Source organism: Lactuca sativa, chromosome 6 (genome assembly GCF_002870075.4).
Source record: "Lactuca sativa cultivar Salinas chromosome 6, Lsat_Salinas_v11, whole genome shotgun sequence".
Lineage (NCBI taxonomy): Eukaryota > Viridiplantae > Streptophyta > Magnoliopsida > Asterales > Asteraceae > Lactuca > Lactuca sativa.
Window position 1 is genome coordinate 28,176,087 of NC_056628.2, and position 72,089 is coordinate 28,248,175.

A 72,089-nucleotide genomic window follows, 5' to 3' on the forward strand; every position below is an offset into this window, starting at 1 on the left:
TCTTAGTAATTAATAAAAAAAATTACCACATTTTCTTTTGAGTGTCTTCAAACAACTGCCATATGGCTTTGATAAGTATACAAAGATACATAATAATCGATGTATTTTGGTTTATATCGGGTTATATAGATAACTTTATCATATTTTGTCGATTTATGTACTTTTTTATTTCTTCACTAAAACAACTTATCTTAAAAACAAATCACTTCAAGCACAAAAATAATTGTGGTTTCAATAAAAAGGTTATTGATATAAAAGTCCTTAAAACTTTTCAATTTTCGTCGGTTTTGTCTTTATGGCGATTTTTATACTTTAATCATTCAGTGAATGCTTCGAGGGTTCATCGAGGATGCGTTCTGAATATATTCAGTGAGAGATATTTGATTGATCTAGTACCGATTCCTCTGGGAGGGTCAAAGGCTATTGTCGGGATGGAATGGTTGGGCTCCAATAGGGCCATTTGTGGAGAGGGTGCTCAACATGGGCCGATGGTTTTTTCAACTGCGAGATCTAGGAGGTATCTCCAACAGGTTTGCTCCGGATTCCTAGCTTATGTGGTGGATATGTGAGTTGGGTATAAGAAAACTGCGGGTGATGTGCCTATTGTTTGGGAGTTTCTTGATTTGTTTCCCGAGGATCTTCCTGGGGTACCACCTAAAAGGTAGGTTGAGTTTCAAATTGATTTGATTTCGAGACTCTGATAGCGAAGGCACCCTATCGCTTAGCACCTCCAAAGATGTGGGATTTGTCTACACAACTATAAGAGCCGTTAGACAAAGGGTTCATCAGACCAAGCAGTTCACCATGGGGAGCACCGATCCTGTTTGTGAAAAAGAAGAACGGTTCACACATGAAATGGATTACTATTGGGAGTTAAACAAGCTGACGGAGAAGAACTGTTATCCCCTTTCTGAGGATTGATGATTTGCTTGACCATATTCAGGGTGCATATTAGTTCTCTAAGTTTGATTTGAGTTCGAGTTATCATCATATGAGGTTGAGAGATGAGGATGTGCAGCAGACGACCTTTAGGACTCATTATGGTCATTATGAGTTTGTGGCGATGCCATTTGGACTTACCAAGGTACCGACAACGTTCATGGACCTCATGAATTGGGTGTGCAGGCTGATACTGTATCGGTCGGTGGTAGTGTTTATTGATGATATTCTGCTCTACTCTAAAACTAAGTAGCAGCAGTAGGAGCATTTACAGGAGGTTTTAGAGATCTTGAGGAGGTAGAGGATTTATGCTAAGTTATCCAAGTGTGATTTCTGGTTGTGCAAGGTGCAATGTTCGGGCAGATCCTCGACCAGAAGGGTATATTGGTCGATTCAGCCAAGATAGAGGCAATGATGAAGTGAGAGGTTCCGAGGACACCATATGAGATCAAGAACTTCCTTGGTTTAGCAGGATATTATTGGAGATTTATTCAAGATTGATGTTCCCTTGACACGTCTGACAAAGAAGAATGTTTTTTTTCTAATGGGGGCATGATTAGTAGGCAGCTTTTACGACTTTGAGGCAAAATTTGAGTGAGGCTCCGATTTTGACCCTCTATGAGGGTATGTATGACTTTATGGTGTTGCGTTAGTTATGGGTTTGGGTGTAGTTCTTATGCAAAGGGGTCATGTGATTGTGTATGCATCTAGGCAGCTGAAGCGTCACGAGGTGAACTTCCATACTCATGATTTAGAGTTGGGGCCTATAGGTTCCCGACCTCTTTAACCATTCCACCATCATCCCCTAACTTTGTCTAATATCACAACAATTACACACATACAGAGTGTACTTTAGATTATTTTAGTACAAGCACATTTATCCTTTTTACTCTACTAGTTCACACTTAAACACATAGAGATTATACTAATAGCTCTACTCTATTAGTTCTCTATCCTAACATACATGGATATATATATATATATATATATATATATATATATATATATATATATATATATATATATATATATATAGTAATACATGGTATAGTGAGATAACTCACCTGGATAGTTTCTCAAAAGATTAACTGCTTTTTGGCGATCCTATTGGCGGGCAACCCGCCTAACGAGTATTAACCAATAACATAATTACTTATTAATCATTATCATAACTTGATAGTGAAAGCTAGATCTTTCACTAAGCCCAACGAATACTGAGAGTTCTATCAAGTAAGGATCAACTAGGCAGGATAGTTGGGAGGCAAGACCATTTCGACATATAGCCTTACTGAAATCCAACAACCAAGCCAATGTGACCATTCTAGACACCTCTCCCGTAAGTAGATCAAGCAATATTATAATTGAAGTTACTGATAAATCTTATTTATAAGTTCATAATAACGACTATGAATATAAATATAAGTTATACGTAAATTAAGATAAGTGCAACTTAACGTACAATGATTTTAGCAAAAACCGTGAAATAACGTGGGAAGAAATCCTACCCGAGAGCTTCTACTGGTTGAACCTAGATACTTAGAGGTTTGGTAAACTAAAATAATCCAAAATCCTTCATATTGAACTTATTTTCGTGCCTAAGAACTAGAAAGAGTGTTTGGAATTGGTGTGGAAATGAATGGGCTTGAAACTTGCTTTTATAGGCAATTTTTCGAGGATACGTGCTGCACGCACCTACCAAGTGCGTCGTGCACTTGGTGGTGCCTAGGGGTGCTACGTGTCACTTCCTAGTGGTTCTCGTTCCGCTTTCTAGAAGGCTGTGTTCCGTGTAGCGTGCATGTACGCGTGTGATTTTCTGATTTTTGTGAATTCTGTAAATTCTTCATACGAACTCCATTTTCGACGTTCTTTATATCCACATGTAGCTATTAGCGAAATCTACAAATTTCATTTAGACTCCTTCAAGTAGTTATCAATTTATTTTTTATTTATTATTTTAGAAGGATTAGACTGCTAAACTCTGTTTAAATTTTATATCTCTTTCATACGACATCCTTTCTTGACTGTCTTTATATTAATGGAATTGTATTTATGAGATCTTTAACTGTTGTTTAGATTGTTTTGGATAACAATCGACCGATCGTGACTTCGGTTTCTATGTCACACACTGCTATACCGAAACTTCTAAAAAACATAACTTCCCCATGCGAAGTCAGATGTTGACGTTCTCTATATGCATGCTCTTGGTTTTATGGATACTATGAATTTCCTTTAAATTTCTTAGGATAATAAGCAACCAATCAAAATTTCACTTTGTAAGATATGCAAATCCATGACGGTTTAATCGCAGAACTTCGAATAACATAATTTCTTCATATGAACTTCAATTTAAGCATTCTATATCTGCGGAAATTGTATCAATGTATTCTACATGTTTACGAAGATTACTTGGGCTAAAGAGTGTTATATATCTACTTCAAATAATATAAAAAATGGTTTATATTGAATCCTACTAAAAGGTAAAAATGGGGTGTTACAAATCTCCTCACTTAGAAAGATTTTGTCCCATAAATTTGCTCCTAGCCCACCTAGACGTTATCTTATCGAAGTTATCGATATCAAATTATGATCTAGTCGACGTTTCCGTATTGACATTACCCGTAAAACTTCATTTTCTATCTCAGTCGTACTCCCAAACTCCTCATGAAGTTTCTAAAACTAGGAATTCGTCGGTATAGACTTCCTGAATTTGTATTACGATGAATGCTCACCTTCAGATGTGAAATGTCGATTTATTCTTTTGACTATGAGCACTGTTGAATCGATATAAAGCGATTAATTTAGGAAATTTATTTGCGATATCCTAACGGAATCTACTTTTAAGAATATGTATCTGAAGGAATTTTAGCATATCCCTTAAAACACACACGAATCAAGATTACAATGGTTTCTTTACCCAGTTAAGGGGTTCCATCATCATAAAATTTAACCAAAACTACTACAACGAGTTTACCGACTTGAAAACATTGGAACCAATACTCTAATATTGGTGACAGACTCATTATAAGGCTTGCTTATCTCCCAAACTCCTAGATTATAATGAACACTAACTTACCATTAACCTTCTTGCAGGGCTCTAACTACTTCACCTATAAAAAGGTGTGACTACCACTCTTGAAATTTGTTTCTATTCATGCTCATGACAAGTAATTCCCTAAGCTATAAGGCATCTTAAGTATAAGATAATTCTAACCAACAATTCTTGAAAAGATCCCTAGCCTACATACTAACATGCATTTCTAACATTTCATACATCAACAAACATAACAAATATGGATATTTTGGGAATCACTTTCCTTTCTTAGCTTTGGCTGACTGTACGCATCACATTCCTTCTGTCTTTATTACTCTTTTTATGAAAAAGATTTATTAGTTACTCAGATCCTTAGTTTGAATTTGGAATCACACAACTATATATTCATCCATTTTGCTTAAACCAGGGCTCTGATACCAACTTGTAATGTCCCAAAATTTCAACCCAAATGTTTCATTTTTATTTATTAAAATATATCAAAGTATGCTTACTTTGTGTGGAAACATGTTACTAATACATGTGTGTATAGTCAATGCTTTCCCTTCTCACGAATCACTGAAGTACATGAAAAACATTTTTATTCAACTGGGTAAGCAAGAGGCTTAATGAGTTTCCCAAAATATCATATACCACATGCATACAACCAATGACTCACTATCTGTCAATAATATGTGAACTTACGACCTACATGCCATTTCATTAACACAAGTCTATGTGTACTTACGGCCTACGCAACATTTCGTTAACACAGTTGTAACATCCTAATTTCTAAGGCCAAAAATTTCATTTTTAAATAAGTTAATATAAAACCATAAGTAATAAAACATCCATAATTACATCTCATGTCAAAACCAAAGTGTCAATAGTCAAACATGTTATCATGAAATAATATCAGAGCGTAATCCCGAAGATCTCATGTGCGGAAAACATAGTGTGATGCGCTACAATCGAGCCGAATCCTTTCCTTTGAAAATGAAGTACCTGAAACCAAAACTAAAAACCGTAAGCACGAAGCTTAGTGAGTTCCCCTAGGGGTGTCGAACGGGTAAAATTTTCGGGTTTCGGGTAGAACGGGTATTTCCTTAAGAAAATAATACCCGATACCCAACCTATATTTTAATTATCGGGTATACCCGAAAATTTCTTAAATGACACTTATTGATAATTTATTTATTTATTTATTTTTATTTTTACATGTTGGTTGGTTTAATAAAGAATCGGGTAGGAAATACTCCATACAATTAACAAGTATATATATATATATATATATATATATATATATATATATATATATATATATATATATATAATAACAATACAAATCGTTATAATATGTTATGTACTTTTTTAATTCTATTCTGTGCGATAGTGAGAAACTGAGAATTGTGATTACGGTTCAGGACTTCAGCTTCAGCGTCGTATTCCCTTTGCAAGTTTGCATCGACTGTCAAGGTGTCGTTCATAAGAAGGAAACGAAGGGTTTTGTTTTATTTGAAGTGTGCGTATGCGACTGCATTGTATATTTGGTATTATTTAAAAAACGAATTCGGGTATTCGGGTATACCCGAAAATAAATATTCATACCTAAAACCCGACCTATATTATTATCGGGTTAACCTATTACGCGAATGTTCATACCCATTACCCGTTCTACCCGACCCATTCTACCCGAATTCGGAACGGGTCGGGTGGGTAGAACGGGCTTCGGGTTTTTTCGACAGGCCTAAGTCCCCCCATCATACCACATACCATACAGTAACATACATAGACAAACATATCTGGGTATTGGCCTCCCCTTCGGTCTATTTCAACCGGATAGCTACCTAGCATATCTGGGTGTTGGCCTCCCCTTCGGTCTGTTTCAACCGGATAACTGCCAAGCATATTTGGGTGCTGGCCTCCCCTTCAGTCTATTTCAACCGAATAACGGGGACTATTTCACCCTACCCCTACCACATAGTAACATAGCATAACATACAAAAATATAATGTCAGGCGTATTTGGGTGCCCGACCTAACCCTTCGGTATCTTTCAACCGGTATTCGGGGACTATTTCACCCCAACTACTACTATCACATATATCATAGCATCCTAGCACATAAAACATATCAGATAGAGGCAACCCAGACGATTATCACAAAGACAATCATCTCAAACATAATCAACTACTGGTGGGCCGACATTGGTGCCTTAGACCCACCTCTACTGGAAGGTAACTCACCTCACACTGTTGAAGTCCCGTAAACAAAACCCTAGTTGTTGGATGACACGTTCTTGAACTGTCAATCATCAAAATAACACCCAATCAGCAATTGGGTTCCAACATATACCTATAAGTCCATGCTTGGGGTAAAAGACTGCTTTACCCCTATCTTAGCTTGATTCAAGCCCAAGGCCCAATTCAAAGGCCCAAAAGTCAACTATGAGTCAAAACCCAACATATGGCCCAATTTTCCAAATTGGGCCCAAACCTTTACATGGTCTTATTCTAAGTCCCAACCATTTATCCCAGTCCAAACATATGACATTTCTAATGACCTAATATCTCATAATCATAAAGGCCCAGTTATGGCTCATCTATGGCCCAATTTTCCAAATTGGACCCAAAACCCTTAATAGGCCTTACCCTAAAGCCCATTAAATTATTCTAGTCCAAATGCTTGATTTTGTATGGCCCATTAATACCCCAATCACCAAAGCCCAATAGAAAGGCCCAACTCAAAGCCCAAGTGAAATTAGGGTTTTCACATAAAATGACTATTAGGGTTAAGTGTTTCTCACTTAACCCATTAAGGAATTAATCCATTAAGTCCATCACTCTACTAGACAAATCATATGGTGTGGTCGGGCTTAATACACAATCCAATTCCAATGGTCCAAAATGCGGGTCCCGATAAGTCCAAGCCCAAAATCGCAAAAATAGGGTTTTCTAAACCCTAATTAGGGTTTCCAACACAATCACAACCCAATAGGCCTAAAAGCTAATTCCTTAGATCCATTAGGGTTCATTAGGCCAATTAGGGTCTCACTAGGCCCATTAGGGTTTCGCTAGACGGGCACCACCCACTACCACCTCGGGTAGTGGTGGTCAACGGCGGCTCACGGTGAGTGCCACCACCTCACGGTGGTGGTTACGAGTTTCTTTTATTATTCTAACATCGGTTACAATATTACAAAGCAAAAACCCAAATAACTCTCACACACACTAATACAAACACACACAACCACCTTAGTGGTGGCCGGCGGTGGTACATGGCGGCAGCCACCGCCTCACGGTGGTGGTGGCTTCCTTGGTTTTCTAGCCACACAAAACACACACAAACCCAAGATAAACACACACGCTTCATATTTACGAGATGCACCCCATCCACCTACCTGGTGGCTCACGGCGGCGGCAGTAATAATTGCGATGACAGCCACCACCTCATGGTGGTGGCGGCGGTTCTTTTGATTCCCATCCGAGCAACCCCATGCACACACACTTCGCAAACACAAACACAATAGCCCCTTTGGGGTGGTAAACAGTGATCGGAGTAGTAAGGGGGTTACACAGGCGGCAGCGGATCTTGGCTGGAACGTAGCAATCTTGAGAACGGCGGCCGAAACGACTTACAACGGCAACGAGGGTGGGCAACTCCCACCAGAGACAATGTAATGACAACAAACAGAAGAGGGAAGAGGAGTGAGGGAATACGACGAGACATGAGGCGGCGGTCTCGTCAGGGGTCGTCGTCGTCAAGGAGGATACGGTAGTGGGCATTCTGTTGGGTTTTGAGCAATCTAACACTTCCTAAGTGTGCATGCAACCCTAATAAACCTTGGATATATGTTTGTCTAATACATGCAAAATAATAATTTTTCCAAGGTTCATAACTTATCTAACATGGCATGGGGAACTTTTAAACATAAAAGAGTTAGATGAGATTACATACCTTTTGATGAGATTGATTTCTTGGAGTTTGAGAGCCAAGCACCAATAGTGTGAATGCCTCAAATGGAAATCACAAATCACCACAAACACTTGGAAACCTTTAGAGAGTGTACACACACTTGTAATTTTCGGCCACACACAAGCACACACACTAGTGGCTATTTCATGCAACATAAGCATGCTTATATAGTGTACATGGTTAGGGTGAAACCCTAATAACCCATGACCTTTCCTTTTCCAAGGATCCATGGGTTAAAAGCTCCATGAATCATCCATGGACTTCCATATAAGCCTAGCCCATTCACAAATGAGTGTTAGCCCACACCATATAAAACCAATAGCCCATAATCTAATTAGTCTTCCTTTTAATCTCTAAATTAATTCATAATTAATTTAAGACTAAGACTAATTAAATAACATGACTTCATATTAATATATTATAACTTATAATATATTAATAAACATATGTGTATAACTCTCATAAAATTAACCATAAATAGTTCGGGTGAAGTGCAACCCAAATGTACCATGCCGGGTCGGGTCAAGTATATACCAAATAAGTTATGGACTTAGACACCTTATCCAACAGACTCCCACTTGGATAAGTCTAATAACTGTATTTGCCTATATAACTTCAGGAACCAACCAACAATCGTACCTCTCGAAAACTCTGTTGAACTATGAAGCGCCATTTTAAGACAAGTGATCATATAATCCTCTGTTCTCATGATATCAGCCGGACAAACACATGGAACTATGTCTTGCTTATTGTATGGCAGTTGTTTCTCGATCTCCGATTTGTTTGATAAAGAACTTTACTGAACACATTAGTTTAGTTCTGACCGGGCCCGGTGCATGGGTCAACACAAAATCATCGAGGGGCCCAGATATCGCTTCTATTTCTAGAAGGAACAGATAAACTTCGACTCATATGCTTGTTCTACTACTTGTTGAATTGTACACAAAGGCACGTTTTATAACATCAAGTTATTAATGCGTTTACGTGCAATCAATGCACAACCAACTCATAGGTAACAACTCATATTTCTAGGTTTGAAGACTTATATGATATTATCATCTCACGATCACTCGAGACAAATTCCATGAAGTGATAAAAGTGAGCGTGGGTTTATACCAATACTCATAGCTTATGAGTACTCATGAACGTTGCAGCAATCATTGCCATGTCTAAAAACCTTTAGCCATCTACAATCCCAATTCATGACAATCTTGATTCATACCTACTTCCGACGTATGACCGATTATGGAGGTTTGAATAAATTAATTATTCTGGAAGTCAAAACATGCAAAACTGAAACAATAGTAAATAATTGACAATGACAGTAACACCTTACTCATAAATAAATCACAAATTTTATTCATCATCAAATGTCGATTACATTTTACACGTTTCAGGAAAGCTATCTAATCTGTAAAACTAATATCGTCCCTTAGCCCGATGCGCCTCGCATGCTGAAAATGCTTAACCCTCGTCAGTCCCTTCGTAAGGGAATCTGCAGGATTCTCATCTGACGATACCCTCTTTGCCACGAGGAGTCCTTCTTCAATCTTGTGTCTTATGAAGTGATATTTTCTGTCAATGTGTCGGGATCTGCCATGATCTCTTGGTTCCTTGGCTAAGGCAACCACACTATTGCTGTCACAGAAAATCTCCATAGGTTCTTTAATAGCTGGTACAACTCCAAGGTCTCTGATGAAGTTCTTCAGCCATATCGCCTCCTTCGCTGCTTCACTCGCTGCTATATACTCTAATTCACAAGTCGAATCAGCCACCGTCTCCTGCTTGGAACTCTTCCAAGAAATTTCCCCTCCATTTAAGGTAAAGACCCAGCCCGACTGAGAGCAGAAGTTATCCCTATCAGTCTGAAAACTAGCATCACTATACCCTAATACTCTCAAGTCATCACTCCCACCAAGGGTAAGGATCCAATCCTTAGTCCTCTGCAGGTACTTGAGAATGTTCTTTACTGCGGTCCAATGAGCCTTGCCAGGGTTCCCTTGATACCTGCTGACCATGCTCAAAAAAAAGGCCACATCAGGGCGGGTACAAGTCATAACATACATGATCGAGCCAACAGCGGAAGCATATGGTAATTGGCTCATCTCAGCTATCTCTGCCTCTGTACTCGGACTTTGAGTCTTACTCGGTTTGACATTGCTTTGGATCGGTAAATCTCCTTTCTTGGAATTCTGCGTGTTGAACCTTTCCAACACCTTATCCAAGTAGGTACTCTGACTAAGTCCAATTAGTCTTGTACTCCTTTCTCTTAATATCCTTATCCCTAGGATATAGGCAGCCTCCCCTAGGTCCTTCATAGAAAAGCACTTCCCAAGCCAGGACTTAACCTCCTACAAGGTTGGGATGTCATTTCCTATAAGTAGTATGTCATCCACATACAATACCAAGAAGCTAACTATACTCCCACTAGCTCTGACATACACGCAAAACTCATCTTCACTTCTCGAGAAGCCAAACTCTTTAACCTTCTCATCAAAACAAAGATTCCAGCTATGAGATGCTTGTTTTAATCCATAAAAGGATTTCTCAAGCTTGCATACTCTATTAGGGTACTCTGCACTGACAAAACCCTCTGGCTGATTCATGTACACATCCTCAGCCAACTTTCCATTAAGAAAAGCGGTTTTGACATCCATTTGCCATATTTCATAATCATGAAATGCATCAATGGCTAGCATAACCCTAATAGACTTAATCTTTGCTACCGGCGAGAAAGTTTCATCATAATCAATACCTTGAGTCTGAGTAAAACCCTTCGCAACCAGTCGAGCCTTATAAGTATGCACTTTTCCTTCCATGTCGGTCTTCTTCTTGAAGATCCATTTGCACCCGACTGTTTTACGGCCTGGTACATTGTCAACCAAGTTCCAAACTTGATTGTCATACATGGACTGTATCTCGCTGTCCATAGCCTCCTTCCATTTAGCAGACTTCGGGCCTGCCATGGCTTCCTTAACACTGCTAGGTTCATCCAAATTTACCAGTGTACCATCGCTGATAAACGTATCACTTTCCGTAGTAATATGAAAGCCATAATAAAACGAAGGTGTGTTCCTAACCCGTGTGGAACTCCATGGAGGTACAGACTTGTCAGCTTGCTCAACAGGAGTTTCCTCCTCAGGTTGATTGCTAGTGTCTGAGGTTCCTTCACCAATTGCTTCTTGAATTTCTTCAAGATCAATTTGCCTCCCACTATCTCCTTGGCTTATAAACTCCCTCTCACGGAAGACCCCTCTTCTTGCTACAAAGACCACATTCTCACTGGGTCTGTAGAATAGGTAACCGAAAGATTTCTGTGGGTAGCCGATGAAAATACACCTTTCACTTCGGGGTTCGAGCTTATCATGAGTCTCACGCCTCACGAAATCCTCGCAACCCCAAATCTTGATGTGGTCTAAATTGGGAACCTTCCCAGTCCACATCTCATGAGGTGTTTTGGTAACCTTCTTTGTAGGGACTAGATTAAGGATATGGGCAGCAGTCTCTAAGGCATACCCCCAAAAAGAGATTGGTAGCGAAGCTCGACTCATCATAGAGCGAACCATGTCTAACAAAGTTCGATTACGCCTCTCAGCTACACCATTTAGCTGTGGTGTCTTGGGAGGAGTCAATTGTGAGACAATCCCACACTCCTTAAGATAGTCAAGGAACTCGGTACTAAGATACCTACCACCTCGATCGGATCGAAGCATCTTAATGTTCCTGCCCAACTGATTTTCTACTTCCTGTTTAAATTCCTTAAACCTTTCAAAGGTTTCTGACTTATGTTTGATTAAGTAGACATACCCATATCTACTAAAATCATCAATAAAAGCCACATAATACCGATTAGCATCCCTTGTGGCGGTTTTGAATGGCCCACATACATCAGTATGTATTAGGTCCAATAAACCCTCACCCCTTTCACAAGTTCCAGTGAAGGGTGATTTTTTCATCTTTCCAAGTAGACAAGATTCACAACTATCATCCGATTTAAGGTCGAATGACTCCAAGACTCCACTCTTTTGGAGTTGGCCTATGCGTTTCTTGTTTACATGTCCAAGACGACAATGCCACAATGATGCTTTATCTAGGCTAGTAGAAGAATCAATATACAACACATTATTTCCTAAGTTGTCTACAATCGACACAGTTTCATACACACCATCACAAGGTAATGCTTTAAAATAAAACACATTTTTAAAGAAAGCATTAATACCACCACATTCATTATCAAACGAAAAGGTAAAACCTTGTTTGTACAAAGCATGAAAAGAAATAATATTCCTCGCCATTTCAGACGAGTACACACATTTATTCAAATCTAATTTTAACCTATTATTAAGCAACAAAGTATAAACTCCAATCTTGGAAACAGGTGAAGCCTTCCTATTCCGCATGATCAAGTTTATCTTCCCGTGCTCCACATCCTCACTTCTTCTTAGGCCCTGCAAATCAGAACATATGTGAATACCACATCATGTATCAAGCACCCAAGAGTTAGAATATGATGAGTAATTAGACAATATTGTGTAAATACCTGCATGGGTGAGTTTCACTTTCCCATCCTGTAGATCCTGCAAGTACTTAGGGCAGTTTCGCTTCCAGTGCCCCTTGTCCAGGCAATAGTAGCAATCAACATCCTTGGGAATGGCAGAAGGAGTGACAGAACCGCTCTTGGTCTTCGATGAGGAGCCTTCAAGAGACTTTCCCTTGGTACCCTTCGAAGGGTGCTTCCTCTTTTTCCCTTTGCCTTGCCCGATAGCCAAAACAGGGGTAGATGTTGGAGTAGGAGTAGTAGAGGTAACAACCGCCTTGACCTTAAGACCGGTTTCAGCGGTCTTCAAGAGTCCTTGAAGCTTGCTGAGGGTAACTTCCTCCTTGTTCATATGATATGTCATACGAAAATGGTCATAACAAGAAGGTAAGGAGTGCAAAATGATGTCAATTGCCAACTCCTCAGGGAAGTTCACATTCAGCTTCAGCAAACGGTCCACATACCTTTGCATCTTTTACAAGTGGGCCGTGACGGATTCACCGTCCTTCATGCGGGTAGTTATTATGGAGGAGATTATTTCATACCGCTCCTGACGAGCACTCTGATGGTACCTTTCCAACAGGTCTTGGTGCATCTCAAAAGGGTAGAAGTCCTCATAGGACTTTTGGAGCTCGACTGTCATCGTGGCCATCATGATGCTTGCCACCTTAGTAGCATCTCTCTCATGTGTCCTGAATTCAATGATCTCCTCAGGAGTAGCAGTAGACTCATCAAGCTCTTTTAACTCCTTATCGAGGACATATTCCTTGTCCTCATAACGAGTAACCATCCTGATGTTCCTAATCCAATCCATGAAGTTGGAACCATCAAAGATGACTCTCCCACAAAGATTCATGAGAGAGAAAGAACCAGTTGGGTTAGAGCCCGAAGCATTAGTGTTGGAAGACATCTGAAAGAAGAAAGCAAGTTTAGATTAGATATATAGAATCCTTAATAAGACACCCAAATGTAATATTAAGGCTAGGATCCAATCACAATATATTATACTTAGAAGAGGGATGTCGTAATCTAAGTAATAATATATTTGAAAGGTAGGTGAATGACGATTCACCAATTTCCACCATGAAAAACAAAATGAATTATTAGGTTTTAATTGGATTTGAAATTCCTAGATTCTTTTGAGATTCATTGAACTTTTCAATGACATGTTTCAATCTCGATTGTGCCCTTCAAGTTTTGTGACTGGGATGCCGAGGATCACAAAACAAGGTGTGAATAACCATGCTAATTCACTTGGTGCCCTTAATATTATCACCTAATCAATGTGTCAGTTAACCACACACGCTCCATTGATCTATGACAAACATTAAGTCACCCTCCGTGATCCTTACTAGTCCAAGTTAATGTGTCGGTTACCCACACACGCTCCACCAACGACTTGGTAAGGTACAAAGTGTGAATTCCATGGACTAGCACCATGTTCACATTTTCCTAAAGTAACTAAGATTGGGAATAAAAAAATGTTTAGTTACTTTATAATAATCATTATACTTTTAATGAGGATTTAAAGTCATTGTCCTACCCGTTCGGCTAACGACCCTCCACCGATCAAGGAAGCGGTGGGTGAGAGTGGACACCCATTAAGCTGCCATTTTATAGGCAACAACCTTATACCCCCCTTATAGACCGGCTTCGTGAATGAGGCCTACTAACGGTAGAACGACTTATTCTTATACATATATATATATATATATATATATATATATATATATATATATATAATAATTAACCATTAATGTTATAAATAGTATAAGGGTTAAATTTTAACTATTAAAACTCTAAGGGTTGGAATTAAAGTTTATTAAAGTGTGTGAAACTTTACAAATTCCAAAACTTGAGGGCAAGTTTTGAAACTATCCAAAACTTTTCATTTCATAACTTATGAATTAAAGGTTCATAAAAATGAAGACTCTTCATTTTCATGTGACTTATGTGTTTAAATGTGTGTTAAAGAAAAGTGACCTTTGGATATCCATAACTTGAGGACAAATTATGGACTCCATTAAAACACATAAATGATCAAGAATTAATTCTAAACAATTCAACAAACAATTCCTATCATCTTCTAAATTCATAAGAACATGAACATGATCATCAAAATTTCAAGAATTATATGAACATATAAAAATCATGGAATTTTGATATATGCTATTGTAAATGGATTAGAACAACCATTACACCAACTAAAACAAGTTTTAAAACACCAAAATAGGTTAGGGTAATGTTTCTAGTCCATTTCCAGCAGCAAAAGTCGAAATTCTGTATTCTGATCATTCTACTCGCCGAGTGCACGAACCTACTCGGCGAGTAGGATGAATTTTGCTTTGAACTCGGCGAGTCCCCCCATGGACTCGGCGAGTCCATCAGCCAGACAACAACAATTTCAACTTTTTTTCACTATTTTGCATCAAGTATCAAACAAGCAAGCCTAGGCTCTGATACCACTGTTGGGTTTTGAGCAATCTAACACTTCCTAAGTGTGCATGCAACCCTAATAAACCTTGGATCTATGTTTGTCTAATACATGCAAAATAATAATTTTTCCAAGGTTCATAACTTATCTAACATGGCATGAGGAACTTTTAAACATAAAAGAGTTAGATGAGATTACATACCTTTTGATGAGATTGATTCCTTGGAGTTTGAGAGCCAAACACCAATAGTGTGAATACCTCAAATGGAAATCACAAATCACCACAAACACTTGGAAACCTTTAGAGAGTGTACACACACTTGTAATTTTTGGCCACACACAAGCACACACACTAGTGGCTATTTCATGCAACATAAGCATGCTTATATAGTGTACATGGTTAGGGTGAAACCCTAATAACCCATGACCTTTCCTTTTCCAAGGATCCATGGGTTAAAAGCTCCATGAATCATCCATGGACTTCCATATAAGCCTAGCCCATTAACAAATGAGTGTTAGCCCACACCATATAAAACCAGTAGCCCATAATCTAATTAGTCTTCCTTTTAATCTCTAAATTAATTCATAATTAATTTAAGACTAAGACTAATTAAATAACATGACTTCATATTAATATATTATAACTTATAATATATTAATAAAAATATGTGTATAACTCTCATAAAAATAACCATAAATAGTTCGGGTGAAGTGCAACCCAAATGGACCATGTCGGGTCGGGTCAAGTATATACCAAATAAGTTATGAACTTAGACACCTTATCCAACACATTCTCACCGGCGCGGTTTGCGGTGGTGGCTTCGGTGACCGGAGAAGCCAGAGAGTAGGATGGCGGCCGGTGGTGGGAGACATAAGGTGGTGCGGCGCCAGAAGGCAGGTATAAGGTGGTGGTGGCGGCTGATTGCTTCTATTAGGGTTAGGGTTTAGAACCGGGGATGACGGGTTTATATACCCCGATCCCCCATAGCTTGTTTCCATAATGACATAAATAGTCTCTTCCTTTAGAAATATTTCGAAACTAACCCATAATTTACCCTTTCAGCCCTCAACATTAAAATCCATTACAATTTAGGTACAATATTTACCAATTACGCCCCTGATTCAATAATTCCTCTTAAATTCGATCCCTAATTTACCAAACAGCCCCTTAGCTTCCAAAATTTCCTCAAACGAAGTCCCAGAAGTTACCATTTAGTCCTTGCCTTCATAAATACTTACAAAACCAATCTGGAACTTACACTTTTAACCCCTAACTTCTAAATTATGCAGTTAACTCCTCGAAATCAACACCGTGCTATATAATTATTGATTTTAGGGCTACTATACATTCTTTAATTTATTTATTTAATAAACGGGGTGTTACAATAGTTCTATGTATACTTACGACCTACACGCTATTTTGTTAACATGGGGGACTATAGGCTCCCGACCTCTTTAACCATTCCGCCTTCATCCCTTAACTATGTCTAATATTACATCAATTAAGCACATAGAGACTGTACTTTAGATTATATTATTACATTCATATTTATACTTTCTACTCTACCAGTTCACACTTAAACATATAGATATTATACTACCAGCTCTACTCTATTAATTCTTTATCCTAACATACATGGATATATATATATATATATATATATATATATATATATATATATATATATATATATATATATATATATTATAATACATGGTATAGAGAGATATAACTCACCTGGACAAATTCTCATAAGATTAACAGCTTTCTGGCAATCCCACTGGCGGACAACCCGCCTAACGAGTATTAACCGTTAATATTATTACTTATTAATCATTATGATAATATGGTAGTGAAAGCTAGATCTTTCACTAATCATAACGAATATTAAGAGTTCTATCAAATAATGATCAGACAGGAAGGATAGTTGGGAGGTAGGACCATTTTGACATATAGCCTTTTTGAAATCCAACAACCAAGCCAACATGACCATTCTAGACACCTCTTTCGTAAGTAGATTAATCAATATTATAATTGGAATTACTGATAAATCTTATTTCTAAGTTCATAATAAAGACTATGACTTTTACACTTGAATTAAGATAAGTGCAGCTTAGCTTACATAGATTTTAGTGAAAACCATGAAATAACACGGGCAAAAATCCTACCCGAGAGCTTCTACTAGTCGAGCCTAGATATCCAGAGCTTTACAAAACTAAAATACTCCAAAATCTCGGAGACTGGACCAATTTTCGTGCCTAAGAACTAGAGAGAGTGTTATGAATTGGTGTGGAAATGAATAGGCTTGAAACTGGCTTTTATAGGCAATTTTTCGAGGATGAGTGTCGCGTACACCTACCAGGCGCGCCGCGCACTTAGGTGGTGACCCGTATGACAAAGAAGAATGCTACTTTCCAGTGGAGGCCTGATTAACATGAAAATTTTGAGACTCCGAGGTATAGATTGTGTGAGGCTCCAATTTTGACCCTTCCTGAGGGTATGGATAACTTTATGGTTTATTACGATGCATCGGTTTTAGGAATGGGTGCAATGCTTATGCAGAGTGGCCGTGTGATTACTTACACATCGAGGCAGTTGAATCCTCATGAGGCGAATTACCCTACTAATGAGCTGGATTTTGGGGCTTTGGTTTTCTCCTACAAGATTTGGCAACATTATCTATATGGTGTCATGTGTACTATTTATACAGATTACAAGAGTCTGAGGTATCTGATGGATTATTTGAACCTGAATATGATGCATTGCAGGTGGCTAGATGTGGTGAAGGATTATGACTGTGAGATCTTGTATCATTCGAGGAAGGCCAATGTTGTGGTTGATGCCTTGAGCTGCAAGGTAGTGAGTACACCCATCAGAGATCTATGTTTAAGGATAATTATCGTTTCACCACTTTTAGATCTAATCAAGAAGGAACAAGCAAAGGGGTTAAAGAAAAATGAATTGGAAGGAAGAATCTGGGGTTAGATTCCATTATTTGCCAGCGATAGGTGAGGATTATTGACTCAGTGCAACAAACTATAGGTCCCGTTTTCCAGTGGGGTTAGGTAGACATTACTGGAGGAAGCTCACAAGTCGAACTCCTCAATCCATCTGGGGGCCACAAAGATGTATATAGATGTGAGATCAAGCTTTTGGTGGCCTTGAATTAAGAGGGAGATAACATGGTATGTGGAGCGGTGCTTGACTTTCCAGAAAGTCAAGGTCGAACACCAGAGAACCCACGACAAGATGCAACCGTTATCCATTCCCATGTGGAAATAGGAGATCACCATGGAATTGATCACAAAGTAGCCAAGGACAAAACATGGGGTCGATTCTATTTGGGTCATTGTTGATAGATTGACCAAGAGTACTCATTTCATCCCTATTGTTGAGAGCATTTCCACTGAGAAGTTGGATCACGTCTACATCAGGGAGGTAGTTGTTTGACATAGGGTTCTAGTTTTAGTGGTTTCCAATCATGATGTTCGTTTCGCCTCCAGGTTCTGGTGGAAGTTTCATGGGGATTTGGGTACTCAATTACTTTCAGCACAACATATCGCCCTCAGACTGATGGACAAAGTAAGCGAACTATTCAATCGCTCGAGATATGCTCAGGGCATGTGATGTGCACAAAAGTACTCACTAATTTTAATATTTATAACCTAACAAACTTAACTAACTATGCACTTATAGGCAGTGTACCTAGTCAGATTACAGTATAGCTTGGGTAAGTCGGGTGTCGATCACAGGGAACGGTGTTCTAATTAATTTACTTACTATTAAATTAACCTAATTTATTAACAAGTTTAAAAGGGTTTTTATCTGATTTTACAAGATCAGATGAACTTAAATCAAATTCAATAAATAAAAACACACTCTTGTTTAGTTTGAATCCACTTCTCCCTTATGGCTAGCTAATGATTACGGATTATTAAGTTGGTTTTTAGTTGTATTAGTAATTTAGTTCTAACTTACCAATAATTAACTAATTCATGTCAAACCATGTATGTTCACACATAATTAAACACAAAACTAATTATGAATGTAAATATGCTATGTAAGATTTGTTGTATAAACGCAATTATGATCACAATACACGTTCTCTAGCACAGCTAAGCTTTATTCATTCTAATTACTAACTAAGATTGGTCAATCCTAGCTCTAACAATTCAATGTTCACTAAATTATTAGGTAAACAGGTTCATGCAGTTTAATGGTCACTAAGCTACACAGAACATGCAATCAAGCAAATAGATAAACAAATAATAGCATGCTAGGTTATACGAATCAAACACAAGCAATTTTTAACAACTAAACTTAATCCATAAGCATATAACTATTCATAAGTTTAAAGCTTCATCTAGCTAAACAAGAGTAGCTAGATTCAGCTGCTCATCATAGCAATTAAACCAACACAACTAAAAATAATGAAAGACATGTTCTTATTTAACTAAAATATAAACCTTTACTTCTTTTGGTGTTGAAAACCCTCTTCCAGAACCTTTCTTTCGCTCTTAATTGTCTCCTGGAACTCTTTTCTTCTGCCAAAAGCTTCTCTCTTTCGTAATAATCAGGAGGACTTATATAATCCTCAAAAACCCGCGCCACGTCGTGGCCAGATGCGCCACGTCGTGGGCTTCAAGCAATCCGTATCCTTCAAGGAAATCCTCCGCGTCGCGATGTTTATCTTCTGGAACACCCGTGCCACGTCGTGGGCTTCATCGCCACGTCCTGAATTAAGTGTTTATCGTGAATTTATTATTTTCTTGTCTTTCAAACCTCCCATGTTCCACATTTTGGCACTTTTGGTCCCTCTCTTCGAAAGTCATTTATATTGACTGAAAATAACAATTTAAAGTCATAAGTATCATTATTCTAACATATTATCAATTTATTAATAAAAATGTACTTAAATATTGCCTAAAAATAAGTATAAATATGACAATGTCAAAATACCCCACACTTAGGCTTTGCTTGCCCTCAAGCAAATTTAAACTTAATTCTTAATTACTAACACCACACAGAACAATCCGACTCTAGTTCAGCCATTATGCCAAGACCTCAACGCATGCTTTTGTGTCTAAAATATTCCTAAAGTACCCCCCATACTTTAAATACTCACAGTCTTCATAAACACTCGCCCACTTTTTCCGAACAATGCTCATTTTATGCAACCCTCCGAATCCATCCTCAGAAAACCTCCTTATCCTCAAGGTATTTTTAGTTAAGCAACCTAAGCATACATAATCTAGAATTACAATCATTGATACCACTATGGAGCTCTTTTGGAATTCTTCACTTCTTTGACATTTGATATGTGATTTCTTAGAACTCACCACCTTTGTTGATTTGATTTCTGGTATCTTCAACTTTTGAATTTCTTGGAATTTTGATCTTTTGATCTTCACTTTACTTGCTCCAAAATTCTTCACACTTTTCTCGTGATTCTGTCTTTTCTTTTTCTTTTTTTTTCTTTACATGTACCTCACTTTTTTTCACTCAAACCTACATGCTTAAGCAGAGGCGCTCAACCTCAACCTTTATCGGTTAATGATAATAATTTTCCTGGATACATTTCAGGTTTAGGCTGCTAAACATATTGCATCCCTCAAACCAGGCGGGGTTGTGTTTTTGTTCCATGATTTCACTAAAAAAAGGGAGGCCACAAATGCACTATAACGTATGTTGGCTCAACTAAACATTTGAACTTTCATCGGATCATCCCACATAATACTAGCAATTATAGCTCAAATTATTATTACTAGATTCAATTATAAAAAATTTGAAATTTTCAAAATTTTCAATTTTTACTATCAAATTCTATGATTTTCTAGCAAATTTTTACTTTTTCTACCCCTACCCCACACTTATTTCATACAATGCCCTCATTGTATTCATAAAAATAAATCAAAATTAAAGAAAAGGGAAAAAAGGAACAGACTCCCCTGGGATAGTGGCGTGAGCATCTCCAAAAGTGTGGAAAACGTGCATTTGGACTTCCAAAAATAGAAACTTGTTGTAGAACTGGTTGAATATGTAAATAAACCACGAACATGACTTGAAACTTCAATTCTTCAAAGTGGGTGTTTGTAAGGAAAAATGTGGGCAATGATAAACTGGGTCACGTCGTGGCAGGTGACTGGCCACGTCGTGATATGGGTTGAAAGCGCGAACACCAAAATGCTGATATTTATACAAACTGCAAGAACGCCACGACGTGGCGTTAAGGATTCCACGTCGTGGAAACTGGGCATCAGCAGAAAATGGCTTATTTGTTTTATTTACTCTAGCAACTTTGACCAATGGCTAACTGGTTTCAGACGCTTCTATGCAAATATATTTCCCAACTGTAACCTCTCTCCTAATATACCCCACACTTATCTTGAATTGTGGGTTCCAACTCACGACTCTAAGCTTCCTTGACTAGACAAACATGACTCGAAAGTTAACCTTTTATGCTCCTTAGAATTCCAATGCTAATCTGAAAAATGGAACAACCCAAAAGAAATAAAGAGTAACATCATAGTTTAAGAATGTTTTACATTACACATCAAATTCAAACACAAAACAAAAAAAAAACTACTCAAAAACAAAACAAAAGAAATCAATCATCATCTTGATCTTGTGCTCCACTTGGCCCTGCCCCGTCATTCTGCGGACGCCATAGCTCTTCCCATGTCGGAAAATAGTGATACTGTGGTGGCATAGAAGGTGGTCGGGTCACACCCAAATGTGAATAAATACTCTCAGTAAGCTGGATATGGTAAATGGCATGCCCCCGTAGATTATCCAAATACGTTCCCACTCGACTCTGAAAAGGGTCGGTGGGCACTCCCTGCACATACTGCGAAGCAGCACGTTCTCTCTCGACTTCACCTCTAGCCCGCACATTCCGACGCCGCGGTTTGGCTGGTGGTTGCTGTCCTGGCTGCACCTCCTCCTGCTCGTCATCTATCGGCGGTATAACAAAACGACCCCCGATATTCACCACCGCTCGCATAACACCCAAGACTTGAATGGTCAAGTCTGTGTCCAGGAATCGAGAAAGATTCCTCACAAAGTCATGGGTCAAAATATGATATGACCTAGCCTGGCGAGTAACCAAATTCCCCCCAGTAATCGGGCTCCCAGGCCTAGAATTGGCCGCTTTCTTCCCCATGAACCTCGCCAACATATAAGGTAAATCACAACAAACTCCCGGGGTAATAAGAGTCCATAGATAAAATAGATTCTGAATGGGGACTTTATCACCATGATGTTTGTGATTTATTGAAAAAGTGATTAGGCGGTGCAAAAATTGGAAAACATGATTCCGAATTTGTGACTCACTCGATTCACGAGTGTTGTACTCATGATTAGAAATGCCCCGCCAGAACTGCACATCCAAAGTACTGGGAGCAAAGTCTCGAACACATCCAAGCAAGAACGGAATGAAAAACGGAGATTGTGTCTCCACTTCTATATAGAGCCCCATACGCCAAGCAAATTCCCGAAGACTACACTCTCGATATACACCACCCAAACGAAACACAAGTGCCTGGTTGTAGGTGAAATCAAGGGTGCGTTCCTCGAAGCATACGGTAGAGAAAAACTCCACCGATAATTCCCGGTACACGGGTTCTTGAATAGCAAATAAATTCCTCCACCCGTGACAAGTGAACGAAAATTGATCTCCAACATAAGTCTTCGACCAATAACGTTCCAACTCAGCTACCATTCCCATTCCACCAAGCCATCCCCAATAGATAATTGGGGCTATTGCAAACTCCCTATTATACAGCCATCCAAGCCGATTCTCGTACGTAGTTAGCAACGGTCGGGGAATGTTTTGAGGAAACTGGTATAAGGGATGTATGATTGCTACATCTATCGGGTTTTCCTCCCATGGAACAGCTCGTCGTGGTCCCATTTCTGCATACAAAAACAAACCAAAGCAGCAAACATCCAAAGCATTAAAACATATTAACCGGGTCTGCCAGAAGTCACGACGTGGCCAGGCTACGCCACTTCGTGGGCCGTAGTCGCAAACAGCTTCTGGATCGGTCATTTTATAAGCGATTTCTACCAAAATTAGTGCTTGGGGTTTGTTCCTATGGACATTTAAATGACATGCAATCTAAAATCAACCACTAGATTTAACCAATTTCTTGACTCATACAAACCCTAACCATGAAAACTTGAAATTGGAAGAACTAACTACAAAATAATGAGTAAAACACATACCAAGTAGATTAATTGGCAAGATCTTGCAAGGAAATTGGAAGTAGATTAAGAAATTGGCTGTGGGGTTTTGTTGTTCCCGTTCATGCGGCAGCTTCTAAACATGATTGGGGCTTATTGGTCAAAGGGTTTTAAGGAAATGGTCCCCCCTGATTTTTTAAAGGCCACGACGTGGCTGGCTATGCCCACGTCATGGACCTTGAATCTGCTTTATAGTCCCGTGTTTCCAATTCGACCCACGACGTGGCTGGCTATGCCCACGTCGTGGAAACTGCCAAATGCAAAATTTTAATAAACTCTAACATATTAACTAATTACTTTGCATTTCATTCGTTATTTAGAGTTCCCCACAACTAATTCTTTACCAATTATCAGTTTTTAGATGATGAATTGATGTCTTTCCTAATTAAAAGCTAAAAATTTTAAAAAGAAAAGAAAATGCAAACCAAACTCGGGTTGCCTCCCGAGAAGCGCTTCTTTTTCTTGGAGTCTTGAGCTGGACTCCGTGCCTTCTACGTTGAATCTTCGGAAGAGTCTACCACTAGGATCTTTTCTTCCTTGAACCACCGTTTGTAAGCTTGAACTCTCCTTTTATACGCCTTCTTTGAATTCTCCTTTTTAGCTTTTCCATCTTCTTCAAGCTTGCATTTTGTGCCCTTCGTTTGTTCCTTGCACTCCATAGCATTCTCCTCCTCTTTCACTACTGGCTTTGTTACTCTTGAAGTGACCTCCTCTTCATCACTTGTCATTTCCTCATCCTTTTTGCTCACCCAAGAAGGCGGACTCTTGTAAGCTATGACTTCAATCAAATACGGAACAGATGCCCTCGGTTTTGTCCTCTTGACTTGATGAACTACCTTTATCTCTTCTTCCATAAGCTTTTCCAGTTCTTATAGTTCATTCTCTTCATTAATTGTGAACACCTCTTCTTTGTCTTCTTGAAAGTCATCTTTTATCCCAAAGACTTCTTGTTCATCTCCAACCCTTAAAGTGAGCTTAGACTCGTAGATATCGACAAGGGCTCCAACAGTGTTAAGCAATGGCCGACCAAGGATTATTGGAATATCCGGATTAGGGGTGAGCATTTGGACCGGCCCGGACCGAACCGGACCAGAACGGCTCTTGGACCGGACCGGTTATAGAGAATTTTGTGGACCATGGACCGGACCAGATGAGTCGTGTCCGTGTCCGTGTCCGGGTCCAGGTCCGGGTTTTTCGGTTTTTGGACTCGTTTGGACCGGTACAACTTTAATTGCATAGAGTATAATAAGTAATCTACATTGATGTATAATATTATAACTTGCAAAATTAATATGTTTCCGTTTCATGCCTAACTAATCTACATTGATGTATAATATTATAACTTGCAATTTGCAAAAATTAATTTTCCAAATAAAAGCAACTAACATATAAATCAAGTTCACCAACAAAAGTTAAACAATTTTAAGACAAACATACAAAAGTATTACCGTAACAACAAAAATCATAGTTTAAACTTTAAAATCAATCAAACTAACAAATTTCATAAACTCATAATCTAATCTTCCATTGGCCTCTTCCCCATATCAGTGTCATCCATATGTAACATATTTAAAGCTTGTGCAATCTGTACATAAACACAAATGAAAATGTTGTTAGTATTTAATAAAAAGTAATAATTGTATAAAAAAGAATAAAGATTGTAATTTTTTTTAACCAAAGCTATATCATCATTGTTCAAGATGTCACCAACGTTGTCAACTATCAGATTTGTAAACTTTATCACCCAATCTTGGGTGCATAACAAAGCTTCAACTATCAATGTCGATAAACTAGTTTGATACTCACTTACAACTCTACCACAAGTGCTAAACGCGGACTCGGAATTATAGTATAAAATAATACTAAAAAGCTGAAATATTTCAGCTTTGATAGCTCTACTTTGAAGGATTGTACCTCAATGAATATAATACCAAAATAAACAAAATTATAGTCTAAATTCATCTACAAATTGTAAACTAAATGTTGGAAAAAACCGTAGGTCAATCCGACTTAAAACGAATGAGTTATGGGTGTTTAAAAAACGTCACAGATTATAAAATTTTGCTAAAAAGCTGAATTTTTTCAACTTTGATAGCTCTAGTTTAACAGATTGTAGCTCAGTGAATATAATACCAAAATAAACAAAATTATAGTCTAAACTCATCTACAAACTGTAAACTAAATGTTGGAAAAAATCGGAGGTCAATCCGACTTAAAACGAATGAGTTATGGATGTTTAAAAAACGTCACAGCTTACAAAATGTTGCTGAAAAGCTGAATTTTTTCAGCTTTGATAGCTCTACTTTGAAGGATTGTAACACGGTGAATATGATACCAAAATAAACAAAATTATAGTCTAAATTCATCTACTAAGTGTAAACTAAACGTTGGAAAAAACCGCAGGTCAATCCGACTTAAAACGAATGAGTTATGTGCGTTTAAAAAACGTCACAAAAATCTTAATCATGTCCAACCGGTTCCAAACCCGGTAAAAACCGGACCGGACCGGGAAAAAAACCGGACCGGACCGGCGAGAAATCTTAGAACCGAGAACCGGCCCGGGGGTCCAAAAAAACGGTCCGGTCCGGTTCACCGGTCCGGTCCGGTCCACCGGTCCAAATGCTCACCCCTAATCCGGATCTTCTTTCATGTCCAAGACTACAAAGTCTATTGGAAAAACAAATTTTCCAATTTTCACCAAAATATCCTCCACGATGCCGCGGGGTTGTGTCACCGAACGATTCGCCATGTGAATCTTCATTTTTGTAGCCTTTATCTTCTGAATCTCCAATTTTGATAAAATGAAAAAGGAAATAGATTAATGCTAGCCCTAGAATCGGCTAAAGCATTAACCTCCATTATATTCCCAAACTCACATGGAAGAGTGAGGCGTCCAGGATCCCCCATCTTTTCTGGTGTTTCTCCTAACACAGCTTTTGAAGTTTGTTCGCTTAGAATCACTGTAGACTGCTTCTTTAATTGCCTTCGAGTGTTTATCAAGTTTTGCAGTAATTTCTGGTTCTCGGGAGCTTTAGATAAGGACTCGACAAAGGGGGTATTAATTGGGACCCCCTTCACATGCTTTACAAACTCTAAATGCTCGTTCTCCAGTTGACTGAGTTTAGCTCGGGTGGGAAATGGCAAAGGTGGATGATAAGCTGGAACGGGCTCAAAGTATTTTTGATCTGACATGCGCCACGTCGTGGCCAGAGGAGTGCCACGTCGTGGCGAGCCTGGTTCAGCGATTTTTCCACTTTCGATCCTTGATTTCTTGGGCTGCTGCAGTTCTTCTTCCAATGCCTCCAAGAACTCAGATATTGCATCTTCTTCAGTATCGATGGCCATTACATGAGATTGGGTCTTTACTTCGGGATTCTTTGGGGACAATTTTTCATGAACTAGAGTGGCTATTTGACCAAATTGTACTTCAAGGTTATGGATGGAGGCTTGCTGGTTCTTTATCAAAGTTTGTTGTTCCAAAATTGCGGAATCAGTGGCATCGTGTCTCTTTTCCGAAGCCTCCATAAACTTCATCAAAATGGTCTCTAGGTCGGGTTTCTTCTCGGCTGGTGGCTGCTCCTTTTGATAAAGGCCTCGACCTGTCTGCCTATATTTCTCTTCTTTTTGCTTCTTATATTCTTCATATGGCAGCCACTCCTTCTTCGGTTTCCTCCAGTCCTCATCAAACTTATCCCCACTAGAGTAGCACACTTGAGCTTTTCTGTTCCCAAACTCATCTATATTGCAGTCCTTGGTCAAGTGTGGACCACTGCATCTCTCGCACCCCACTCTTATGGCATGTATCGACTGGTCCATTTGTGTTATCCTGCGATCCATGTTATTCAGCATGGCCATGATAGCTGCAATTTCTTCAGTTTGGGCCCCTCCACCGCCTTTGATTCCATCTTGCCTTGGGTTGTGGTATTCGCGAGAGTGTTTCGCGAATTCTTCAATTAGCTCCTTGACCTCCCTTGGATTTTTCTTTGTCAACGGTCCTTGAGAATCAAGGAGTTGTCTTGTCATCACATTGACCCCGTCATAAAAGATTGACACCTCTTGCTGCACACTTAGGTCATGTTGAGGGCAATTTCTGAGCAAGCCCTTGTACCGCTCCCATGCTTCGTATAGTGACTCCCCCGACTGTTGCTCAAAGTTGGCTATTGCCTTCTTGAGTTTCGCTATCTTGGATGGCGGGCAAAACTGGTCCAGGAATTGCTCACGCATTTGAGCCCAAGTGGTGATTGTACCCGGTGGGAGTGCTTTCAACCACTCCTTAGCAGCTCCTTTGAAAGTGATGGGAAGCATCCTAAGCAAGGCTGTGTTTCTGTTGATATTTGGGACATTGAAGTAATCCGCAATGTCATTGACTTCATCTAGATGCTTAAAAGCATCCTCATGATCTTTCCCGAAAAATGGGATGTCCTTCAGTGCGGTCAATATGTGTCCCTTCAGCTCGAATGTGGCAGTGGCAGGTATTGCGGGTTGGACTAAACCGGGACCCACATCTTCTCAGATCCGCTTCTTGTAAGCTCCCATGGACATTTCCTCGATCGCTGACATCTCGTTCCTTGGCTCGTTCTCGGGTTCGCTCGTGTGTTCTTCAAATTCTGGCTCGGTATCGCTTTCGGACTCAGTTTGGACGGGTGTATAATCCAAATGCTCAAGATTGCTCTTGTGCTTTGCTGATGAACTTGACTCTCCTGTCTTCTTTCCCGACTTCCTAGGAAAAGCTGACTTCAATTCTGGCAAGAGCGTCTTTTTCTTGTGAAGTGCAGACTCGGGGTCTTAAAGTGGTGGCACCAAGTGTGTGTTTGAACTTCTGGTCATGAACTCCTGCAACTTGCTAAACTAAAAAAAACGTAAAACTGAACTAAAATAAGAAAAACTAATTTCAAATTAAAAAAAATCTAGTTTTTAACTGTCCACGTCGTGGGCAGAGTAGTGCCACGTCGTGGACTCTGTGAATAACAGGAAAATTATTTTGCTGAAAGATTAACTTTTTGTGGGTTTTTACTCCACAAGAAGGATCGATTAATTTAATGCAGATAAATGAGCTAAAAACTAAGCCGTTCCCCGGCAACGGCACCAAAAACTTGATGTGCACAAAAGTACTCACTAATTTTAATATTTATAACCTAACAAACTTAACTAACTATGCATTTATAGGCAGTGTACCTAGTTAGATTACAGTATAGCTTGGGTAAGTCGGGTGTCGATCACAGGGAACGGTGTTCTAATTAATTTACTTACTATTAAATTAACCTAATTTATTAACAATTTTAAAAGGTTTTTTATCTGATTTTACAAGATCAGATGAACTTAAATCAAATTCAATAAATAAAAACACACTCTTGTTTAGTTTGAATCCACTTCTCCCTTATGGCTAGCTAATGATTACGGATTATTAAGTTGGTTTTTAGTTGTATTAGTAATTTAGTTCTAACTTACCAATAATTAACTAATTCATGTCAAACCATGTATGTTCACACATAATTAAACACAAAACTAATTATGAATGTAAATATGCTATGTAAGATTTGTTGTATAAACGCAATTATGATCACAATACACGTTCTCTAGCACAGCTAAGCTTTATTCATTCTAATTACTAACTAAGATTGGTCAATCCTAGCTCTAACAATTCAATGTTCACTAAATTATTAGGTAAACAGGTTCATGCAGTTTAATGGTCACTAAGCTACACAGAACATGCAATCAAGCAAATAGATAAACAAATAATAGCATGCTAGGTTATACGAATCAAACACAAGCAATTTTTAACAACTAAACTTAATCCATAAGCATATAACTATTCATAAGTTTAAAGCTTCATCTAGCTAAACAAGAGTAGCTAGATTCAGCTGCTCATCATAGCAATTAAACCAACACAACTAAAAATAATGAAAGACATGTTCTTATTTAACTAAAATATAAACCTTTACTTCTTTTGGTGTTGAAAACCCTCTTCCAGAACCTTTCTTTCGCTCTTAATTGTCTCCTGGAACTCTTTTCTTCTGCCAAAAGCTTCTCTCTTTCGTAATAATCAGGAGGACTTATATAATCCTCAAAAACCCGCGCCACGTCGTGGCCAGATGCGCCACGTCGTGGGCTTCAAGCAATCCGTATCCTTCAAGGAAATCCTCCGCGTCGCGATGTTTATCTTCTGGAACACCTGTGCCACGTCGTGGGCTTCACCGCCACGTCGTGAATTAAGTGTTTATCGTGAATTTATTATTTTCTTGTCTTTCAAACCTCCCATGTTCCACATTTTGGCACTTTTGGTCCCTTTCTTCGAAAATCCTTTATATTGACTGAAAATAACAATTTAAAGTCATAAGTATCATTATTCTAACATATTATCAATTTATTAATAAAAATATACTTAAATATTGCCTAAAAATAAGTATAAATATGGCAATATCAAAATACCCCACACTTAGGCTTTGCTTGCCCTCAAGCAAATTTAAACTTAATTCTTAATTACTAACACCACACAGAACAATCCGACTCTAGTTCAGCCATTATGCCAAAACCTCAACGCATGCCTTTATGTCTAAAATATTCCTAAAGTACCCCCCCCCCCCCCATACTTTAAATACTCACAATCTTCATAAACACTCGCCCACTTTTTCCGAACAATGCTAATTTTATGCAACCCTCCGAATCCATCCTCAGAAAACCTCCTTATCCTCAAGGTATTTTTAGTTGAGCAACCTAAGCATACATAATCTAGAATTACAATCATTGATACCACTATGGAGCTCTTTTGGAATTCTTCATTTCTTTGACATTTGATCTTTGATTTCTTTGAACTCACCACCTTTGTTGATTTGATTTCTGGTATCGTCAACTTTTGAATTTCTTGGAATTTTGATCTTTTGATCTTCACTTTACTTGCTCCAAAATTCTTCACACTTTTCTCGTGATTCTCTCTTTTCTTTTTCTTTTTTTTTCTTTACATTTACCTCACTTTTTTTTCACTCAAACCTACATGCTTAAGCAGAGGCGCTCAACCTCAACCTTTATCGGTTAATGATAATAATTTTCCTGGATGCTTCTAGAGCTAGGCTCATTATCCCTCTTTCTCCATGTTGTGGAAGTTTGAAGGATTAGATTCCATAAAGTTGGCAACTTTATGGATCCTTGAGATCCTTTGTGTAATATCCCAATAATCATGACCAAAAATTTTCAGTTTTTTAATTATAAAATAAACCATAGTTCTCAAAACCATTCCGACTAAAAACATAAATCATTGTATCAAATCAGAGTATCATATCAACACATCATAGTAAACATCCCAGGCTAAACATCGTGGTGTGTGCAATGCAGTCATCCCGAGCTCTTCCCTTTGCTACCAGAAGTACCTAAAACCAAAACTGAAAACTGTAAGCACGAAGCTTAGTGAATTTCCCCCAAACTACCACATACCATACACATAATCATGAAACTAGGAGATACGGGCCCCACCCACACTCAAGGAGATACGGGCCCTGCCCACACTCGGCTAACTAGGAGATACGTGCCTCGCTCATACTCTGCTAAGTATAAGATACGTGCCTCACCCACACTCAACTAACTATGAGATACGGGCCTCGCCCACACTCAACTATCTATGAGATACGGGCCTCGCCCACACTCAGCTATCTATGAGATACGGGGCTTGCCCACACTCAACTACTAAGCACACTTAAAAGTATCACACATACAACAATTATAACCAATCTATCAATCAATTTTATATCCGTACTCAAATAATGCTATGAGATACGGGCCTCGCCCACACTCAGCTACTAATCAACATACATAACATATACAAGGCGACCTTGGTGCCTTCGACCCGTTCAAACCAGGAGGAAACTCACCTCACTGTCGGATGATAGCTGAAACTTCTCTGCTTGGAATTAACTCTACTTGCTCCTTGTACCAAAACAACCCCTTAGATACCATTCCATACTCATAACCCTTAAGGGTCAACTCTGGTCAAGTCAAAGTCAACACTCCGAGTTGACTCAAATCGTCAAGCTTACCCTTCAACTTGTCGAGTTCCCATGAATCACAGAATCATGAAATCGCGATCTAACTTGTCGAGTTTTCCTACAACTCATTGAGTTTCTCTTTCTCAACAGAAATGAGACTTTCCCAGTACAACTCGTCGTGTTCCCTTGTGGACTCGTCGAGTTCCTTCAACAGAATCGAGAATGTTCGACCCAACTCGTTGAGTTCCTCCATGAACTCGTCGAGTTCCTCAAAGTTTTTAGTCTATTAAGCCCTTCCCTCAGATCTCAGATTCCAGAATATGTATCTACATTGTTTCCATGGTATACATCTGTAAAGTCGACAACTCGATGGCTTTACATGCCTCAAATGGACCCAATCCCGATATATAGCAACCTACTTCTATGGATATGATCTTTTCTTGGACAAGAACAGGTTTAGGACCGTTTTTATGAATCTAAGGACCAAATAACACTGAGAATTGGAGTTTTTAGCATCAGGACTATGAAGGTTTGCATGCTCCAACAATGGGGTCAAAAAGATCCATAAAACAACACTAATATAGATCTAAGATATTATTCATCAAGTTTGAGACTTTTTACCTTAGAAAGTTTCCTGAGACGGTCGAGATCCCAGATCTAGTGCTTCTCCTCAAGCTCAATGACCTTCTAGTTCTTCCAAGTCCTTCACCAAGCACAAGAACACACAAAAATCCACTCAAAACCTCTAGTTTCTCAACAAGGAGCTCACAATACGATTAAGGGTTTTAAGGAGGCTGATGAGGGCTGGTGGGGAAAGATTAAGTCCTTTAAATAGGGTGTAGAACCTTGGAAATTTGGGTTTCCCTGCTGCTAGCCTACTCGTCGAGTTGAGGTCTCTCAACTCGTCGAGTAGGTTACTTAAATCACGTGACCCATATGATCCTACTCGAAGATTTTAAGGCTTCCAACTCGTCGAGTTGCTCTTATAATTTGAATAAATAGTAATTTAAATACATACCAGGATCCAAGTTTTACACTTTGGAGGTTATATGCTCTAGATTAAGGGTCTTATGTCGTATTTGGTCTCACGCACAAGTTTGAGTTCATTTCTTCCATGTCTTGACCTAGTTAAGAGACAAACACTGGACATGCATGTATATACAGCACCAAATTTTATGATGATTTGGGTGTAGAAAATCCTTCTGGAAGTTATGGACTTGTGACTAGGGTGACTAAGTGTTTAATGGATTAGTTTATGCCTTTAATTATCTTAGGACCTAGGTTTAGATATCTTGACTTATTGGAATGTCTTAATGGATAAAATTGGAAACTTTATCCATCAGAAGCTTGGGAATGACTAGATCTGATCTTTAGACTGGAATGACTAGATGAAATTGGATTTACTTTAACTTGATTGACCTGTGGCCATTTGGCTAGTTTTAGAAGGTAGACCAAGGGTCTACCATGTATGGTTTGTTAGGAGGTGTATAGCACCCGATTCATTAACTGTGAGAGCTATTAGTTGTTGACTACGTATGCAAAGTGAGCCTTCTCACTATATTATGTATGATGTTAGGTTTCTTTGTGACTCTTGCATTATATGCTAAGCGGGGCCCATTATGTGGGTGGGGCCCGTTAAGTAGGCGAGGCCCATGATGTGGGCGGCCCTCGATATGTGGGTGGGGTCCCGATGTTATGTATGGTATGTGGTATTTTAGGGAACTCACTAAGCTTTGTGCTTACGGTTTCATGGCTTACACTTTTTAGGTACATCTGATTTCAAAGGGAAGGGACCGACGTTCTTGTATGGCGACTTAAAAGAAGAAATGTACGTTAGCCAACCGGAACATTTCGTGAATCAAGGTGAAGAAATGAAATTCTACAAATTGGCTAAAGCCTTATACAGTCTTCAAAAATCTCCAAGAGCTTGGAGTTTGAAGCTTAATAATACATTGAAAAATATGGTTTTCAATGATGCTTGCAAGAAAATGCGGTTTATAGAAAGGTTTCAAAAGGAGAATATATAAATGTTGTGGTTTATGTAGATGATTTATTCGTGATGGGAACAAGTCTAGAGTTCATAAACCAATTTAAGAAATTTATGGCATTGCAATTTGAATGGTCGGACCTTGGTGAACTAACTTTCTACATGGGTATTGAAGTATTGCAAGAAAACGATTATGTAAAGGTAAATCAAAAGAGTTATGCCATGAAATACTAAAAGAAGCTGGTATGGAAGATTGTAAATCAACTCAATGTCCTATGGAGCCAGGACTAATATTGTCTAAAGCTGAAGATGAGCCTGAAGTTGAAGCAACCCATTATAAAAAACTTGTGGGTTGCTTATGATATCTCTTGCACACTCGTCCCGATTTATCATATTCATTTGGAGTAGTTAGTTGTTACATGCAAAGTCCAAGATAATCTCATGCACACACTATTAAGCAAATTATTCTTTACTTGTGTGGTACAACACCTTTTGGGATTATATATAAACAAAGTAAAGATATGAGCCTTGTAACACCCGTATATTCGGGCTAGACAATTAAAATATACTAAGCTATAAAAAAAAGACATTTTTGTAGAAGATTATTTAGGATAAATAATCTTAATCAAAGTTATAGTATATGTGACAAGGATTTTATACATATAAAGAACTCTGAAATCCAACTTCGTATAAAGAAGTTATGCTTCTTCGAACTTTTGCAATTAAACTGACATGACTCTATGTATTGTAACAAATGACTTTTTGATAGATTGCTTATTAGCCTAAGTAATCTAAACAAAAGTCATAATAGTCATTAAACCGAGAAAGTTCATATAGAGTATGTGAAACAATCTAAAAAAGAATTGAAGATCTTGTGAATATGAACCCGTCGATAAAAAAACAGTCGAGAACGAAGTTTGTATGAAGGAGTTATGAATTTTGCACGAACTTTAACAAATATGAATTTTAGTTAGAGAGAGAATTAGATGATTGGACCTTAATGAAGGCTGTAGAGCTTGCCGAGAGGATTCTAGAGATATAAAGAGCATTGAAAATGGAGCTCGTATGTGAAGTTATGGTTGTTCAAAGATCTATGGGAAATACATTGAGATGATGACGTGGCAGCACCGGAGTGTGCAACGTGGCATGGTCGGCCGCCCATCTCCTCCAAGAGACATGATGACATGACACCATATGGTTGTGACATGTGGCGTTACAATAACCCAACATGTGGCATGTTCTAGAAGAATAGGAGGTGGCCCAAGAGAAATCGGACACGTGACATCGATTGGGAGGGGCCAGCACGACAAGAGAGCGTGACGCGCCTCTCGGCAACCTATATATATATATATATATATATATATATATATATATATATATATATACCTCCATTTTTCATTTCATTTCCACACAAAAACTTATAAAATCTCTCAAAACCTCCAAATTTCTTTAGGTCTAATTTTAGGGGTTTTCATTGGTCAGTAGTGGGCCTCTAGTGCGTCCGAGGGTCCGAAAAATAGAAGCTTTCATGTCGGGATTTTTCCCACGTAATTTCCCGGTTTTTGCTAAAATCTCCATAAATTAAGCTACAACTTATATTTACGTTCATAGTCGTTATTGTGAACCTATAAATAAGATTAATTAGTGATTCCAAGTCATTATACTGATTGATCTACTTATGGGGATAATGTCTAGGTTGGATTTAGTGAGTTTATTAAAGTAGGATTTCCAAACAGTATAGTCTGTATATCGAACGGACCCTACCTCCGATATGATCCTACCTGGTTATTCCTTACTTGATAGATCTTGATGTAAACATTGGGATTTTTAAGGTATCTAGACTACCATTAGTCATGAGAAATATCATAATAAGACTTAGTAATAATCGTACCTAGGTTACATCAAGGTGCTATGGCGAATCGCTGCCCAAATTCTGAGGTATCCACTTTAACAGTGGGTGCATTGTTTTTGAGAAAACAAAATAATAGTGAGAGGCCACACATTATATTACCGGGACTAGTAATCTAACATAATATAAGTGACAACCACTGACTATTCTAGGTAGTTCAGTGGAACACTAACAGGTTCGCCACCTATAGGTGTTGACGATCATACTTTTTAAGGAAAAGGAAAGTTCTTCGTTTGGGTACTCTATCCCCTCAGGGTTGCCTTGTTGAAACATATTGCTACAGATTGCCCAAAACAATATTGTCTACTCACAGAGATCCTTTAGGGTATGTCTCTTAAAACCAGTGTTTAGGGATTAGAGAGTAAGAATAATAGGAATGGGTAATCGGGATTATTTGTTTATTGTGAAAAATAAATAATTAAAATATTGTGGGTTAAATAACCCTATGTGCTCACCATGCTCCCAAGCTTGAACCACTCAGTTTCTTTATATCACATGTTACGGTATAAATGTAGATTCCACTAATAGATTTGAGGAGTTTAGGCCATTAGTACCATAAATTAATGTAAGGCTCGTAATAATTACGTTTATGTTTATGATTTGTATCAGTTATGACATCCCAAGTTTTTAGTAATCAATGAAAAACATTTTCTTCTAAAATACTCTTTAGGAGACAAATTCCGCATTTATAAATATCACTTTGATTTAAAATAAACATAAATAAAAAAGTCTTTCCGGACTATGAAAATTGGGGATGTCACAACCTTGCTAGGTTATAATGATAACAATCATAATGTCGATATAGATGATGGTAGAAGTACTACATGACATGTTTTCCACCTTGGTGACTCACTTATCACTTGGTGCTCCTACAAGCAAGATACAATAGCATTATCCTTGTGTGAAGCAGAGTTCATGGCAGGTACTGTAGCTGCATTTCAGGTAGTTTAGTTAAGGGAGTTGTTAGCTAAGCTGACAGGAATGAAGTAACAAAATGTGCTAACTTGCATAGACAACAGATCAACAATTATGTTATCAAATAATCTTGTCTTTCATGGAAGAAGAAAACACATCCATAGTTGATTCCACTTCATTCGAGAGCGTGTTGAAAACAAGCAAGTTTCAGTGGAACATATTTCGGGAGACAAGCAACATGCAGATCCACATATGAAGGCCTTAGCTCGAATAAGCTTCACAAAAATGAGATTGTTGCTTGGCATGCAAGAATTACCCTCAACTAAAAAATTCAAGGGGTGATTGTTAGCGAATGTATGAGTCGTATATGGCTACTTTGGCATGTTCTAATTAGATTCTTATTACTTGGGGTGTTGTCCAAGCCTTGGAGTGTTGTCCAAGGTTCCATAGTTTTCCTTGAGCCATAAGAAATCTTTACATGCAAAGTTTTGTTAGATAACATGAATCCTAGTTATATTATGATATGTTTTTCTGTTCATTATATACAAATGTTAGGTTCCTGTAATCGTTTTTTCAGAGATTAGAGTTTTTGAGTTATTTTACTTCAATAAAGTGTTTATACAAGTTATGCAACATAGTACTTGTGTTTCTCATTAGCTTTACATATAATCCTTAAAGCTAGATTGAAGGTTTTGGTGTATACACTTTTAAGCCACATTAGAAGGCTTGACGCAGAGATGGTTCAAAATCCTAGCAACCAACAACATCTACAACTAGGAGCAATTGACAGACAAATTCACATGCCATTTCAGCAACAATGTAAGTTCCACTCAGACAACCATGGCATATCAGGATGTCTTCAAAAAGGAGAAACCATCATGACCACCGAATCGTATTCAAGGAGGTTTCCCTCAATCCTTGAAGCTTTTTATTGGATTTCCTACCAGCACCACAACTTGGCAAAGTACGATGACAAACGAGGATCACTAAGAGTTTTTCAACTCATGTGGTTGATGGAAGTAAGGATCACTAAGAGTTTTATGTTGTAGAGATGGACATCTTAGACTTCATATTCTTTTCTCTTGGTTTTATGATCACTCAAAACACGAAAAAAGTAATTTTTTGATAGAAACAAAAGATTAATAACATGCTAAGCCTTCATAAATATTGAACTTGTTTTCCATTTTTAAACATGTTTTTAGATTACTTTAGAATTTGTTCTTCATTATTTAACATTTTCTATAGATTATTTTTGACCTTGTTTTTCATTTAGGAACATGTTCTTTAGATGACTTAAGAACTAGTTCTTCATATTCTCATATTCAAACATATTCTTTTACATGATTTTTGAACTTGTTTTTCATTTTTGAAAAGGCAATACGTATATTCGACCATGCTCTTTGATAGCTTAAATTTCTCAACTTTAATAAATAAGAGAAAAACTTACTTGAATTATACAAAACATTTGAATAAAAGTAGTATCAAACAAATTTTTATAACATGTTCTTCATATAACATACCATTTACAAAGAATACAAAAAGAAGTTTTGAAGAAGATCTGCAAAGTGGATGACTTTTGGTAAACAAATCATATAACTTTAAATGGAGCATCACAATAATAGAGTTTGAAAAAATCAAAGGAATTCGAAAATTCATATTTTTGAACTTCATCGTTTAAGAATTTTATAGAAAAAATGGTTACTTTTTTAGTCATTATGATAAATATCCTTAATTTATGTGTTATACAACATAAACTGAAGGTCCTCTTGACATTTATGATATGTTATTTTGTTTCAAGTACGTAGGTGAATACAATATTTGGTTTTGGTGTAGTTGTTTTATTTAAATAAAATCCGAAAGTAGCATGCAATGAAATATTTTATTAAATAACTTGGCCTAAATGTAAACGACGCTTCTCGGTCTACAAAATAACAAACTTTAACTGTCATTCTTACATACCCAACTACTCTTTATTTATGACTTATGAGTCCTCTGTTCATAGGTAGGCATAAATAGTTCGTCTATGGACATTAAATTGCTACTTTTTTATATCTATCTATTAATTATATTTGGTATTTTGTTATGTAAATATGATTTTTTTTTTTCGAACATATAATGCACATAATTTTGATAATTAATTTTCCATTTTTAGAACAATTAAATAATTATGATTTGATATTTTAGATTAAAAAAGGTTTGCATTGTGAATGTGCAATTCTCAATTCACAATTCACAATTCAAAAATTTTTAACTCGTAATTTTCAAAATAATAATAAAAAAACCGAAACAAGGGAACTTACAATTTGCCATTATTTAGAAAAATATTCTAAATTCACTTAGATCTCCTACAAATCATATTGACCAAAATCCAAAAATAAAGTTAATAATTTAAGCAACACCTAATAAGTAATTACGCCTTGTTTTCGAGTTCCATTTAAGGAGAGAAATGAGAGGATACGGAGCGAAAGTGAGGGGTGTCGAAAGAAAATCGTGCTCCCGAGTTTCATTAATAGGAGGAAAGTGAGGGGAGAGGAAGAATTTTGGAGTCATATTTTCCTTCCAAATTTTCCTCCCAAATTAAATGGATTTGGGAAGAAAGTGAGGGAAAGAAAAATTTTAAATTTTATTTTCTTTTTCCTCCTAACTCGGGAACATAAAAACTAAAAATTTTTCTTTCATTTTCTTCGAACTCAGGAACACAGAATAATGAATATTTTCTTTCACCTTCCTTTCTTTCTATTAAAATTTTTATTCTCTTTCCTTAAAGAATTTACAAAAAAAACTCAAAAACAAGGCGTAACTGAATTGATAAAAAACCAAAACTCCACAATTGATATTACAATAATCAACCACTACACTCTCAATCTATGAATTAGATTTACAAACCGAATTAATTGTACTCCACGCTATAAAAAAAAATTAAATATCATTCTATCTTTTATTTCTAATTATATTCCTACCCATGTAAAAGGATGACAAATGCCTCATTTTAATTAAATTATTAATATATTAAGACAACTGTCACTTTAAATGGGTAAGAAAGACAAATAAGAAGAAAATAAATACATATTTAATTTCTCTTTTACAAATTCAACCAAACCCTACATAATCTTGAATATTGTCATACCAATGAGCACACCAAAATTGAATTCCAAATAGTAAAGATGAAATTATAAACCGTATCTACGCAAGGACAAAATTGAATGTTAAATTAAAGACAAATGAAACAAATAATTATCCGGCTAAAAGATTAAATATGAAAATTTTGAGAGCAATATATGGTTTAAATAGAGCTATCTAGAAACTCGTCAATTCGTCAACACTTCTATCGGTTTATGAGAGTGTTGCTTCATAACCATGCCTATAAATCAAGCCAATGATATAGTTTCCGCATTTTCGCTACTGGAAATGAAAATGGTGTAATAATAAAAGAGATTAATGTAAAATGAAAGGGATGATTTGAAATTTTATATTCATTTAGGGCATCGTTGTAAAAATCTTGAATAGTCCCAGTTTGATCTTCGATTAGTCTTTAGGCGGTACACAACCGCTAAAAGACATCTGAAGATTAATTCATGCCTAGACAATGAGTAAAACTATAGAACCCAATGGATTTTAACAAGTAGAAAAAGGTATATCTCAATAGAAAGTATTTAAAGAAAAATTGATATTGTATTAATCATATTAACCTATTTTCTTATAATATTTGTGGTATTTAACAACTTTCTTATGATATTAGTCATTTTTTAATTTAACATAATTTAGGGTTTCCGACTAATCGTCAACTGCTTTGTAGTCGCTAGTCGACCAACTTAGTACCCCTAGCGACTTTTAGTACCTTGATTTGGAGTAAAAGATGTAGGCCATCACTAAAGTTTTTAATTTTTATTTTATTTTATTTATTTATTTATTTATTATTATCTTTTTCGTATATCTTATTTGTCTATTTTGATTGCAAGTAAACAGACGTTTTACTTGAAGACTTTTTGTTTTTTAGAAGACCACATATGTCAAAACTTTTACACGTCCTCTTTTCTTAGATGGCTTGAAAAATCACTTTTAAGGTCTGTAAAGGTAACAAAAAATGTTTCCTTTTGAACCCTAAAAAACATGCCTTTCATTCTTGCCTGTGATACTCATCACCAAAGACAAAACCTGATCCTTTGTTGCTCCATCGTCAGACTACCCCCATGTTATCATCCACGCCATAGTCGACACCACCATCCACGCCACGAGCTTCCTATCACATGCCGCATAAAAACTTCCATTTTCTTGGTTTTATGAAATCATTGTTAGTTTTCTAAAATCGGTGATGATTCTATCGTGTTGGTTTTCTAAAATATGTTGGACTATGTGTTTACTATAATCTTTGTTTACTGAATTGTTAATTTCTAAAATATGAGTTGGGTTTTAATTTGTTACCAAGTTGTTCATTTTTAGTGAAGCCTTTTGTAATGTGATTTGTTACAAAGTTAGGTTTTTGAAACCATTGTTTACTACAAAGTTTGTTTATCGAAAGTTTATTGGGGCGGTTTGCAACATTTGTGTTTACGAACTTCAATTTAGCATCAAACGATGCTATTGCATAATTTGTGTCTCATGATTAACCGCGAAGTTAAATGCGATTGTGGTGGTTTTGCAAAGCACAATACCATTATAGATGTTCGAAGACATGCAAAAGGATGTTGATAAATGAAAGGGCTATTGGAATCAAAACTTATTCCTAAAAGTGGGTTGTGTCAAAAGGGCATTGCAAATATGGTATATGATGCTGAATTGGATTTCATGTTTACATGATGAAGAATTCATTGTAGTTCACAATGCCTAGGGAATGAACTTTGATACATATTTAATAGGTATACAAACTTTTTTGAAACGAGCTAACGATGGATCCAACATCCGACATACATATACGCCCAAGCTCTGTCTAATCGAGCTTGTCTTAATGTGTGGACACCTTCTCTTATATACACCCTCACACCTTTAACATTCAGATTCAAAGCTACACACATACCCATTAGTAGACAAGTATGAAACATACGTTTTCCATGGTGGTCCAGGTTTGTATCGAACTTGATAGGTATTTTGGACAATAGTGAAAGAGTATAATTTTATTTGGTTAGATGTTTCATATCGACATAAATAAAAGTGATTGTATTTATTTATGCTAACAAATATACATGGCCTATTATCTACATGCATTAGGTTAATGGGCCGAAAATATTCTTCTTTCATATAAGTATTATCCAAATTAATTTATTTGTTAACTTGTCAACCGACTGATCTAGATTTAAGATCACCATTATAGTATTTAAAAGTGCTTATTGAGTGAAGATTAATTATATTTTATGTGTTATGATCAAAATTTTACTATACTTGCATACATTAGAGTTATATAATCTTCTTTAATCAATATCATTTTACCTAAAATTAATATAATTATGTAAATGAATGATGGGAGTAGTTTTCCTTTTCTTTACTTTTTCCGTTTTTCCAACAATGTCACTTTCTTGTTTTCACTCCTCTATCTTCCTTCCTACAACTGTCCACTCTCTACTCTCTACACTGTATCTATTCTATTAACTCTCTCTAGTCTCTAAGCTATAAAAACCTGTTCATCGTCTTCATATGTAGCCTTTTTCTCTCCATTCATCGTCTGTAGAAGCTAAAAGCTAAAGCCTGATTCAACACCTCCGCCGTCGTCAAATTTTCACCCACTGGCCACTACCCTATCATCGCCGGCGGACTTCTTTAATGGCGTTTCATCCTAATCATCTCCAACAACAGATGGCTCTACAGCAACATTTCTCCGACACCGACAACAATTCCGTCCTTCGTACAATTCTCCCGGACCACCATCACCTCGCCGTCGCCGCCCAGTCTTCTTCTCCTTCTTCACGTTCCGCCGGAAAAGACCATTGGCTCAATAGCGCGATTCTCCGGCAACAAGGTCAGTACGCTGGTGGGGCTACCGACGGGAGTAATAATTTCCTCAACTTGCAAACCAACAATAATTCGGATTCGCCAGTGTCAACGTCTTCACAGCATCTTCATCATCATCACCATCATCAACAAGGTGGGAATAATAACCAGTGGCTATCGAGATCGATGCTGCAAAGAAACGTTAGTGATGTTGGGGGAGACGACATCGTTACCCAAGTCTCCAATGATTCGATTATCGCCGCTATGTCATCTCATGATTCTCCTGATTTAAACAACAATCAATCCAGAACCATCGTCAACAGTCAGGTTAGATTGAAACCTCCGACTTTTCAATTTTCAGTTTTCATCGTAAAAAGAAAGATCTACCCAATTTTCCAACTACTTCAAACCATCTTTATAACCACAAATGCTCTGTTTTAACATCCACCAACACCAATTGGTTTAATTCCCAATTGGGTTATTCAAAACACAGCCAATATGATACCTTCAACGATATTTACAGGTCGATAACAATGGCGGAGGCGAGCTTGGGGAGAGTGAAGACGGAGGTGGCGACGTTAACTGGCAAAATGCGAGATACAAAGCAGAAGTATTATCACATCCGCTGTATGAACAATTATTATCAGCTCATGTCGCTTGTTTGAGAATCGCAACTCCCGTTGACCAATTACCCAGAATCGATGCACAGTTAGCACAATCACAGCATGTTGTATCAAAGTATTCGGGTTTTGAAGGACAGAGTAATCTTGGTGATGATAAAGAACTTGATCAATTCATGGTATGCATCTTTCTTCTTAATCTTATAATCTTATAATCTTATAATCTTAAAATCTTAAACTGATTGTATTATGATCTGGTGTTGGAAACATGAAACGCAGACTCATTATGTTCTGTTACTTTGTTCTTTCAAAGAACAATTACAACAACACGTTCGTGTTCATGCAATGGAAGCAGTAATGGCGTGTTGGGAGATTGAACAATCGTTACAAAGCTTAACAGGTTTGTTTTTTTGGTTGTATTTTATGTTATGAAAAGTTTATTAATTATTATTTTTGGTTGTTGAAAAGGAGTGTCACCTGGAGAAGGTACAGGTGCAACAATGTCAGATGATGATGAAGATCAAGTGGATGAAAGTGATAATGCAAATTTATTTGATGGGAGTTTTGATGGACATGATAGCATGGGATTCGGGCCTCTTGTTCCAACTGAGAGTGAGAGATCGTTAATGGAGCGTGTAAGGCAAGAGCTTAAGCACGAGCTCAAACAGGTAAAATTTAACTGAAAAACTAACTGATGTTTGAAAAAATAATTGTTTATTTACCTGATAAACTACATTTTGATTTGACAATCATAACAAATTAAAGAAAAACTCGAAAAATAAACATGTTAGGGAACATGTAAAGATCGGCTTACAAAACTACTTGTTAGCCGAAAAAATATCTGTTTATTTAACTGATAAACTACATTTTGATTTGACGAACATAACAAATTAAAGAAAAACTCGAAAAATAAACATGTTAGGGAAAAATATTATTGTTTCTTTTTCTTTCTCTCAATAAACAACTACAATTGGGAAGTTTTTCCATTAACAAGATATTTAGTACCAACTCAAGAAATGGAAAAACTTAATATATCCACTATAGAAAAACTTTTTTATAAAGCTTTTTTATGGGTCCTATAGAAAAGATATACAAATGAATTAAAAATTATTATACTTGTGAAAGGGCTCCATGTAAGAGCTTAGATCTTGTAATTTTACAAGTAACGTAAATAAGTTTTGGGGACAAAAAAGCTCTTCTTTATAGCTTTTTTAACCCAAAAAAAAAGACACTCACCAATGGCAATGAGTTTCTATTATTGACGCTCTAAGTGTTGTTTTGATGAGGTGCTCTATAGATAAATAGATAAAAGGATGTTAAAACAATATTTGAAAAAAATAAGGGCACCCTAAAGGAAATGGAAGGAAAAAAATAAATTAAAACAAGTACATACCACCTCATAAATCGAAGAAAAAAGTAAATTAAAACGAGTTTATAAAATTTAACCACTTCATATGTCGACGAATTATCATGTTTGGTTGTTCTTTAGTAATGAAAGAAATGAATGTTCACATAACTTTTTATATTTTATGTAAATACAATATATAATTTCAACTTTATTTCATGCATGATTTCAATTATAATTTTAACTTTTTATTTACAAAAGTAATATTATTAAAATAAAGATAACAAGATCTTATTAAAACCAATATAACTCATAATCCTTATTCTAATAAAAGAATATGTTTAATCTTCTATTGACAAGTGTCATATAATTAGAGTTTCTCATTAATGTTATATATCATCAATTATGTCATTTGTCAACCTATTAATTATACAATTTAAATTTCAAATTTTAAATTTCCACTATAATTACACTAATTAATAATTGATTATCCATTTTAAATTTTAAATTTTAAAGTTTCCACTCTAATTATATTAAATACATAGCATTAGATTGAAAAACAAAATAAAATTAATACAGATTATAAGGTGATATAACTTCAAGTATTTATTAAAATCTACAATTATAATTTTATATAATAAAAAAAATATCTCTTAATTAATAATTTATTTAAAATAATTGATTAATAATTTTAATTTTTTAATATGAAAAATTAATTAATTTTATAACCGTGTTTCTCACGGGTTATAAACTAGTATGTTTTATATATAATTGGTAAATATTAGGGTTACAAGGAGAAGATTGTGGATATTAGGGAGGAAATTTTACGCAAAAGAAGAGCAGGAAAACTTCCCGGCGACACCACGTCTGTGTTAAAATCATGGTGGCAATCACATGCCAAATGGCCATACCCCACCGTGAGTCTTCCAAATTCGCCATTAATACACCATCATTTTGACTATTTCGAGTCAAAATTGTTGACTTTTTTTTTGACGCGTTTGCAATTTACAGGAAGAAGATAAGGCAAGATTGGTACAGGAAACGGGGTTACAATTGAAGCAGATAAACAATTGGTTTATTAATCAAAGGAAGCGAAATTGGCATAGCAATCCTTCTTCTTCTACAGTCTTGAAGACTAAACGCAAAAGGTATTACATCTTATTAACGCAACCATTTATTAGATTTATAAAAAAAATTCATGAAAATGTGATGAATATTGAATACCCACTAACCCTCACCACAAAAAGAAGCAATGCAGGTGATAAAAGCAGTGATCATAACATGTTAAACTAAACACATTTATCAATGGAATGATGATCTTGCATGTAGTTTCAAGAAAGATCTAGTTGAAGGTTTGAAGAGAAAGATGAAAATGGTGTAAGGTTAAGAAGTTTGAGCTTTGAGAGTCATGTATATGACTAAAAAACTGAAATTTCGGATACGTTTATGTATCTATCAGTTTTGTGTGAATAGGATAAGGGGATGTACATGTACATAATAAGATAGCATGTGGTGATTAGTATTTAGTAATGCATGTGACATATGTTCTTTCAACTACTTTGATCATGTAAACCATGTTAATTCTTGCGTGTTCTTTATTTGAATAACCCTCGCACCAATCTTATGGTTTTTATAATGAACAATGACACATTGACATGGAAATACTATTTTGGCCAACTTGGGTTTGACTTTCGGGTATATAAAATTTGAAAATATATATATATATAGAAGTTGAAATAATTTACTATTGAGGTACAAATCTACAAGTTATAAGAATTCAAAGAATAGCTTTCATGAATTTATAATTCAATAAAAGTAAATTCCAAGTTTTGTCCTATGGCATCAGTTAACGTATAGATTTAGTATAAGTTATCGTTTATTGCCTTTTTAGGTCAAAAAGAGTTATTTTATAATGATTTGGTGTTGAATAATTGTCGTTTGATGATTACTTTTTGCCAATATCTACCGCATTTGCAAATGCATGCATTTGCGTTTTTGTCATTTTTTTACATCAATCTTTCTTAAGCTTTTTTTTTTTTTAATAAGACCATCTCATCAAATGCATGCATTTGCGTTTTTGACATTTTTTTTTACACCAATCTTTTTTTAAGCTTTTATCTTCTTCTTTTTTTTTTTTTAATAAGACCATCTCATCCTCGACGTAATATTTTCTAAATCAAAACGAAATATCAACCCAAATATGATTTAGGATTATAACCCATTAAATGTCATCACAAATATTATTTTTTGCCCCATTGGAACATAGTTGTGATTATGGGCTTATGGCCCATTACATGTCAAAGTATCCAACCCGTTATTTTCATTCCAAACTTGCATTCTTTTAACTAAAAAACCTATAAAAACACCATAGAATTAGGGTTGGTTTATATATATATATATATATATATATATATATATATATATATATATATATATATAAAAGGCTCCAAAGTCTGTTTTCCTATCAAAGAAACTATCAAAAGATGGAACAAGCGGATTCATCGTGTGCAGGCCCGACCCAATAGGTGGGGCAAACTTAGCCCAGGGTCCGTAATTGATTGGGCCCTAACTCTGTGTATATATAGTTTATATATATGTTGTAGTATATGCTTAAAATAAATGAAATCAACTTTCAGCTTACTTGGCTTGTTTGGTTTGTGTTATAATCGACTGGAGTTCAAATCTTTGTGTCATCATCAATTTCATTTTTGCTGATAAGTTTTCCTTTGTTTATTAATAACTTAATTATTTAACAGAAGCCTAAACATTCATTCTGTGGTTGGTTACTTTCTCTTTCTCCCCCTGGTAATATGGTATATTGTATAGGTTCAAATCGTAGTGTGATCAAGTTCTTTTTGTTATTATTATTATTATTTTTTTAAATTAACTTAAATATTTTGAAACACATTTTCTATATACATCTATTTTATATAATAACAATAACTTGTCGTCTTTATAAAATTGTTAGCTAGTTATAATTTTTTTTCCTCAAATTATGTAAGTTTAAGGGGGCTTTTTTTGTTTATGTCTCGGGCAGTCGGGCTCCAAATATATTTAGGCCACCCTTGATTATATATATATATATATATATATATATATATATATATATATATATATATATATATATATATATATATATATATATATATATATATATATATATATATATATATATATATATATATATATATATATATATATATATATATATATATATATATATATATATATATTATAAAAAAATATTTTTTTTTGAATCTCATGTATTTGAAACCCCCAAGACTATTCAACTTATACAGTTTAATTTATTGATTAATTAAAATGTTATGATTTGTTGCTTCCAAAACTATTGAAATCATAATATTTAATTGACAAGTTAAATGAAATATTTAACATGTAGAAGAGCATTATAGTTTGCATAGTGCATGTTTATCAACACAAAATAATAGATTATATTGGTAGGGTTTGAAGAGTTGTGTGAGTGGTTCTATGGATACTGTAACACCCAAAGTTTTGAAGGCCAAGAAAGGAAAGAAAACCCTAAGTTTAGGGGTCGACTCGGCGAGTCCGAGCGGGATCCGGGTCGAGGAGTAAGTGACCGACTCGGCGAGTAGGCCAAGGTGACTCGGCGAGTCTGGTCTGTGCGTGAAAACCCTAAATCCGGGACTTGGAGCCTATATAAACGTCTTAATCTTCTTCCTAGGGTTCCCTTACTGCCTCTTAAGCCCTGGATACCAAAACCTAGCCGTCATAACCTTTGATTGAGCCATTTGTTGCCTTGGAAGGTGCATTAAAGCTTGGAGAAGGAAGAAGGAACTTGGAGGAGCAAGAAGGGACTATAGATCTGGAGTTTGTGGAGCCTTTCTGAGATATTGAAGGTAATAAATCGTCCCTCTCTCCTTTAGGTCTTCCATGGTTGTGAGATTTGGGGCTCTTAAGCCATGGTTTGACACCCATTTGAGTTAGAAGCCGGATCTGGAGTTGCTACTTCAGATCCAAGTGTGTTATGGACTAGAGAAGCATAAAGTATCAGCCCTTGAGTCAATGTTGAAGCCCCTTGGCCTTAAACCCTAGTTTATGGTGTATTTTGCTTAGATCTCCTTCTCTACACGTAAAGTTTGCAACTTTACGTGAGGAATAGGCTTGGGAAGGGTAGATCTATAGATTTGAGTCCCTGCATGACTCAAAAGTCCTCTGCATGTATGAAGGACCGGATGGACTCGGCGAGTCCTTTGAGTGGACTCGGCGAGTAGCTTGAAGATGAGGAGGAACTCGACGAGTGGGATGAACAGCTCGTTGAGTCAGATGAAGTTGGGCATGAACTCGGCGAGTTGGAAGAACAACTCGACGAGTTGGATGAAGATTGTCTTGGACTCGGCGAGTATGTTCTTGGACTCGGCGAGTCAAGTCGCGAAACCCCAAACCCTTCGAGTTTAGACTCGAATCAGTGAGTCGATTAGAGACTCGGTGAGTTGGACAGGTCAGGACTCGGAAATCGGTAGACTCAGCGAGTCATGGACTGACTCGGCGAGTAGAGTCGCGAGTGGAAGGACTCTGGAATTATGAACTCGGCGAGTCAGTAGGGTGACTCGACGAGTAGGGTTGACCTGGAAGGTTGACTTTGACCAGGACTCTGACTTCGACCTGAGTTGACTTAGTTGACTTTCGGGAGATAGTTAGACTAAGTGTTGCATTGATATTGGTAGCTCGGGGAGCTAGTGGAGCAGGAGTTCAGAGAGTTGTCGGTCAGCAGCCGGAGGATTATCAGCAGAGTTCAGCAGTGCGAGGTGAGTCTCCTCATTGTTTGTATGGGTCTAAGGCACCAATGCCGGCCCATTTAGAATATGCATGAAAGACTAGGGGGTGGCTCCTGGCACACAGTGTGTTATTATGTATGATAGGAAGACCCGGGGGTTAGCCCTAGGCAATATGCATGAAAGACCAGGGGGTGGCTCCTGACACATAGTATGTTATTATGTATAATAGGAAGACCCGGGGGTTAGCCCTAGGCAATATGCATGAAAGACCAGGGGGTGGCTCCTGGCACACAGTATGTTATTATGGATGACAGGAAGACCCGGGGGTTAGCCCTAGGCAATATGTATGAAAGACCAGGAGGTGGCTCCTGGCGCATTGTATGCTATTATATATGAAAAACCAGGAGGTGGCTTCTGGCACACTGTATGCTGTTTAGCTAAGTAGAGTAGTATGTACGGTTGTCTTTGTGATTCTTGCATAAAAGACCAGGGGTGGCCCTTGGCACATGTCTGTAAGACCAGGGGGTGGCCCTTGGCACTTGTCTGTAAGACCCAGGGAGCGGCCCAGGCTTGACCAGGAAGACCACGCGCGGCCCGTGGCATAATGGCAAGACTATGTTTGGCACATAGCACCTTATTTGATTATGGATAAGTCGGTTATGTATAGCTCTTGGCTATGAATGGTTTGTATGGTATGAGGTATCTGGGGAACTCACTAAGCTTCGTGCTTACGGCTTTCAGTTTTGGTTTCAGGTACTTCCGGTAGCGGATGATGGAGCTCGGGATGATCGCATGGCACACACCATATATCAGTCAGCCTGGGAATGTTTTACTCTGATAATGAACATGTGTTTTGAAAACTAATACTCTGTTTATGTTTTGAAATGATGATTTTACTTTAAGTGATACTTTATTAAAAGAAATTTTTAGTCTGGAATTTTGGGACGTTATAGATACAAAAGAGCAATTGCAATTTTCCAAATTTAAATGCAAGTAAAATCAAATTAAGTGCATGTAAAGTTTTAGATATTAACCAAGCTTCAAAGTTGGCTATATGTGTGAAAAGGTAACATGAAATCATTTTTTAAAGTTTATGTTTTATAGATCTTTTCATTAGAGGAAGTAAGATTGATAATTACTTTTCATGAACTTTTGGTAGATCAACCAACCTTCAAGCTATTTATAGTTGGAGCAATTAACTTTGTTAAAATGTATGTTTATGTTGCATTTCTTTTTTATGTTAAGGCAATCTATTTTTATGTACAATAAAATATTATTCAACATGTATTTTATGCTATTAGTTACATATGATATTGGTTTTTATCGTTTTTTTTTGTTGTCAATAACATCAATGTAATTTTAGATAATTGATTTTGATAAAAGGAGTTTCTATTTTTATTCCAAATTACTATTGTAATGACTAGAACAAATGATTTTAATTATAATGTGGATAATATTTAATTAAATATGTTCATATATGAATGTTTGTTTTGTATTGTTTAAAGATATAATTACTAAAAAGTCATGTCATTTTTTTCATGTAAGTCTCTTTGAAATACAATTGTATCTTATCATATTATAACAATCTTTACCCATTGCGGAAGTATACGCATGTTAAAATATAGACACTAAAGTTAGAATCACATGTGTGTAAGAGTACATTAGATTGGATATTTATTTCAACACATTAGGTATACCACTTTCACTTATAATACCACAATCTAATTTGTAAACTGGACTATTTAAGCACAATAACCAAAGGGCCAATGGCCCAGCGGTATGGAGTGACCATCTCATTTGAGAGGTAAGGGGTTCAAGTCTCGATGGAGACATAGGTGGTTATTTAAGAATAGATTAGTTAGGGGTCGTTTGTTTACCTTTTAATTGAAAAATTAAGAGACAATCTCTTAAAAATTCAGATATGATGTGTTTGGTAGCCTCTTATTATATGTCTCTTAAATTAAAAAAAAGCCTCTTAATTTCTCAGACCTCAGGTTGTATCTGAAAAAAAGAAAGCACGCGTGTTTCCGGTTTTGCCCAAAAACATATTCCCTCTTCTCCCTATTCTATTTCACGATGCGATTTCTTTCTCCCTCCCAACCATCTTCGACGACCAGCTACCCTCCGCTATGCTTTAGCCACCGACCGATCACCGCCTCCACCTCCACCAGCCTGCGCCGCCCTCCACCCCCCTCAAACTCGTCGATAGCAAAATCAAGTAATAGCTCTTTGAAACCTATTTATGTATCTAAAATCGATTATAGGGTTAATTTCTTAAACCAATTTCTGAAATCGATTTCTAGAGTTTATTTTTGAAACCTATTTGTGCATCAAATAATGGTTCTCGGTTGGCTCTTATTGCTGGGCTTTTATGTTTTTTATAAGTATGCACTTTTCGGTATTGATCTTTTTTCATTTGATGTATTGAAGATTTGAAGTCAACTCTATTATTTATTACAGGTACATTTGTGTTTGTTTGCAGTTTGATCATTATTTTTCCTCATAAACTTGATTAGTTCTCCAGTATTTTAAGTTAGAAGCTAGTGTAGAGTGAAACCTATTATGAATCTTCATTGACATTTTTGTCCCTGGTGTATATTTGAAGGTTATGGGGATATCACTCCTCTGGAACACACAAAAACATGGTTATATACATGTAATGTGATTGATATAAGCATATAGCTCAGGTTATTTTTGTAAGGTTGTTTAAGAGGGTGTTTATAGTAATGTGATTCTATTTTGTTATTGCAATGTTATCCAAAACAAAGCAATTTTGATTGCTATAGTTGATAGATTAATTTTGATTTAAGTTTAATTTGCATTTTATATGTTGCTTGTATATATTTATTATTATAATTCAAGAAGTTAGTTCGTTATTTTATAAACAAAAAATATTGAATTCAACAAAAAGTAATACAGAAGGGTAAAATGATCATTTTTTAATTCAGCACAATAATTAAGTGGTTCCAACCAAACAGCATGTTAAAAATTCAGATCTTAAAAGTTCAGATCCTCTTAGAGATCCAGATCTCTTAAAAAATCAGATCTTAAAAATTAAGATCCTGCCAAACAACCCCTTAGTTTGTCATTCAAAAAAAAAAAAAAAAAAATTAAGCACAATAATGTTCTTAACCACATAAATTAAAACGAGCATTGGATGCTTAATTGCTTATAGATGTTGGAAAGTTGTATAAAATCCATCACACCATTATGTATTTTTATTACTTCAACAATTTATTACGAAAACTTATAGATTGATAATTTTTTTTGTCGTATATATTTTATCGATGCAATTGACTATGCCAGTAAAACTATCTATTATTGAATATAATTGCTCAAGGGACTTAAATTATAAAGCGTAAAACTTTGTTTTACGTTTATCGTAAATGTATTTAATTATTTATAATTAACGAAGAAAAAGAGACAATTTGAAATGAGTCAAATTACAACACACAGAATGTGCATCACATAGATAATCATTCAACAAGACAAATAAACTCATAATATTTAAAGTCGCATCAGCGGATGAATATGTGATATATATTAAGTTAAATCTTGCACATATTCATTCTAAATATAAAAGCATGTTTAGCTATCTATAGATAAAATATCATTTCAAAGTTATTTAGAAAAACATTACACATGTTTTGTTGGAAAAAAGGTAATTTGTATACAATGAACTTTCTTCAATAAGTAACAAAATAATGCAAAACCTTTTTACTTTATTGATATAAACCTTCTCACCTCTCAAGAAACAATACCAAGAGTAACATATCCTTTTACAAGTCAAAAAATAAAATGAAACAATTTAATAAGAGATTCTATCAAACGTAGGTGAAATAATGTAACGCTCTAAATAGATCAAAATTTTATTAAAATGAAGACATTATCTTCGTTGGATTATATAAAATAAAAATAATTGTAGTTTTTTTAAATCAAATCTTATTGAAATTAATAATTAAAGGAAGATTGTTTTTTTTAGATCGAATCTTATTGAAATAAATAAAAATAATTGAAGGAGGGTTGAATTTCAAAAAAAGGCCATTTTTATATTCTTCAACTACTCGCGCATACAGCCATGGATTACAACCAAAACCCATACGACTTTGTTCTTCATCTTCTTCCCCCTTTCACCCACTTCTCTCCTTCCAAAAACCCAAAATCTCCCATCAAAATCCCCAATTCCTACATGTAGGAAACGCAATCACGATTCAAACCAATTGAATCTTGCAACATGGGTTGTGGGAATTTCTTCTTCACTCTCACAATAACGTTTTCAGTAGCTCTAATCACATACAACATCATCATTTCAGCCAACGCTCCACTCAGGCAAGAACTCCCAGGCTCATCACAAGGGGTTCTCTCTGTTGACCCGATAATCAAGATGCCGGGGAATAGAAAGTCAGCTTTGGCCGATAAGAAGAGGATGTTTCATACTGCAGTTACTGCATCTGATTCTGTTTATAACACATGGCAGACTAGGATCATGTACTATTGGTTTAAGAAGATGAAGGAAAACGGCGGAGTGAATTGCGAAATGGGCGGATTTACGAGGATCTTACATTCTGGAAAAGCCGATCAGTTCATGGATGAGATCCCGACTTTTGTTGCTCAGCCACTTCCAGCTGGAACAGATCAGGTATAATTGTCGTAAATATCGTATGCGTATCGTTCAATTCAAGTAATTCATTCATTTTCGTGCTCATTTTACCTAGGAAATTAGGTTTATCCATCCATGGAAGTCCAATTTTGACTTGTAAAGTCAAAATTGACATGAATGTTTAGCTTCGAGAAACTTCCGATACCTACATTGACAATTAATCAAAATTCTGTTACAAAGAAAGACATATTTCTGTGTAAAAACCCAATATCCTGAATCTAAATGTAATCTAAACATCAATTTAAATTAGGGAAATTCTGCCAATTTTGAACTTCACAATCAAAATGGAACTTTCTACTTTGAGAGATTTAGAGTAATTAATATTTGTGTATGCTTAGATATAGAGAAACCCACAAGTTCATTTGAAGTAAATATTAATGGCTACTACTCAACTACCCTGATTTTGATTTTCACTGATAAAATTTTGGTATATTTCAGGGTTATATAGTCCTCAATCGACCCTGGGCATTTGTGCAATGGCTACAACAAGTCGACATTAAAGAAGAGTAAGCGAAAACATAAATTCATTTTGTACATTTATAAAATTACAAATCTTGAATATTTATTTATTTTTTAAAAAAAAAATTTATGCAGCTATATATTAATGTCAGAGCCAGATCATGTTATTGTAAAACCAATACCAAATTTATCCAAAAATGGGCTTGGAGCAGCTTTTCCTTTTTTCTACATTGAGCCTAAAAAATACGAGCCAATTCTTAGAAAATTCTACCCAGAAGAAAAAGGGCCAATTACCAATATTGACCCTATAGGAAATTCACCTGTTATCGTTGGAAAGGTACATAAATTTCAATTATATAATAATCATTTGCAAATTTAAAATTTTGTTTAATTATTTATCTTGTTTTGAAATTAGGAATCTCTTAAAAAGATAGCTCCCACATGGATGAATGTGTCTTTGGCCATGAAAAAAGACCCTGAAGCTGATAAGGCTTTCGGTTGGGTTCTTGAAATGTAATTTAATTATTTACACTTAGTTTAATGTATTTATAAATATTTTATGATTTTAAACTTTTTAAAATTAAAAATAATGATTTTTATACATAGGTATGCTTATGCTGTTTCATCTGCTTTGCATGATGTTGGAAACATCTTACATAAAGACTTCATGCTTCAGGTTTGTTTATTTTCGGAAAATTACCAAAAAACCATTATATTTTTTGTTCATGAATAATAATATTTTTTTATTTTTCCCTTGTGTATGCATTAGCCACCATGGGATACAGAAATTGGGGAGAAGTTTATTATTCACTACACGTATGGATGTGATTATGATATGAAGGTATTAATTGTAGCGTACATGAAAAAACCAATAATAAATAATAACTTTTTATTTTAATTTGAGAAAAAAAGTTGATAAGTATGTTGCTATTTATAGGGTAAATTGACATATGGAAAAATTGGAGAGTGGAGATTTGATAAAAGATCATTTGACACAATCTACCCTCCAAAAAACCTTCAACTTCCTCCACCTGGTGTCCCTGAAAGTGTGGTAAGCTTTTTTTTTTTTTAAATTACAAATTCATCACCATATTATTATTTTATTTTACTTTCTGAAATTTTCTTAATTTATAAATATTGAAGGTTACACTTGTGAAAATGGTGAATGAGGCAACGGAGAACATCCCAAACTGGGGAGCTTAAATACAAGATATGATATTAGGGGATATTTTTCGGGTTTAACATATAGAGGAATTATGTTATATTTTTTCTTATTTTATTCAAAGTGATGAAAAATAGGACATTGATGAAGGTATTATTACAGTTTAAGCAGTTTAAGAGAGGGGTTGGATTTGGTTCGTGTATTTTCTTCTTCTTGTTGTGCATAAATTGAATTGGTACAGGAATTGCAATTGAGGTGAAAATGGCTTCTTTTAGTGTTCTTAGGGAGACACATAGTCTTATATGAAATTATGATATTTTGGGATTTAATTTGGTATTTATTTGTGAAGTTATGTGTTAATGAGTAACTGTCATGACACTTTAAGATGAAAACTTCATGATGTGAAAGTTAAGGCATGTTGGAAATTTGAAATTACATTCCTGTTTTGTGCTTGAAGCCTTAATTGTGATGAAAGTAAAATATTGGTGATTTGTGTAAAACAAGAAATTATATAGGGAGTAATGCGAGTTAAAATCTAGCCATTTGGGGTAATACTTGGATTAAAAACAAGTTTTGTGGCTAATATGTGAGAGAGATGATAGGGATGAATGATTTGTGAATTCTTGATTATGATTTACAGAGGATTACACCGCCTTATATAGGCATGAGGTACAAAAGAAAAGAAATTATAGGAGATAAGTGAGGAAAGTAAATAAGTATCTTTTGACAATACAAATTGAGTAAATATTTGAATTTAAACTATGTTTAAGTGTTGTCTATAACACGCCCCTGTAAGATGGAGGCTCCATTGAAGATGCCAATCTTGGATCGAGTATGTAGAAACGAGGTTTGACTAAGTGGCTTGGTCAACAAGTTAGCAAGTTGGTCTTTTGAGTTTACATGTAGGACCCATAATAGATTTTGGGAGATCTGTTCACGAACAAAGTGATAATGGAGGGTTTGGTAGATTTTCCATAAAAAGAAACATTTTAACTAAGGAAATTTTATAAAGATAAAAGGGTACGATGCGTACAATCAACCGAGCTCAAGTAAATCTTCCCAAAATACCCATACATGTTATATGTTTTACACCATGATGTGAGGATTGCATTCTAGATTAGAGGCTAAGGATCTGCTCAGAATTGCATGATAGAATGCTAGGAGAGATGTCTTTATGTGCCTATTATATGAATTTATAGATTCACATGTTAGTATCAAATAAGTTATTTGATAGGGTAGCTTGTATAGGTTATGTTCTGATTTGAATTGTTTGATGCTCGAATGCTGCGTGCTTTGTGCTTTAGTAAACTTTATTAGTGCCAACTAAATAGTGGATGAATGTGTGGATTACATATTATTGAGATTAGATAATTTTAGAAGGATAGGTTTAACTCTATTGCGCAGCTCTTGTTTGAGTCCCATCGTTGTAGTGTAGGACCTTTCATTCGAAGAATTATCTAGTATCGATAGTATGTAATCGTATTCATGTGGTAGTTAGATGGTATTAGTGGGAGTTCCTTCTGCAACTGATATCAGAGAGTGGTGAGGAAGGGAACCCTAGGAGTTCCTGGGATATGTATTGGTGCGTAGGACACCTTATAGTATAAGAAGAGTATTAGTGTAACATCCCAAAATTCAAGACCAAAAATTTCATTTTTAATTAAGTTATTATAAAATCAATAATATAAAAACATTCATAGTGTCATCCCATAACAAAACCAGTGTGTCAATAATCAAAACATGTCATCATAAAACAACATCAGAGTATAATCCCAAAGATCTCATGTGCTGAAAACATAGTGTGATGTGCTGCAATCATGCCGACTCCTTTCCTTTTGAAGAAGAAGTACTTGAAACCAAAACTGAAAATCATAAGCACGAAGCTTAGTGAGTTCCCCCATCATACCACATAACTACATATTGCCAGGCATATCTAGGTGTCTGACCTACCCTGCTGAGTATACCTGGGTGTTCAACCTACCCATGTCAGACATACCAGGGTGTCCGACCTACCCCTGTCAGGCACACCGGGGTGCCCGACCTACCCATGCCATGCATATCTGGGTGCCCGACCTACCCTTCGGTCTATTTCAACAGGTTAGGGGGTCTATTTCACCCCTACCCCTACCACATAACATCATATCATAACATACTCATATTGTTAGGCATATCTGGGTGCCCGACCTACCCTCCGGTTTATTCCAACTGGCTACGGGGTCTATTTCACCCCTACCACTATCACATAATATCATAACATACTGGCACATAATCATAACAGATAGTGGCATACCAAATAATGATCATGAAGACAATAATCTAACTACAACTCCTACTAGTGGGTAGGGATGTCAAAAACCCCTGTGGGAACCCGCTCCCGCGGGACCCCGATACCTTACGAGACTAATTTTTTTAAAAAATGGGAGCGGGAGCGGGAGCGGGGGCTGATTTAAACCCCGTTTATTTTCGGGACCAGGATCGAGAGTCGGTATTTCTGTCCCATACTCCCGTGGGTTCCCCGATTATACATTTATGTAAAATATATATATATATTCAATATAAAATACATGTATAAAATAGATTTTCTAATTTTAGGTTTAGTGTAGGTTTCACTTTCCCGTTTCCAATTAATGGATGTTGAAGATGTAGCGAATTGATCATATATTTTTTGACATGTAAGTATTTTATATTTGTAATGTTGGATTTGTTGTATTTTATATTTTTAAGATTGTTGAAATTGTCGTTTTGTAATGTAGGATTTTTAATTTTTTACTTTCTAAAAGATTAGGTTTTAAGATTTTAAAGTTATTAAAAATAGTTTTTTTAGTCTAAAACAATGCAGCTTTTTAGCAAAAAAAAATCGAATTTTAAGCCTATAAACCGGGGGAACCGGGGAACGGGGGCAGGACTGTGTGCGATGGAGGTAACGGGGGGGGGGGGGGGGGGACCGGGGGCAGGGGCAACAACTGATTTCGGGAGCGGGGCGGGGGCAGCTATTTCCACTCCCGTTTGGTCTCGTTGATATCCCTACTAGTGGGTCGAAATTGGTGCCTTAGACCCACTGCTACCGGGAAGGTAACTCACCTCACACTGCTGAAGTCCCGCGGACAAAACTCTAGCTGCTGGATGACAGATTCCCGAATTGTTAACATCAAAACAACACCCAATTAATAATTGGGATCCAATACATAACCATAAGTCCACTCTTGGGGTAAAAGACTACTTTACCCCCAACCTAGCTTGATTCAAGCCCAAGGCCCAAACTCACACACCAAAGGCCCAAAAGTCAAACAATAAACCAAAGCCCAACATATGGCCCAATTTTCCAAATTGGGCCCAAACCTCTACATGGTCTTACCTTAAGGCCCAACCATTTACTCTAGTCCTAACACTTGGCATTCTGATGGTCCAATATCTCATAATCATCAAGGCCTAATTATGGCCCATCTATGGCCCAATTTTCCAAATTAGGCCCAAGCCTTTCCAATAGGCCTTATCATAAAGCCCAATAATTTCCTTAGTCCATGACCCTGTTCCTAATTGGCCCACGAAGGCCCATAACAACTTAGTCCAAGAAATGGCCCAACAAGAACCCAAACCTAATTAGGGGTTTTCACATAAAATGATGAGTAAGGTTAAGTGTTCTTGCTTAACCCATTAAGGACTTAATCCATTAAGTCCATCACTCTACTAGGTCAACCATACAATGTGGTCGTGATTAATTCATAATTCCAATCCAATGGTCCAAGCATGCGGGTCCCGACAATTCCAAATTAATATATCCAAAATTAGGGTTTTCTAAACCCTAATTAGGGTTTCCAACCCAGTCACGTTCCAATTGGTCCATTTGTTAAGTTTTTAGGTTAATTAATGTTAATTAAGTTGGGCACCATCCACTACCACCTCGGGTAGTGGTGGTCAACGGCGGCTCACAGTAGTAGCCACCACCTTGTGGTGGTGTTGATGGATTTCCTTGATTATTCCGACCAAAATACAATTATACAACATAATATCCAAATGAACACACACACACAAAATAACACACATACACACAATCAGCTACCCTTATGGCGGCAGGCGGTGGTTGGAGGTGACAGCCACCACCTCATGGTGGTGGTGATGGCTTTTCTTCGGTTTTCCAGCTACCCATCACACACTCTCAACATACACAACCGACATCAACATCATACACATCTACATATGCTAATACGAGCGAAACCAACCACATGGTGGTGTGCAGCGGTCGGAGAACATATGTCAAGGCGAAAGAGCCGCATGGTGGCGACGACGACGACCTAAATGTTCGCAACAGCAGCACTAGCGGGTGGAACGGTCGTTGGAGCGGCGGCGGAAATGTAACAGTGGAAGGGAGGTGACGGATGACAACCGGAGATCAGAAAAGTAGTCGCTCGGGACGGCAGTAGCGATGGACATAGCACCGATGAAACGGAGAAGAATGTAGAAGAAGAAGAAGAAAAAAATACGGTGGGGAGGTGGCAGTTACAAGACGCATTCAATTGGTCTCCCTATGACCACAACGTCGACTCAAATACTCGCATTCGCCGGCCATGAGATCAGCGGCGGTGAAGCTCGGCGGTCCATGCGGTTGCACACAACGTCACCGAGAGCAGGGGCTGTTGTGGTGGTGTCCGACGACGAGGTTGTAGGTGGTATGGTGGTGGCGGCTAGATAGTAGTATCCTAGGGTTAGGATTTGGAGGTGACAACCTTAATACGGGAAAGAAAGATCACCGGGTTCAAGTCCCGTGCCATTACCAAACTTTCATTGTTTTTAACGAGTTTAGTCCCTCCTCCACTAAACCTTTTCAACTTAGGTCCAGAATTTACCTTTTAGCCTCTGCCTCTAAAAATCCTTCCATAATAAGTCCAAGAAAGTTACCAATCATACCCTAACTTCTGAAATCCTTTTCAAATTAAATCCATACTTTACCAAACAACACTCAACCTTCAAAATTCTTTACAAACTTGTTCGGAAATTACACTCTTAACCCCCAAAGTCCAAATTATATCATTTAACCCCCGAAACCAACGCCTTGCTAAATTATTCGTAATTTAGGGCTACTATTCATTTATTAATTTTATCTATTTATTTATTTAATAAACGGGATATTACAATTAGATGGGGAGGAGTGACTTGGAAGAGTCGAGGTAGTCCTTGAGGAGGGTATAAATAGGTGTGGAAGGTAGTATTGAGACCATACTACTGGAAGCATATGATTTATATCTGAGACCAGGAAGACCACGATGAACCTAGGAAGATCAAGAGTTTGAACCTCTTTGTGTGTGTACTGATTGTCTATGTGTTATGTTTCAGTATGGTGATGACACGCGGTAGAGCAGGAGGTTAGGGATCTGGATCTGGTTCGGGGACGGGCACCGAACCAATTGATGAGGGTTTACGAGAGTTCATTGCTTCTGAGATTACTAGAGGCATCCTCTATGCAACCCCGGTGATGTTTGGGTCGATCAAGGAGGGTATCATCAAGCTAAGGGAGGACCGCCTTCGGATTCTTAGGGCCAACCTGGCCACTAGCCAGTCTGGGGGCCGTACTCTCTCCTTCAAGGATTTCAGGGGATGTGGGGTGCTAGATTTCTTTGGGGTGAAGGTCCCTATTACTGCCAGGCGTTGGCTAGCAGATATCGAGTGTGCCCATATGACGAGCTTTTGCCCAGAGGATTCGAAGGTTAGATTCACTGCATGGTGTATGACGGAGCAAGCTCGGGTTGGTGGGAGGAGGTTGGCTATACTCTGGGAGCCCCAGCCATTGAGTCCATGACTTGGTCGGATTTTGTGACCCGATTCAGAGCAGATTTTGGACCAGTTGTTAAGGTGCAACAGTTAGTGAGGGAGTTTCTGGATATGCGACAGATGATCGAGACCGTGGCGGAGATCACCGCCAATTTTCGAGAGAGAGCTCTATTGGTACCCCAGTATGCCGCAGATGAGGAGATGCGGAAGACTTGTGTGACAACTGCCAAATCTGGATCAAACAAAGTGAACAAGTCAAGCAAGTCAACTCAACTAGTATTAAGAATTTAGGATAAATACTATGTTCCTAATGTACAACTTACAGATATTAATACAGAGTGCATCGCTTTTCATCAATTATTGAATTAAAATCCTATTTAAGATTAACAACGCGAAATTCGGTAATTCAAGTATATATTATTTTGGCGAAAATAATATTCATAACACAATGTGCTAATATCTTTGATGATATTCAGGTTTTTATAATAATTTGAATTTTTATGATTTAAAATTTAGTAATTATACATTATTTTACAACACTTTTTATAAAATACTAGAGAAGTGACCCATGCATTGCATGGGTGAAATGATTTAGAGTTAAGAAGGAGTTTTCTTGTCCACGGTATTCACAAAATATTTCCTTTGAAACAATTCAGAAAGAGTTTCAAGAAAGTATCTCTCGCCTGTTCATCTTTCTTTCATGTTGTACTTCGTTTCTAACAATCACAGAAGTGCATACGACATGGATCGAATTGGATGCCTACAATCCTCAATCCCAACAGTCTTACCGTTTTTCATCAGAAAAATTAATGAAAGCCAAAAATAATTATGCACTATTAGAACAAAAAAATTAAAGTAAGCATTTTTTAGTATTTTCATGGGACTAAATCATAATAAACTCCTTTTGAGTTAAGGGGTTCAACCCATGACGCATGAAATTTAATTTGTATTCTAGGTGATAATTAATAACAGAAAATACAGACTAATAAAATAAATTTATGACCGCTTGTTCTCTTTTTGGTCTTATGTCCATATATTCAGTCATGAAGACTTTCCATATGAATGGTTAGCCATTTCTATGCCAATACATAGTCATTACGTCTTGTAAAAAAGAAAAAAAAATGAATAAAATGAGTGAAAAAGGAAATAAGAAAGTAAAGAACCAAATCAATAAAGTTGATAATGGAGAAAAAAAAGGAATTGCTCAAAGGGGTAGTGAATTGTTGTGCTTCCGACTGACAATTACAGCAAATGAAAATATATGCATCAATTATATAGCATATTTACCTGATAGACATAAAAAGGTTATAGTAATTTTCAAAGGGTAAAAATGCTTCCAGGAGGGATATTGGGCTGGGAACTGCCATGGATACTACAGTCAAATACCTATGAATTTAAGTTTCTACGGAGACATTAATTTGGCTTAAGAAGGGGCAAAAAAGGAAATTCGCAGAATTTCTTGGTTGATAAAAGATCCAAACACCAAACAAACCCTTTCTACTTGAGTAAAATATTTAAAAACACAAAAAAAATCCAATCATGAATATTATTGAAATTGTAAAAAGACAAATATACCCACCCGAAAAATGGCAAAAACATACAAAAAAAAAAACTAACGATTATACATTATACTATAAAATCTAAATAACTGACAGTAATATAAATTTACTCTTGCCAATCAAATTTAAAATCCAAAAACATACCCATCTTTTCATCCTTGTTTAAAGCATCTTTGTGACCATATTTTTGATTGGATTGAATCAGGTTTGCATTGGAATCTCTAGAAATAGTCTCGTCTAAAGACCCCTTATTACTAAATTGGGTATTTTGTAAGTCCATCTGATTTTGAGATCTGGAAGACAATCAAACAGATGAAATCTCACTCTTTTCAAATAAACTTGAAGATTCATCTGCTGAAACATATGATATGTTCAGAGAATTAAGTTTTTTCATCAAGAATTTTAGCATCTTTTCTGCTTTATTTCTTGATTTGATCTTCATTTGCAAGTGCTTCTCGAGCTCAATCACCTGCAATATTTAATATTTAGGATTCACAAAACTCAAATCAAATCAAAGTAAACAATGCATGTAAAGAAATCTAACCTCAAACCCATTATTGAAGCACACAAAAACACATTTGAGTGTGAAAAAAAGATTGAAACATAGAATAAGAGTGAAAAAAGAAAACCTTTTTGTCAATTTATTCAGATCCATCTGTTAACAGCCTTGGAAGCTACTCTTTCAGCAAGCAATCTGCCTCTTAAACACTCCATAATTCTCAAACCTTCATCTTTTTACATCCTTTTGTCACTGAAATCAAAAACCCACATCAGATTTTAATTATATCAAAGGTGATAGAGAGAGTATAGAGAGAAAGAAAAGGATGCACCTCCATTTTTCTGTGAAGGTGTCATTGAGAAAGAGAAGGACGCACCTCCATTTTTCTGTGAAGGTGTCATTAGCCATCATTTATTCTTGCTTCCTGTTTTTACTTTTCGACCTTTTTTTTGAGGATTTTTCTCAAAATTTCACAACAGAAAATCTACCGATGTAATTTGGATATACCGATGGAATCAACACGTGTTACACTCCGAAACCGTTGGCGGAAACATTCCGGGGCGGAGGACGTCATGTATAGCATCACAACCAATGAATAACAGCAATCATAGCAACACAACCATTACAGTGAATATTTGAATAAAAACGTTTACATCTGTTTGAAACTCAGTTTAAAATACATCCAATAGTTTTGCAAGATAAAACTTAAAAACTCTAAATGATTCGGTTCCTCGAAAATCCAGCAAGTACCTGTCTACTGATTTCCAGGGAATACAAGCAGTTTGAAAAATATCAGCATAAAGCTGGTGAGTTCATAAGCAGTAATTTGTAATGAAAACTTATTGATGAGCGAGGCGAAATGATTTTGTGGTTTCAAGAAAATCTGATATTTTCTTTAGTGAAAAACGTAGTGTGATCGATTTCGTATACAACCATGAATGTTCATTTCTGAAAATCGTATAGATATGCAAAATACTACTTCATGTGACTAGCTAAAACTAATCATGAAGTATACGTATTTAAATATAAAACCGTAGCATAAATGATTCGGTTTTGAAAACCCTGGCTCAGCCAGTATGCATAATGTGTTTAGTTCTATTTGGTATAAATAAAACTACTGAAGAAAACCAGGTTGGTAAACTATCGGTGATTTATACATAATGTGAGTCGTATAACCATGCTTGATATGACTAGTGACCTTTCCAACGTTCTTCAGGCGTTGATGTTAAATGACATTTGTACATCTCAGGCGTGCCCGCCTAACTGTAGCTAGCAGTTCAGATGTGGGATTGTCAGTCCCGAATAGATCTATTCACAAACCTCACGCTCTCCCTCCAGGAGACTCTGGTTATACAGTGGTAGGATTTATCCCTGTACACCTAAGGGTACAGTAGTGAAGTAGCGCCTCACAGTATCGTACAATCTAGTTTACATGTAATGCAGTAGCGTTCTACCGTAGTGAAAATCTGAATGTATACCGCGTATAGTGATAAGTTACAATTATGAAAATCATGATAAAACGGTGATATAAACTGTAAACGGTTTCTGTTCCAGTGCATATGTTTAGTAGAGAAGTTTCTATGCTTGATAAGTTTTTTAGAGAAATCCCAAACTATACCGATTATAGTTTGCATGTATAACGTAGTGAATAGCGTATCCGTAAAAAAACTATGCAATTTTAGTGAAAACGTCCCTTATGCTCAGCATAGTACAAAAGGGATATAAAGTATGAAATTTGCATAAGTTTTATGTATATTCCTGAAAACATTTATGTTTAGCTTATAAGAAAACATTTATGTTTAGCTTGTATTCCCCCCCCCCCCCCCCCCCCCTGAAAACCTTAATAATGCGGAAAAATGTAGGGGTATGAACTCACTGTTGTTGTGTGGAGTGGTTGACTGAAAAGAAGGTTCCCGAGTTTTTGCACGCGACACTTACCGAACTCCTATTATCAAATAAATACGTATATGTATCTAAATTAGTGATTTCGATAAATAAAGTGTCGGAAAACACTTGCATTTGGGTGAGGAATGTTACCGAGACTTGCTTGAATCGAAGGAATGAGTTTACTGCCTTAGAACACGAGTTTACGGTTTCAAAACACGAGTTTACGGTTTCAAAACACGAGTTTACAGTTTTTGCAGATGGCCGAGTTTACGGCCGTGAACTCAAGAACGGAGTTTACGGTCTTTGAAGCCCGAACCGTAAACTCGGAAAACGAGGTTTGGATGCTTACTTCAATGCGAGGAGTGATTCCAGACGTTCCAAAGTGACTCCAAACGTGGTTTCTCGATGATTTCCGAAGTTTGAAGGCGTTTTGAGTGTTTACGGTTAAGGTTCTTAGAGAGAGGAGAAGAGAGTGCGGCCAGAAAACATCCCAATGAAGTCGGAGACATCGTATTTATAGGGTGAAAGTGGGGTCCATTCGTGCTCGACCGTAAACAGGTTTACAGTCGCAAACTAGTTTACGGTTGTAAACGAGTTTACGGCCGTAAACACGTTTACAGTCGTAATCCCATTTAGACCAAAAATGTTGATTTTTCAAGATATTCGGGTTTCCACGCGATTTTTGGTTCCGACTTGCAAATATTTTAATTAAATATAACTAGATTATTTTTATTAAACCAAAGTGTTTCACGGAAAAGTTAACGAATTCGAAATTTTATTAATGCAAAACGCGTGACGGAAACGGAAAGAGTTTCGGGTTGTTACAACGTGTGTGTTTCCATTTGGGCCCATCTCCAGGTCAACCATCACCACTTCCGGCCACCTAGCCATCAGGGCCACATCTGTCGCCGATTGCACCGTCTTCAACAATCCATGCCTCTTACATGATACACCTCTTCTCCTTCTTCTGTTTGTGTATGTTTAATGCCAATCATACCAAGTAAGAACCAACGTAAGCACAACATCAGTCTAATGATCTAATCTACATTTATCATTGTGATTGTGAGCAGGAGAAAGATTTAATCAAAGAAATGGAAGAAATCGTACAACAGGTAAATCAATTACGCTTGGAAATTGAAATAGGTTTGTGTTTTGTTTGGAAATATGGTTATATGCATTGGAAATTGGAAATATAAAAGAAGGACAAAGTTAATGTCTTCTTGCTTTGCTGCATACAGTTTGTGTTTGGAGTGCGGTATGTTGGAAAATAACACATTACTATTTTTTTTAAGACTTAGTACATGTTAGGTATATTTATATTCTATACCATAATGTTTGCCATAATGACATATCAGGTCTTGGGCTTTAATGTTTATAGTATGACGGATATGACAACTGTCCATAATTTAAGGGGCTATAATTGTGTGGTTCCAATCACTAGCGGAGCTAGACGGTGCGTTGGGGGAACTACAACATCCCCAAAAAATTATTTTATGTATATAAAAAAAATTATTTGTAAACATGTTCTATGTTATTGTACCCCCAACTTAAGATATTGTGCCATGTTTTTTAATGTTCGGGATATGATAACTACATAGAATATATATTGATAATGTTTGTACCCCCAAGGGTAATTGATTTAAAAATCTAAACCTCTTAAAATGCTTAAAACGCTTGACGTGAAAGTTGAAAATCAACTTGTCCAGAAATTATAAACATTAGATATAAGTGTCATATATTATGGTGGGCATACAAAACTTGGAAACGACCCTGATCCTTCTTTGAATTTTGCAAAGATCATGGGCTAATTAACCAATACCCCATGTCGTGTACTCCTCATTAAAGAATGTTGTAGTGAAGAGGATTAGAAACATAATGGACATGGTGGAAAATATGCTTGCGAACACCACGTTGCCCTAATTTTGGACCTAGGCATTAAAAACGACAATCCACATCTTAAACAAAGTTCATTTAAAGTTTGTTCATAAAATTCCTTTTGAGTTTTTTACATGAAGAATACAAGCTTTAGGTATTTAAGGGTATGGATGTACGGCCGAAACAAAAATCTACAATCCTGAATCACATAAACTCAACATGAAAACTGTAAGTTGTTTCTTCGTTAGGCATCCTAACGGCGTTAAAGGTTACCGACTTTTTGTTCCGTCAGATAGTACCTTAATTCTAGAAATGGAGCATGTAGGATTTCTTATGAACGCCAAAATCAGTGGGAGTGGTTTATTGAGGGATTTTGACCTTCAAGAATCTTCAATTATAATTTAGGTGCCCATTACTATTAGCAATTCATTATGAGATTCTAGTTTTGCCTCATGAAAAGCCTTTTCAAATGCATGGGCAAATGAAACACCATAAAATATATCACTCAAGATGTTGGCATTAAAACCCATGAAATAGCATATACGACTTCATTTATGATGTAAGCAGCCCATAAATTTTGACGATTACATGAGACCGATATTGGCAAAGGGAAGGAAATAACCCTGTCACGGAAAGTGATGCCATAACTTGTGATCAATTAACTAAGCGTAATAAATCTTTGATTGATTACCTTAATTTAATGTACAAGAATGATCTTTGGGAACATGCCAAATTACCAAAGGGTTTTCAAACCTATAAGATTTGTGTCGTTCTTTAAGACCAAATTGGACCCCAATGATGAACATTGAATGTCATTAAGTTCGTTTGGCCACTAAAAGGTATTCACAAAATAGGGTATTTATTACCAAGAAACATTCTCACACGTTTCTCGAATTGACTTCCTTAGGATCATAATGGATTTAGTATTTCATTTGGATTTAAAGATACATCAAATAGATGTCAAACAATTTTATTAACTAAGAGTTACACAATGATGTCTAGATATCCCACACAAACAATTACATTTATAAGGGTTAAGAACATCTGATGTGTGAACTCAAGGAATCAATATACATGTTGAATCAAGCCTCATGTCGATGGTATCTAATTTTCGACAAAGTGATGAACAATAATGACTTCATTAAGAACCATGTAGATCAGTCAATATACTTCAACATTAGTGGGAGGAACTTTATCATACTCACACTATATGGATATGCCATTATCTTGTTGTGCAATAACAATGATATGTTGAACAAATTGAAACAATTATTGTCACATCACCTTGATATGAAGGATCTCGGTGAAGCCTAATATGCAATATGCATATAAATACATCGAGGAATCCAAAGGGCTTTAGACTTGTCCCTAAATACATATATTGAGTGTGTATCTGTCTATATACAATGAAACAATATTTCCCTTCAGTTCCTTCCACAGTTAAGGTACACATTTTCGGTGGCATGCTTATCCGTTATCATTAAATCATGGTCTAAATCATTAGGAAGCTGCCAATAAAGTTTTATAATACTTTAATGAGACTAATAATGACAAACTTATTTAGTGAAATAAGTAATAACATATAAGTTAGATGTTTCTTGGCTATGTCTTTACAAAATGAAAAGATAAGTAACCATTAGTAGGATACATCGGTATGTTATTAGTCGGCCAATATCATGGGAGAGTCATACATAAACATTGAGGAATTAAATCACATGACTCATGATCATAAACTCCCTTTACAGTCCATTAAAAGAAAACTTATTGCTATAATTTTGCCTCTATAAGTTTCCTATTAGCAATAATTATAGTGGAATGAGGCTTTACCTCGATACAAAATATTTGTTCGTTTAAGAGCAAGTGGGGAAATAATATTCGTATCGAACACATTGACACTAATAATATGCTAGCAAATCCAATAAAAAAGGTCTACCACCTAATTATGTGAACATGTCCTCAATATGGGTTTAAAGATACACATATTATGATGTTATTCTAGCTTAGTGCTTTAATGGAACTTTTGATTTTAATTTTATTTATTCAAGTACTTGATTATTATTCCTCCATACTATGCAATTTGCCTATATTAATAACTTGTGCACAATTACTTTATATATAGACAAATATAATGCATGACCACTTAAATCTAAAGTCATTTGGCTTAAATTAATCGTAAGTTTCATACGAAGTACCATAGTATGATCAGCGGGGGTCCCGTATCTAAAATGGATGCGCAAGGCTGTACTTTTCTCCTTTTCGTAATAATATGAAACATGATGAACTTATCTTGGCCAAATAATGAAACATGTATACAAATAGTCACTCGGCGAAGTGGGAGAATATTGGAAAATAACACATTATTACGCCCTTAGGACTATTTTGTAAGACTTAGTACATGTTAGGTATATTTATATTCTATACCATAATGCTTGCCATAATGGCATATCAGGTCCCTGGGCTTCAATGTTTGTAGTATGATGGATATGACAACTGTCCATAATTTAAGGGGCTATAATTGTGTGGTTCCAATCTCTTTTCCATAAGGTGCAAGTGATGAAGATATGAACGATCTAGAGGAATTGAAGAGTCTTTCAGTTATACTTATACTCCTTATAAAACACCATGATCTTCAATTTTATCTATCCATCAGAAAATCAGCAAGGCACCATTATGTAAAGGGAAGGAATCATCTTATGCATCATCCTCATCAAACATGACATTATCAAGTAAGTATGACTTCTTTATTTCAATTTTCATCATGTATGTATGACAGTATGAAATTGATCCTGATTTTGCCTATAAACTCAATATGGTAGCGATTTCTATTGTTGTAAATATGGTTATATCAATTGAATTGAAAGTAAGTATAATAAGTTGCAAAAATTAAAGTGGATCTTTGGCTTACAGATTGCGTCAGCGGAGAATGTGTTTTGGATTGGGGGTGGAGGTCTAAACAACAACCATTCAATTACCTTGATTGGTGAGTAAAAAAGAAGGAAGTAATTCGAAGAATTGCTTAACTTCATCAACGAACGTTGGGAAGGAGGCTGAGCAGCGACGTGGTGGCCACCAAGTTTCTATCGATTGGGGTGGATAGAAAATCACAACAAATAACCATGACTCCAAATTATCCCCTCCCTAAACTTACCCTTGCTGGTGCAGCTTCCGTCTGTTGGCGATACCCATCGCAACAACTACCATTCGACCATAGCACCACCTTCCACCCTCACTTCTATTCTCCCATTTCCTTTTTCTTCCTCGTACCCCTCAAACACCAGAACACCTCCGTGTGGATCTACCTTTAAAGCCTACCTACGATTTTCCCATTTCCCTTCTCTCTCACGTACGTGTCGCACACCACACAGTAGGAACATCATCAGACCCCAACCATGACACCACCGTCGTTCGACCACCTCCTGCTTGCAATTCAGGTATGCTTTTTGAAGTTTGATTTTGTCTATCTTGTTAATCAGGTTCTTTGGTGAGGTTGCAGATGAAATCGAAACACGTAGGTAGGAGGTTTAGGCGATGGAGGGATCTAGAATAAAAAAAGAAGCGGTGGAAAACGAGATATAGCAGTGGAGCGCAATTAACCCCATGAACAGTAACCTGGTCAGGTACTGTTCATAGGGAACTCTTTTTTAATCTATACATATAATCATCTCTTTTTATAAAAAAAAAGGCCAACTTTTTTATAAAAAAAATACAATAGTTGATTTTGTTGGGTTATTAAACCCATAAATGGACAAGATTGCTCCATCTTTTCCCAACAAATATATTACCCAACATATAACCAAGCCATTAACCAACAAATAACCATGCGTGCCACCCCACCCCACCCCCTCCCCCCCCCCCCCGCCCACCCTCCCCTTCTGCTTTTAATTGTGGCCGAGAGGCCCTAACCAACATCGTCATCTTCATCTTCATCTCACTCTCTGAAGAAAAATCTTCAATCCTCCCTAGATTAATCCTTCCAAGTTGGTTCTTAAGTTTTTGGTAAGTACTTTCTTCACAATCTAGTGTTTCTACACATTTATAACCTAGTTTCAAACCATTAACACACATTATCATGTGTTAGTATCCATAAGGTTTTCAAATCTTCAAGTGTTCTTCAAGATTCTTCAAGTGTTATAAGCTTGAAAACCTTCATCTCATGTCTTTATCCAACCACAAACACACTCAAGGTGAGTTCATACCCCATATTTTTAAGATTTTCATGTTTTAAGGGGGGGGGGATACAAGAAAATGGTATAAAAACACAAGTTCTTTTGCATGCTTTATCTCTATGTTGTATATAAAGTATTGTTTGCATGAAATATGGTTATTACTAGTTACTAGAACATTTATATGTGGTATGTTAGTTTGAGATACAAAACAAAGAAAAACAAATATAATCATGCTATATGTTATTAAGAAAAAGTTATATCCACAAAGCTATAAATACTAGGATATTTATGAACAAAATATGGCTATTTTAGCAAAAATGGTTATAACCTAGTTATTACACCATTTTTGTGGGATATAATCCAAAATATGTTGTTTGAGACATATATTTTGAAACTAGTCAAAAATATCAAAGATTTAGTTTTACAAAAAGAAAACTCAAATATAAAAGCGGGTTTTCTAACAAAAATGTTCATAACTAGTTTATGGCACCATTTTTGTGTGTTTCGAAAAAAATATGCTGTTTTAAACATACAAAGATAACTTGACTTAAATATACCGAAAAGGTAAAAATAAGTTTTACAAAGTTATATTTCACTATTTACCGATTAATGTCGTTAAAAAGGGCAAAAAAAACTCGGAAAAATGGCTATGTCATGCTAAATGTCCACATATTTGTGCTAGACGTAAGCTATATGGCATAATATTTTAAAAAACATCTAAACATGTTAACTTATATATATATATATATATATATATATATATATATATATATATATATATATATATATATATATATATATATATATATATATGGTCACAACAAAACATTTATAATAAATTATAATTGTTATATTTAATGGGTCATTAACACTACTTTATCATTTTGGACAAAACGTATAATTATTTAAAGGTATAATTATTTCACACTATGTAACTACTAAGGAAAGGTAATACTTCTACATGAAAAGGGTTTTCAATACACTATATGTAAACTTGTTAATACAATTTAGTGAGACATAGTCTTCACCGTACCTACTTGAGTACATGTTAAAGTCCTGAATTATAACTAAAATCCCGGTAAGAGAACGTGAAATTGTATATAGATCTATACGGGACTGAAAACCCCGCACCTAAACTGTTAGCTACAATTAGACTGACATGTCTGGGGTGACAATTGTCTAACATTCCGACACCTGAAGAACGTCGCAGTAGGCCAACTAATTTTAGCATGGTTGTAATAATTCACAAGGGGTATTAACAATACATATGGTTTACGGGGCTAACATACATTCAAATGGTTTTATATAACAATAAAACTTCACGATATTGTTTTCCAATACAACACTACTTACATTTTTTTTGTCTTAGGGTTTAAGACTTATAGCTCGTTTTTAAAGAAAATATTGGATTTTCTGAAAGCGTACTCTATCATTTTACAAGGAAAAGTTACAGATTTTTCTTATACAA

General features: G+C 36.4%; 2 protein-coding genes and 1 non-coding gene across 5 annotated transcripts; all 3 read left to right on the forward strand.

Moving 5' to 3' along the window:
• The first annotated feature begins 27,226 nt into the window (after positions 1–27,226).
• LOC111895227 (small nucleolar RNA R71) lies at positions 27,227–27,333 on the forward strand. The gene has a single exon (XR_002851495.1). It is a non-coding gene; the product is annotated as a small nucleolar RNA R71 (small nucleolar RNA).
• Positions 27,334–41,460: 14,127 nt separating this feature from the next.
• Positions 41,461–45,429, forward strand: LOC111895158 (homeobox protein knotted-1-like 2). Of its 3 annotated transcripts, none has more exons than XM_023891256.3 (7): positions 41,461–42,193; positions 42,390–42,665; positions 42,766–42,886; positions 42,955–43,154; positions 44,617–44,748; positions 44,843–44,979; positions 45,079–45,429. In XM_023891256.3, exons 1-7 carry the CDS (start codon positions 41,699–41,701, stop codon positions 45,122–45,124), a joined length of 1,407 nt encoding a protein of 468 aa, XP_023747024.1. In that variant the 5' UTR covers positions 41,461–41,698; the 3' UTR covers positions 45,125–45,429. The 3 variants fall into 3 exon arrangements, with proteins under 3 accessions (XP_023747024.1, XP_023747026.1, XP_023747025.1); XM_023891258.3 differs by having other exon boundaries at positions 45,090–45,429; XM_023891257.3 differs by having other exon boundaries at positions 41,462–42,193; positions 45,082–45,429.
• Positions 45,430–52,652: 7,223 nt separating this feature from the next.
• Positions 52,653–55,143, forward strand: LOC111895166 (hydroxyproline O-arabinosyltransferase 1). The gene is made up of 8 exons (XM_023891265.3): positions 52,653–53,227; positions 53,687–53,754; positions 53,843–54,044; positions 54,123–54,220; positions 54,314–54,383; positions 54,477–54,548; positions 54,645–54,758; positions 54,851–55,143. The coding sequence occupies exons 1-8, from the start codon at positions 52,823–52,825 to the stop codon at positions 54,908–54,910; spliced, it is 1,089 nt and encodes a 362-aa protein (XP_023747033.1). The 5' UTR covers positions 52,653–52,822; the 3' UTR covers positions 54,911–55,143.
• Positions 55,144–72,089: the final 16,946 nt, after the last annotated feature.

Excerpts from the sequence above, each read along its gene's own strand:
- LOC111895166 (XM_023891265.3), top strand. The coding sequence starts at position 52,823 with ATGGGTTGTGGGAATTTCTTCTTCACTCTCACAATAACGTTTTCAGTA. Across the intron at positions 53,755-53,842 it reads CAAGTCGACATTAAAGAAGA|CTATATATTAATGTCAGAGC; the intron begins GTAAGCGAAAAC and ends AAATTTATGCAG. Across the intron at positions 54,759-54,850 it reads CTGGTGTCCCTGAAAGTGTG|GTTACACTTGTGAAAATGGT; the intron begins GTAAGCTTTTTT and ends TAAATATTGAAG.
- LOC111895158 (XM_023891256.3), top strand. The coding sequence starts at position 41,699 with ATGGCGTTTCATCCTAATCATCTCCAACAACAGATGGCTCTACAGCAA. Across the intron at positions 43,155-44,616 it reads TTAAGCACGAGCTCAAACAG|GGTTACAAGGAGAAGATTGT; the intron begins GTAAAATTTAAC and ends GGTAAATATTAG. Across the intron at positions 44,980-45,078 it reads TTGAAGACTAAACGCAAAAG|AAGCAATGCAGGTGATAAAA; the intron begins GTATTACATCTT and ends CACCACAAAAAG.